This window comes from Aquarana catesbeiana, linkage group LG04 (assembly GCF_042186555.1).
Source record: "Aquarana catesbeiana isolate 2022-GZ linkage group LG04, ASM4218655v1, whole genome shotgun sequence".
NCBI classification, from domain to species: Eukaryota; Metazoa; Chordata; class Amphibia; order Anura; family Ranidae; genus Aquarana; species Aquarana catesbeiana.
Window position 1 is genome coordinate 253814534 of NC_133327.1, and position 72089 is coordinate 253886622.

At 41.9% G+C, this 72089-nt stretch overlaps 1 protein-coding gene across 1 annotated transcript; it reads right to left on the reverse strand.

Moving 5' to 3' along the window:
* Positions 1-450: 450 nt before the first annotated feature.
* OSTN (osteocrin) lies at positions 451-30727 on the reverse strand. The gene is made up of 3 exons (XM_073629100.1): positions 30641-30727; positions 29114-29328; positions 451-535 (listed from the first exon to the last, which is right to left on the reverse strand). Exons 1-3 carry the CDS (start codon positions 30725-30727, stop codon positions 451-453), a joined length of 387 nt encoding a protein of 128 aa, XP_073485201.1.
* Positions 30728-72089: the final 41362 nt, after the last annotated feature.

Sequence of the window (72089 nt, forward strand, 5' to 3'; positions counted from 1 at the left end):
TTGTTTGCCAGTATCCCAAACTCTGGCAGTATAAACTGACTGTTTAAGAATTCCTGTGTCTCCTAATGGACAATAAAGAAAGCAGTTTTTCTCCCTGGTGTTGTACCTACCACCTGGTCCTATTGCAGGCTGGTACATACCTGCATCACACACCTCTTTCCCCATTGCTCACAGGGTTGGTTTATTTTGTAAATGCAACTTATTAAGAGGTTCAGTGGAACAATATTGAAAGCATTACATCTCTTGACCTTTGCACTATGTACACATATGGACAACTATAGTTTTAAAATAGCAATCCTTCCCTACATTAGCCATAAAACAGCATTTGCTTTTTTTTCCAATGCATGTTTTCACTTTTATATAAAGATTATATTGTTTATTTGCATACTGTATATATTTTGTGCAATTAGTGGTAGCAAAGTAATTGAAATAGACTTACAATAGAAATCTTTAGCCTCTGGCATTAGCAAGGCGGTTCATGCCAATCCTGTCAATTGGAATCCCAAATCTCCTTTTTGTAAGATCCACAACTTTCCTGTAAATATAGAAAAAATACTTCATCAGCAAGGCAGAAGCTGGCATTTCAGCATGTTTCAAATAACATGAGGTGGGTTTTCCTTTGCTTCACTTGCGTTAATGACAAAACCTGTTTCTTTTTATGGAAAGATATTACAAAGCAACATTCTACTTGGTCTGTATTAAAATGGACACTGATTCCAATGTTCAACATATGTTGAATATTGGAATCTATATACTTACATAGCTTCCCTGGGATACCCTCTGAACCTGGTCAGACAGTGCTGTACAAACCAGGATTACCAGTATACCTTAAAAAGCCCTATCCCAGAAATATCTACTTCTTTTGTGTTAACACAATTTTTTTTGTGTGCATCACAAATGAATGGGCTGTCAAAACTGCACCCCACACAGGAGCATGTAGGATAGGACAAGAACCCGCATCTTCTGGTGTGAACTGGCTCTTAATCTGAATGGGAGGATCTGGTTCATTATAAATACCTAGTGCACTCTCAGTGTTCTATTGAAAAAAGCTAGAAAGTGTTGGCCTAGCCTTGCTATTTGAAATGTCCAGCTGCTGGCCTTATAAAGGAATATATATATATATATATATATATATATATATATATATATATATATATATATATATAAGGAAGGAGCTACTCCTTATTACTTTTAGTTAAACCAATGGCAACAAAGCAATAAAGCAATAATGTGCATCAAATACAGTGGCAGCTAGTGGTATATTCTTTTGGGGGGGCGGCAAATAATCCACTCCCCCGGTCAGTCACCAGCCCCACACTTACCCCATTTAGGTCAAGGGCAGTGCTTCCTCCGGGCGGCGGCTTTGCCCTGCATCTCCTCCTCCTGGTGCTTCACGGCAGCTTCCCTTGCGTCTCCTCCCTTCTACTACTAGGCAGCCAATAGGATCGCTTCTTCTCTCAGCCAATAAGGTGACGGGTCTCAGGACCCGCTTTCTGATTGGCCGGGAGGAGAATCAGGAAGACAATAGTAAAAATCTATTTGCTATTGTCACACAACTGGGTGGGCTCAGGGCTTTTTTGAAGCCTATTAGAGCCTCTGGCTCTATTCCCGTGCTTCTAAAAAAAAAAAAAAAACCTATTGGAATCCATGCGTCTGGCGCCCTGCATGTAGATTAGGGGGCTGGATGCATGCCCCTGCGCCCATATGGATGGGCCACCACTGATAAAATATATAAAAATTCCATAAATTAAAATAGAATAACAACCCAAACATCGTGCTGTAGAGTGAATGGTAAGTTCTTCTATTACATGCAACCAGAGTGCTTCCACCACTTATGCTCACTCACCAACAGTAAATGGCCCAAAGGCCTACTGACACTTTGCAGACACAATCCAGCATGGGATGGATGGGATGGATATGATGGACTCAGTACCTCACTTGCTCCAATGCTAATCCACTCTCAATATTGTCCGGAAATGATGACAGGGAGAAATGACAACAGCAACGTGTCTCAATGCATATCGCACATCCACGCGTCTTCCGCACGGATGTGCGAAATGCTTTGAGGCATGTCACTGTTGAAATTTCTCCCTTTGTCCCCACGTCACTTCTGGGATTTGGAGCGCACACTGGCAAGGTTGGTTACGAGGCGTGCATACCTGGTTACTAAGTGGGAGGAAGTGCCTCTCGGACACCCTGAAAATGTACATGCAATACCTCTGTGTTAAAAATGTTGTCCATTTTGAAAAAAAACTTGCTGCACTATGAGGAATGTTCTCTCTATGGATTCTTAGTGTTGGGCAATATTGAGAGTGGGCATGCTGGGTCAATGACATCACATGGGGTGGGGCCACCTGGTGATGTCACTGGGTGGCACCGCCCCTTAGTTATTTAACCACTTCCGGACCACCTCACGCCGATGTACGTCCAAACTTTGAAGGGGGATATCGTTGTTATGGCAGCAGCTAGCTGCCATAACCCCGGTATCCCCGTTTTCGTGCGGCGGTCCGCTTTCTGATAAAAGTGGTCCCTGCAGCAGATTCGCCGCAAGATCACTTTTATCAGTTCCAGGAGAGGGCCCCCCTCCGGTTCCCTCCACCACTTACCGGAGCCGTCGGTAGCGGCGGAGGCGATCGCATCCATCTCCCTCCTGTGCCTGGAGACGAGAGAGGTTAAGATGATGCCCACTCGTTTCCACGACACTGCTGGGCGGAAGCGACGTCAAAACGTCACTTCCGCCCATGCCTCTTAAGGGCATATTTTTTTCAATGTCATTTTTTTAAATTACTTTTTTTTTTTTTATTGCATTTTAGTGTAAATATGAGATCTGGGGTCTTTTTGACCCCAGATCTCATATTTAAGAGGTCCTGTCATGCTTTTTTCTATTACAAGGGAAATTTACATTTCTTGTAATAGGAATAAAAGTGACACAATTTTTTTAAAACAGTGTAAAAATAAATAAAATAATGTAAAAAAAAAAAAATAAATACAATTTTTAAAAAACCCCCCGTCCCGGCGAGCTTGCGCGCAGAAGAGAACGCATACACGAGTAGCGCCCGCATATGAAAACGGTGGTCAAACCACACATGTGAGGTATCGCCGCGACCGGTAGAGCGAGAGCAATAATTCTAGCCCTAGACCTCCTCTGTAACATAAAACATGAAACCTGTAGAATTTTTTAAACGTCGCCTATGGAGATTTTTGAGGGTAAAAGTTTGACGCCATTCCACGAGCGGGCGCAATTTTGAAGCATTACATGTTGGGTATCAATTTACTTGGCGTAATATTATATTTCACAATATAAAAATAAATTGGGCTAACTTTACTGGTGTCTTATTTTTTTATTCAAAAAAGGGAATTAAAAAAAAAAAAAGTGCGCTTATAAGACCGCTGCGCAAATACGGTGCAAAAAAAAGTATTGCAACGACCGCCATTTTATTCTCTAGGGTGTTAGAAAAAAAACATATATAATGTTTGGGGGTTCTACCGTGTTTCCCCGAAAGTAAGACATCCTCCGAAAATAAGGCCTACTTCCAGTTTTGCCTCTCGTTGTAATATAAGGCATCCCCCTGATAATGAGACCTCCCCGATAATAAGACCTCCCCGATAATAAGACATCCAATGATAATAAGGCATCCACACGATAATAAGGCGTCTGACTCTGGACCGTAGCGGCAGGCGCCGCCGTGCAGCTCACTGATTGGCCGCAGCTGTTCAGGCAGTGCGAGGTCTCTTTAAATCAGTGAGCTGCGGCGGGCTCTCTGGATGATGAGTGAAGTCCCTGATGTTGCACAGGGGAACGTCGCCCGTCAGAGAGCCCGCGCCGCCGCTGCCAGGCACAGGAGTTGGGCACATTGTGTGGAATCTCGCCGCCACAGGGGTGACTGAGGTGAGGAGATGATGTCTGGTGAAGGTGGGAGGGGGGAGAGACTAAACTGTCCACTGGCACAGGGGTGGGGGAGGGGGACTTAAAATTACTTAAGATGACACATGGTGGATTTGAGGGGGGGGGATCAAATCGGCACAGGAGGATCAGAAGGGGGGAATCAAAATGGCACAGGAGGTACTAAAATGGTAATCCCCCCCCCCCTCTGATCCTCCTGTGCCATTTTTATTGATTCCCCCCTCTGATCCCCCCTGTGTCATTTGAAGTGATCCCCCATTTCAATCCCCCCCCTCTGATCCAGTGTGTCACTTTAGGGGGTGACTGCTTTTCTGCTGAAGGGTCTAAAGTACAAGAAATACTGGTAAACAGTGCTGGTATTCTTCTTCATTGAAGAATAAGACATCCCCTGAAAATAAAACCTAGCGCATCTTTGGGAGCAAAAATTAATATAAGACACTGTCTTATTTTCGGGGAAACAGGGTAAGTAATTTTCTAGCAAAAAAAACGGTTTTAAACATGTAAACACCTAAAATCCAAAACGAGGCTGGTCCTTAAGTGGTTAAGAACTGTCGGACGGAGGGGGAGCTGAGATTTTTTTATACCATACCCAAAGGGCCTGCTATGGATTGGGGGGGGAGGGGACCCACACCATTTTTTTTTTTTTGTTGTTTTTTTTTTCGATTGCTGACAGCAATTCTTTTTTTTTTACATTCAGCTGTCAGCAAAGAACCTGCAACATATCATGTATTATAATGTTGCTGCTTATAGTACTGGAGATTTGTGCTACACTCACTCACTGCATGAAGTATAGTATGTGTTTTGTATACAGCACTGCAATTCTTTGCTACACTTTATTTTTGTGTTTGAATTTTATTGTCATATATGCATTTTATGTTTGAATAATTTTAAAGGTGTATTAGAAGCGGCACTAATTTTTTTTGCATTTTATGCTACATTTTTGGCTGGGGATTTGCTGCAGAAGACAATATGAAACTAGGAAAATATTACACGAGGCTAGGACAGATCAATGTCATTACCCTAATCAATGTTCCCACCAGGGGCGGCCCATCCATTCAGGGTGCAAGGGCATCCATCCATCACACCACCCCCTATATGACTAATGGATAGATTCATGCATTGCATTTGATGGGTCACAAGTGGCTGCATATGATGGGCACAAGTGGCTGCATGTGATGGAGCACAGTGGGTGCATTTGATGGGCACAGTGGCTGCATTTGATGGGGCACAGTGTCTGCAATGAATGGCACAGTGGCTGCATTTGATGGGCACAGTGGCTGCATTTTGGCTGGGGATTTGCTGCAGAAGACAATATGAAACTAGGAACATATTACACGAGGCTAGGAGAGATCAATGTCATTACCCTAATCAATGTTCCCACCAGGGGTTCATGCATTACATTTAATGGGGCACAAGTGGCTGCATATGATTGGCACAAGTGGCTGCATTTGATGGGTACAAGTGGCTGCATTTGATGGAGCGTAAGAGACTGAATTTGATGGGACACAAATGGCTGCATATGATGGGCACAAGTTTCTGCATTTCATGGGTACAAGTGGCTGCATTTGATGGGCACAAGTGGCTGTATTTGATGGGCACAAGTAGCTGCATATGATGGGCACAAGTGGCTGCATTTGATGGGCACAAGTGGCTGCATTTTATGGTGCACAAGTGGCTGCATATGATTGGCACAAGTGGCTGCATTTGATGGGCACAAGTGGCTGCATTTGATGGAGCGTAAGAGACTGCATTTGATGGGACACAAATGGCTGCATATGATGGGCACAAGTTTCTGCATTTCATGGGTACAAGTGGCTGCATTTGATGGGCACAAGTGGCTGCATATGATGGGCACAAGTGGCTGCATTTGATGGGCACAAGTGGCTGCATTTTATGGTGCACAAGTGGCTGCATATGATTGGCACAAGTGGCTGCATTTGATGGGCACAAGTGGCTGCATTTGATGGGGCACAAGTGGCTGCATATGATGGACACAAGTGGCTGCATATGATGGGCACAAGTGGCTGTATTTGATGGGCACAGTGGCTGCATTTGATGGGGCACAGTGGCTGCATTTGATGGGGCACAGTGGCTGCATTTGATGGGCACAGTGAGGCTGCAATTGATGGGGTACTTTTTTTCAGTTTTGAGCACCAGTCACCACTGGTTTCCACTACAGACTGCTGAGGTCTGAGGGCTGCACATCATATACCAAAAGTCTGAATATGGACCTTAGGCAGTAGGTTGGGTTCCAGGGCTTTATGTCTTTCTTCGTAATTCTAGCAGACAATCTGCTAAGAAATCCTGGGAATGATGTTGATGTGATTATTTTGTTACTAGGTATATCTATATATTATCTATCAAATACTGTGTTATTGCTACTAGAAATTCATCATTTACTTCCATACGACTAGCTGTTTTTCAGCTCTATTGACCTTGTATAGCTTTACTTATCTAAAGCTGAACTTGGTCCTGTAAGTGAGGACTTTGAGGCCCAGCCCAAATTCTGGGGCTGGAGTGTGAGAGGAGTAAAGCTGCCAGGGTAACAAGGAATAAGGTACATGGGGGAGTGGGGGTGCTATCACAGGGGAAATAGTTTTCTTAATAATATAAAAAAAAATGATTCTGCATCATATATAGTTTGGAATCATCTAAGTGCATAGGCATACAATACAATTTGCAAGCAAAATTATTCTGGATTTTACTAGTTAAATTAATGTTGTAAGAAACACCATTATCCTGTATGAGCCATACAGGTTTGTATTTTCTAAATTCAAAAGTCATGCTACTTCCCAATTGCTAAACTATCCTTATGCTATGGCTTGTTCCTTAGTGCCCTCTTGTGACAAAGTTTGTTAATTACAGTTTAACTCTACAAAGATATTTCTATAAAACATTCAGATGAGGGTGCTATTGCTGACCTTCTGAACATGTTAGACGACTGGCTCGCTATATTAAATACTTTTGCAGTAGTAAAGTATTGTATTCCGTTATCCATTAATTAATGCAGAAAGTTTGGAGTTTAAGTAATAGCTTAATTGGCTAACTCCTTGTAACTTTATGTTACAGAACCATTTTCAAAAATGTATAAAGACCAAAGTAGGGATCTAAATTATCTCAAAAGCTCTTTAATAACTTCAGTTAGCCAATAAAGGGTATCGCCTAAATTTTAAAAATGCAGAGCAGAGATGTGAACAGATAAAATTTAAAGGGAACAATTTTGCATGAGCTTTTATTGTGCTGGAAAGGTGCATTTTACGACTTCAAAAGTGTATCAGTGTGACAGTGCCTTGGGCAAGGGTCACAGTAGTGTGCTATAGTTTGGCCGCAGTGCTGGTGTATGCATAGCTTTTATGTGCTTTACCCAAGTTTTAGTAACAATCCTGCAGACTTCTATTAGGATGCACATTTTAGCAGAATTTTCGGAAAATGCACAAAAAGTCCTGCATGCTGTATTTTTTGTACATTTTCAGAAAACGCGGCAAAAATATGCAACCCAATAGAAGTCAATGGGACCGTGGCTACAAACGTGTGTGAAACACACGGGAAATGCACCACACATGCATTAAATTGTGTTGCAGCCTTTGAATTACTTAGAATACATGTTTTAATGGACATGCAACTTTTAATTGTAGCAAATTACAATGCACCCACACATCACATCTGTAAATTGTGGTGCGCTAATACACATGTGCATTGTAATACACTCTGTAGATGTATTAGGCACCAGATTGCAACACATATACTGTAAAGTCACACACTAATGCTCCTTGAAGTAAAACACGATAAAATGTGCTTTTTTAGCACATGCTACAGCAACACATAGGGGTTGATTTCAGTGGCGGCCTGTCAATTAGGGACGCCAGCCCCCCAATACATGCGCCTGGCCCCTAGTCTACATGCATGGCGCCGGACGCATGGATTCCAATGGGGTTTTTATTTTTTAGAAGCTAGTTATTACAGCCAGAGGCTCTAATTGGCTTCACGAAGGGTGGGCTGGGGGCGCAGAGCACTGCGCCCTGAGCCCACCCAATTGTGTCACAATAGCAAATTAATATTCACTATTGTCTTCCTGATTCTCCTCTCGATTATAAACACATATATACCGCGCTGTCTATAAAAGAAATCAAACAAAAATTGAAAAAACTAAAGCAGCCAGCACAGCAGTGGCTAAAGTTGCAAAAATGACAAATTGGGTGAAATGTGCAGCGCTTATGTGATCATATAAAACATAACAAATAATATGAGTACAAAAAACGTGAATAATAAATGATGTGCTTAAAAATACTCCAAGCAGTCCTTTATTATGACATGTGATGTCTATAAATAGAGGAACTTGGACGTGTGATGTCCAAAAAAAGTCAGTGACAAACTTCAATCATGTGTGATGATAATCCTCAACCACATGTGGATATGATATAGTGACAGTCTTTAACTTCAAATATGTATGATATAATAACAGTTGATAGTAGATCCACCACCAAAGACACCAGAAGCTGCTTGCCAGAGGGATTGAACTCAAATAGGTGTACACCTAGTGAGTCAATCAAGCTTTGTGGTATAATATACCAAGGGGATCGGATGCTCTATCCAGATATGACCTCCAGATGGACCTCCGAACAGGTGTAAGGTATGGATGGACTCAGCAGATATAGGAAGTCAGCCCCACCAATAAAAGAAAGAGGAAGGCATATAGCGTAACTCAGTATGGAAATTTTAATACATGAAAAGCAAAGGAAATACACTCACGTGTTTAGAAGTAAAATCAAGTGCTTGTATAAGAGAAGACAGTGGTCTCAGCATATCCAACTGATGCGTTTCGACTTAGAAGTCATCATCTCACCCCAGATGATGACTTCTAAGTCGAAACGCATCGGGAGGATATGCTGAGACCACTGTCTTCTTTATACAAGTGCTTGATTTTACTGCTAAACAAGTGAGTGTATTTCCTTTGCTTTTTATATATCAAAATTTCCATACGGGTTACGCTATATGCCTTCCTCTTTCTTTTAATGGTGGGGCTGACTGCCTATATCTACTAAGTCCATCCATACCTTACACCTGATTCTCCTCTGGGCCAATCAAGAAGCCTGAGAGGCTAAACAAATCATACTGGCCGAGGGAAGGAGGGAAGATGCAGTGAAACCCGAGACGCAGAGGAAGAGGAGACGCAGGAAGGAGCCAAGCTGCTCGTGACCTAGATGGGGAAAGTGTGGGGTTGACCGGGGGGGTTTGGCCGTGGGATTGTTGCCCCCCCAAAAATATACAGCACCAGTCGCCACTGGTTGATTTACTAAGACGGGAGAGTGCAAAATCTGGTGCAGCTGTGCATGGTAACTAATCAGCTTCTAACTTCAGCTTGTTCAATTATGGAAGTTGATTGGTTTCTATGCAGAGCTGCACCAGATTTTGCACTCTCCAGGTTTAGTAAATTAACCCCTCAGTGTAACTGCGCTCCTAACAAACTCTGTCAGAGGAGAATCATGGCAGCTACCCATGCTGATCATTCCTTCTGAAAATACCAAATTGCCTGGCTGTCATGCTGATGAATTGACTTTAGTGCTTCCTGAGTTTCTCACCTGGAATAAGCATAGAGATATTAAATTCTAAAACTTTTCTGTGATTCAAAACGTATTGACCGTCAGACACAGCCAAGCTACAAGTATTTTATTTATTTATGTATTCATTTTCATTTCAAAACCATAAAACCATATATATATGGGGGGGGGGGGGGGGGAGTGGAACGGAGGGACACCTAATTACTACCCATATAGCTCACATAAGCCTGGGTTTGTTAAATTCCAACCAGCTCTTCCAAATAATAACAAATTTTATTTCGGAGTTGTTTTGCGTGTGTATTACTTCTTCCATAAACCTGATTTTATCTACCTCCCTAAACCAATCCTTTATCATCGGAATTTTCTTTGACTTCCATTGTTTCGGAATTAATACCTTTGCTGCGTTCAGCAGGAATGGAATAATTGCTGCTCTATATTTCTTCCTTGGCATCCTCGTTACATGGAACAGGCATTCTCCGTGATCAAATCCAATTGCATTCCCACTTGACCTTCTTAATCCAATCAAATACTTCCACCCAATATGGTTGAATTAGGTGGCACTGCCACCATATATGTGCATGAGTTCCAACCTCCCCATATTCCCTCCAACATAGAGGAGATAAGTCAGGACTCATTTTATGCAATTTTATTGGGACGTAATACTATTTAATTGATAATTTACAATTCATTTCCTTCGTCCTTGTGTCCATTGAAGAAGTGTGAACATAATCCAAAACCTTAATTCTCATTATTTCAGGCAGTAGCTGATTCAATTCTAATTCCCAACTCTCTAAAGGACACGTGGACTCAACATCTGGGGGCATCATCAACATCCTATATATATTGGAGATCCCCTGTCTATTTATTCCCCCTTGATCAACTAGTTCTTGCCATGAGTTTAGCCCACTAACTGAGCAGAGGGGTTTTGGGAGAGATTCTACAAAATGTTGACGTTGTCTATATCTTCCTACATCCCATGATGTTTCACCATATTTTTCTCGCAATTCCAATAATGAACAAAGGACATTTCCTTTCAGAACATCTTTTAACCTCAGATGATCCGAAGAAGTCCATTTTAAATACAGTTTGTTATCCTTACCTGGAGGAAAAAAATTATTACCTGTCAGAGGCATCAGGGGACTATTATACTGCCAAGATATACTTTTAAGAAGCTTATCCCATGCTCTTAGTTTTTCTTTGGTAATTTGAGCCATTTCTATAGTGAGACCTCTATGTTGCCTTGGAATCCAAATGATCTGGCTCAAAGCTGATTTACTCAACTTTGCCTCTAGTGACACCCATTTTTTATACGGAGAGCCATGAACTCAATCCATAACTCTCCGCAGTACTGCTGCCACGTGGTATTTTTCCAAATCTGGAAGGAATAGACCCCCCTTCTCCTTTGGTCTACTCAGTATTTTATAGGCAATACGATTGCCTCTATTATTCCATATAAACTTTTGCAGTATCAATCTAAGAGTTTTAAAATAAGCCACAGGGATGTTTATCAGAGACACTGAAAGATATGCAGAGCTTTCGGGAAAGTCATCATTTTGGTCACACTTATCCAACCAAACCATGACAGTCTATGTGCAGGGTATCCTTTCAAATCTTGTTTAATTTTATTCAGTAGGGGCAGATAATTGTCCTGATATTAATCTATTGTTTATATTGACAGAAACACTCCCAGATATCTCAATCCCCCTCTTCCTCCACTTAAAGGGATACAGAACTCTGAGATCCCTACCTTCATCTGAGGAAACTGATATATCTAATATCTCAGTTTTCTCCATGTCAATTTTAAGGTTCGATACAGCCCCATAGTTGCTTAATTCTAACTCTGGGAGTGTTTGTGTGGGGTTCATTATATATAACATAACATCATCCGCAAATGCAGATATCTTATGTTCTTGTCCCGCAACCTCAATACCTTTAATTTTTTTTATAGTTAGCTCTTATAGAAGCTAAAAAGGGTTGCAAAGAAAACATAAAGGGGAAAAGTGGACAACCTTGACGTGTACCATTATAAAGCCGAAAGGTCTCTGACAGAGTTCCATTTACCTGAATTTTGGCCATAGGGTTAGAGTACAAATTCTCTCCTGATATTGGCCGCTTGATTCTGTATGCTTGAAGTACTTAGAGCAATGTATTCTTACCCGGTTGACCCTTTCCACATGGCCTTTGTATATATTATCACTTTCTCATTATTTGTATAAATTAGGTATGTCTTAATTGTATTTATTTATTTATTATTATTATTATTTATCTTGATATAAATCCTATGGATCCTATGGAGGTCTAATAAGACATTGTTAGATTATCATAATCATCTATGTTGCTAGAATATAAATATATAATGAATTAATCTCTTAGATTGTAAGCTCTAAGGAGCAGGGCCCTCTGATTCCTACTGTATTAAAGTGTATTGTATTTGTACTGTCTACCCTCAAGTTGTAAAGCGCTACGTAAACTGTTGGTGCTATATAAATCCAGTATAATAAATAATAATAATTAATCATACCTATGGATACAACGCTGTTGTAACTGTTTAAAACTCCTTGTATGGACAATGAATGAACATGCACTGGATTTTTATATATGTTGGTCTACTCATGGGATTAGCTGAATGTATTGTGGATATTATGCAAATTTTTTTTTTTTATTTTTTTTTTGTCGCCCTCTTATAATGTCATCATTTTGGCACTGTTTTTCCCATGATTTTGGCGCAAATTTGGGCTTTAAATGGCCGCCACACACAGGGACATGTTGTGACTAGCACAAGGCTGTCTCCCAGGTGCCATACATCATTGTCTAAATATTAAAGTAAGTACTTTTGCTTTGTAGCTATAGATGGATACATTTAGCGCATTACTTGGTTACTTAACCTCTTGCTTACTATGTTTCTTGGTTTTGTTTTTTGTTCTATAGATTTTGCTACACATTGTGGACAATCTCTCAGTCTCATATTTGGACTATTTTTCCCGGTGGGTGTCCTCATTGCTTGGTGGTCTTTGAAGCACATACTTGGCTCCCCTCCCTCTTTGGTACTGAGTCCACTCTTTGTGCATTATTTTGCCCCTGTCCCTGGAACCGTCTGGCGTTTCCTGCTCCTCTCATACTAGCAGGTACCCCTCTCCTATCATCATTGTCATTAGGTGATGTATACTAACATACTTTAAAGGAACCTACTCTGTGTGTTGGTAGTTATATATTTATATCATCTCACACTGTTTACTAGATTGGGCTGGCCTGACCTATCTGTGCATAGATCCTGACGGTGGTGTAGTAGAACCTGTTTCCAGTGGGATGGTACCTTCTGAACCAGTTTCTGGATACTTAGAATTGAGACTTATCTCTCTACAAGGTATGTTTAAATGTATCTATCAATTTTTTTCTTCTTCTTGTATATATCCACCTGCATTATGGCTATATCCTGTTGACAAAAATCAATTTTTTAAATGTACAGTGGCATATCACCATTTTAAAACCTATATGTTCTATTTTCAGACAGTGAGGTCCGTTCTCTTTATTTGCTATCTGTGAAACCTTGACTGTATCCTGAAGAAGCCTAACGGTGAAACGCGTAGATACACAAGGGCTCACTGCACATTATGTATCAGTATACATGATTTTTAATTTTTCTGTATTGTTCTATTCATGTTGTGTATTTTTCAATAAATAGTGTTTATTTATACCTCTTCGTTGTTTCCCATGCCTTTAAAGTCCGACCTAGGTTTACTGTTATAGTACACCTTTTTATTCTTTATTCACAGAGTGAGTGAGTTCCTTTTCTATTCAGTATTACAAATCCTCTATCTCCTCTATCTACCTCAGCATTAGCGGGCCCATACCAAATTTATATAGTGTCCGCAACATAAAGTTCCAATCTAACCTATCAATAGCCTTTTCGGCATCTATTGATAGAAAAAGAACAGGTTTCTTTCCCTTTTTTGCATTGTGCATCAATAAAGTTGTTTTTAATATATTGTCCCTTGCCTCCCTCCCAGGGACAAAGCCCACTTGATCTATCTCGATACAGCCTGGCATATAGGGTCGCAGTCTTTCGGCCAAAATCCTCGCATAAATTTGAACATCCTCATTAATCAATGATATTGGTCTAAAGCTAGAGCACAGTGTTGGATCTTTCCCTTCCATACCCAAGAGTGATATATAGGCCCCCAAAGCTTCTTCACGAATCTTCAGGCCTTCCCCAATAGAATTCATGTATAAATGTAGAAGGGAGTCAGGATACCTAAAAACTTTTTAAAATATAAGGCTGTATATCCGTGCGGGCCTGGACTTTTGCCAACCTTACTTTTCCTAATTGCCTGTTCAATTCTTCCTTTGAAATATAGCTTTCTAATTTACTTGAATCCTCCAAGTATTTTAAAAGAAGGCCAGAAACGAAAACCCCTGTAATGCTTTCATTAAAGTGTCACTTTACAGAGAACATGGTGTCACCATCCTGGCTGCGCTGGCTGGCAGTGGTGTATGAATCAGAAAAGTGGCTGGACAGAATTACAAATCCTTTGGCAGATAAAAGAGTTCAAACATGTGTATTTGCCTTTTTACTTTGAGTTCAGCTTTACACAGTGGCTATTTGTTTGATTTTTGAGTTTCAAAAAACAATTGCTCACTGCCAGCTATGCAGACATTTGTTCATATCATAAATTACTAGGAAAACAGGTGTACTAGGGATTTGATGTCATCTTGGAAAGAATAAGAAGCAGAATGTACTGTACATGACATCTGGTGAACACAGCAAGCCGGTGAACTGAACATATGAAATACATTTATAAACTAACTTTTCATCTCTTTTATAGCAAGGAAAAAGTGATCTCTCAAGCTGTCATCTACTTACAACCTGAGGTCATGATGCTTTTTGACAAAATAGTTTTCACTTTTAGCTACTATGGGTTTTATCTATATGGTAATTGAAAGCACACCAAGGACACTACATACACTGTTGTGTAAGGCAATATTTAGAAGCTTCAACTGCCTCAGCTCTTTGAAGACTCATTCAGTTAAGCAGCCACAACCATTATCATCTACTGAATCTCTGTGCCATAATCAAACCACAAAAAAATACTTTCCTACAATATTAATAGTATTATTATACAGGATTTATATAGCCCCACCATTTTGTGCAGTGCTGTAAAAAGTAATGTGTTATTTTTTACAACACGAACATGACAAGCCTAAAGCGTGTGCATAGACAAACGTTTTATTTCTAGTTTTGGATAAAGGGTTAGAACCTCTCTAAATTTTTTTTTTTTTTGCTGTACCTCTGAGTAATTTAACCTCTCAGTTTTTCCCATGACCACAGCAACTGACATCGAAAGTGATGCGAAATCCAAAGTTTTACAGTTGTCACCAGAACAAGAGCTGGAGGAAAATCTTGTAATGGGGACACCTCTTCATTAGGGATGGGCGAATGGTTCGGCCCAAGCATAAGTTCGAACCGAACTTCTGCTGTTCGGATGTTCGGCGAACCATTTGTTCTCCCCCCCCCCCCGAACCGACCACAATGCATTGCGGCGCTGAACAGTGCATTGCAAGCCCTGATTAGCTGAAGCAGTGAAAGCGTCAGCCAATTAGTGCACAGAGCACTGTCAGAGTCATGATTGGACACTGTCATCATGACTTTATCCAATCATGGCTCATTCTCGCCCCACAGTATAAAATTATTCTTTCAATGGCAGCCATTTTCAGTGTGATTTTGGCATGGAGAGACATAGAATAGGGCTCTGTTCAATGCTGTTAGTTAGTTAGTGTGCTGTACTGTGCTATTTTGCTTCAATTGTCAGTGTAGAATATTAGTTTTCAGTCTAGGGATAGTGTGAGTGTAGTAAGGAGGACCACCATTCAGCTTTGCACAGTGTGCAGCTAGAGTAGGGACAGCTCAGATAGTTTCACTGTAGTGTAGTGAGACCGTGTCATTCATAAATGCATTAGTGTAGAGTAGGGGCAGCTCAGATAGTTTCAGTGTAGTGTACTGAGAACCTGTCAGTAATCTTTACATTAGTGTATAGCTAGAGTAGGGACAGTTCAGATAGTGTCAGTGAAGTGATGGTTAAACACTGTCTATTTGATTGCATTACTGCCAGTTTAACACCATGTAGTTCTGTGTGCGTCACTGCCAGTGTAACGCCATATAGTTTTGTGTGTGTTACTGCCAGTTTAAAGCCATATAGTTCTGTGTAGGTTACTGCCAGTTTAACGCCATATAGTTCTGTGTGCGTTACTGCCAATTTAATGCCATTTACTTTTGAGTGCATTACTGCCAGTTTAACGCCATTTACTTCTGTGTGCGTTACTGCCAGTTTAACACCATATAGTTTTGTGTGCGTTACTGACAGTTTAACACCATTTACTTCTGTGTGCATTACTGCCAGTTTTACGCCATAAAGTTATGTGTGTGTTACTGCCAGTTTAATGCCATATAGTTCTGTTTGTGCCAATTCTGTGTCCGTTACTGTCAGTTTAGCGCCATATAGTTTTGTGCGTTACAGTCTAACACCATTTACTTCTGTGTGCGTTACTACCAGTTTAATGCCATATAGTTCTGTGTGTGTTACTGCCAGTTTTATGCCATATAGTTTTATGTGCGTTACTGCCAGTTTAACGCCATATAGTTCTGTGTGCGTTACTGCCAGTTTAACGCCATATAGTTCTGTGTGCGTTACTGCCAGTTTAACGCTATATAGTTCTGTGTGCATTACTTCCAGTTTAACACCATATAGTTCTGTGTGCGTTACTGCCAGTTTAACGCCATATAGTTCTGTGTGCATTCCTGCCAGTTTAACACCATATAGTTCTGTGTGCATTACTGCCAGTTTAACACCATATAGTTCTGTGTGCGTTACTGCCAGTTAAACACCATATAGCTTTGTGCGTTACTGCCAGTTTAACGCCATTTACTTCTGTGTGCGTTACTGCCAGTTTAACACCATATAGTTCTGTGTGTGTTACTGCCAGTTTTATGCCATATAGTTTTGTGTGCGTTACTGCCAGTTTAACGCCATATAGTTCTGTGTGCGTTACTGCCAGTTTAACGCCATATAGTTCTCTGTGCGTTACTGCCAGTTTAACACCATATAGTTCTGTGTGCCTTACTTCCAGTTTAACACCATATAGTTCTGTGTGCGTTACTGCCAGTTAATTGCCATATAGCTTTGTGCGTTACTGCCAGTTTAACGCCATTTACTTCTGTGTGCGTTACTGCCAGTTTAACGCCATATAGTTTTGTGTGCGTTACTGCCAGTTTAACACCATATAGTTCTGTGTGCATTACTGCCAGTTTAACGCCATATAGTTCTGTGTGCATTACTGCCAGTTTAACACCATATAGTTCTGTGTGCGTTACTGCCAGTTAAACACCATATAGCTTTGTGCGTTACTGCCAGTTTAACGCCATTTACTTCTGTGTGCGTTACTGCCAGTTTAACACCATATAGTTCTGTGTGCATTACTGCCAGTTTAATGCCATATAGTTTTGTGTGCGTTACTGCCAGTTTAACACCATATAGTTCTGTGTGCATTACTGCCAGTTTAACACCTTATAGTTCTGTGTGCGTTACTGCCAGTTAAACGCCATAAAGCTTTGTGCGTTACTGCCTGTTTAACGCCATTTACTTCTGTATGCGTTACTGTCAGTTTAACACCATATAGTTCTGTGTGCGTTACTGCCAGTTTAACGCCTTATAGTTTTGTGTGTGTTACTGCCAGTTTAACACCATATAGTTCTTTACATTGATTAAAGTGCATCTATGTACAGATTTCAACTTCTTTACATTTGCTTATAAGTACCGCCCCCTCCCTCCCAATAATGTCTGGGAGGACAACGAGATGAGGCAGACGTTCCCTTGGCACTGTAAGGGGGCCAGCAACAAATGAGTCCACAGGCAAAGGATGTGGTGGTCAGTCCTCAGGCAGGGTATCATTTCCTCTGTTTAGTGAGTTTGCCCGTGCTATCCAGCCACAGCATGCAGAGGAGGTGATGGATTGGCTTACTAAACCTTCCTCATCCTCCTCTATCACGCAAGCAGAGACAATTGTGCAGTCCCCTGCAGTTGCCAGAGTGGATAAACCTGCCTCCTTGTCCACATCTATTTCTGCCATAGCCCCAACAGCCATTGAGAAGTCAGCTGAGTTATTTGACCACAGTGTTAGCCACTTGCTCCTTTATGATGCCCAGCCATTACTGGATTCAGATGTTGGTTCTGAGGTTGAAGATGACAGGAACATGAGCCTAGAGAGAGGGAGGAACACTGGTAGACAAATTGGCATTCATGTTCCCCAAGCCGCAGCGTATTGCCAAGTTGTCGCCAGTGGTAATAATGAAGATGGAGGAGATGGAGATGATGATGATGATGTCACTATTGTGACTTGAGTGCCAGACAGAGCAGAGGAGGAAACTGAAGGTGAGGCGGCACAACCCCAAGGAGGCCAACATCAAGAAAGAGTAGAGAGCAGCCACCCTATTCCATCACATTCTGCAGCTGTTATCTCCCAGCCCACTCCCCAAAGCTCAGCTGTCTGGGCCTTTTTCCAACACATCTGCAGCAGATCGCACTGTTACTATCTGCAAACTGTGTCTCAGGCACATCAAACATGGCAAAAACACCAACCATTTGGGTACCACATGCTTAACAAGGCATTTAACGTCCAACCACTCAGCCCGTTGGCAAGAGCACCTAAAAGCCACACAAAAGGGGCACAAATCTGTCCCTCCTCCTCCTTACCCACTTCAGTATGCCCTTGCTATACCAAGTCATTACCGCTCAGCAGCCTCCACTGACAGGGATGATGGTATAGCACAGGGTGTCCCAGGTCCTAGCAGCACATCTGCCTGCAGCACATTACCAGCTGTAGACTGTAGCAAGCAAATTTCTCTGCCCCATCTGCTGCAGTGGGAAAAAAATGCAATCTCTGCCACCCACATGCCCAGCAACTAAATGCAAGCTTGTCAAAGCTGTTGGCTCTCCAACTTCTGCCTTTCAGCCTGGTGGGTTCTGCCCCCTTCCATGAATTTGCACACTGTGCTGTACCACAATGGCAGGTTCCCAGTCGATACTACTTTTCACGTAAGGCCATTTCATCTCTGTACCCTCACGTGGAAGGCAATGTTCTGGCATTGTTGGGCAAGGCAGTCAACCAGAAAATCCACCTTACTGCTGACACGTGGTCCAGCAAGCATGGACAGGGATGATATATTTTGTTCACAGCACACTGGGTAACGCTGCTTGCAACTCGAAAGGATGCAGGACAGGGTTCGGTGCAGCAGCTTGTTGTGCCCCCACGTCTCCATACAGCTGGTGGTGATGATGCCAGACCTGTGAGCTTCTCCTCCTACCCCTCTTCCTACACCACCTCCATGCCCTCTTCTGCAAAATTGTCCTATGAACATCAGGTACCCCTAAGCGTTCAAAGGGCTATTCCCAGAGTCAGGCTAAAAGGTGCCATGCAGTGCTTCAGCTGGTGTGTTTAGGGGACAGGAACCACACTGGAGCAGAGATTCTTGCAGCTCTGCAGGGACAGGCCCAGATGTGGTTCACACCACACCAGCTTAAGCCAGGAATGGCGGTATGCGATAATGGTTCAATCCGACCTCCTATCCGCCCTTAGACAGGGAAAGTTGACACATGTGCCATGCCTGGCACATGTCCTCAATTTGGTGATGCAGTGTTTCCTAAATATGTACCCAGGGTTGCAAGATGTGCTAAAGCTGGCCAGAAGAGTCTGTAGCCATTTCAGGCGGTCATACACAGCCAGTGCTCGGTTGGCTGAAATTCAGCGGGAAATCCACCTGCCCATAAACAGCCTGATTTGTGACATGCCCACCAGGTGGAACTCGACTTTGTCAATGCTGCAGCAGCTATACATGCAGCAGAGGGTCGTCAATGAGTATCTGTGCGAATACGGCACAACGATAGGCTCAGGCTGCCTCCGTTTTTTTTCCCCATGCCAATGGCTGATCATTAAGGATGCATGCACTGTATTGTCACCATTTGAGGAGGCCACAAGGATGGTGAGCCGTGACAGTGCATGCATCAGTGACACAATCTCTGTTGTGTTCCTGCTGGAGCAGACTGTGTGGCATTATGGACAGGGCACTGGAGGCAGAGCAGCAGGAGGAAGAGGAGGACTTCCTTTCCTCTCAAGGCCCACTTTATCCAGACACCATCCTTGCTAAGTCACAGAACACACAGGAGGGGAGAGGGAAGGAGGATGAGAAGGAGGATTCTGGCACTTTTTATAAGCTTTGAAGTAGAGGAAGACATGCGTCAATCTGTAAGCGATGGCTTTCCAACCCCAGGACCCTTGGGAGTAGTACGTGGCTGGGAGGAGGAAGTTCCAGATGCTGTCATCCCGAGTGACCCCAAGGAGTCTGCTTCTCAAGCCTCAGCAAATTTGAGGCGCATGGGCAAGCTCATGCCTCAAAGCCTGCAAAAGGACCCAAGAATACGTGGCTTATGCCCCGTACACATGGTCGGATTTTCCGACGGAAAATGTGTTATAGGACCTTGTTGTCGGAAATTCCGACCGTGTGTAGGCTCCATCACACATTTGCCATCGGATTTTCCGACACACAAAGTTTGAGAGCAGGATATAAAATTTCCCGACAACAAAATCCGTTGTCGGAAATTCCGATCGTGTGTACACAAATCCGACGGACAAAGTACCACGCATGCTCAGAATAAATAAAGAGATGAAAGCTATTGGCCACTGCCCCGTTTACAGTCCCGACGTACGTGTTTTACGTCACCGCGTTCAGAACGATCGGATTTTCCGACAACTTTGTGTGACCGTGTGTATGCAAGACAAGTTTGAGCCAACATCCGTCGGAAAAAATCCTAGGATTTTGTTGTCGGAATGTCCGAACAAAGTCCGACTGTGTGTATGGGGCATTAAAGAAGGATGATTACTGGTTGGCAACCCTCCTTGACCGCCATTATAAGGGGAAGGTCTCAGAACTCATCCCGTCCCCACAGAGAGTGAAGAAGATAAAATCTCTTGAGGACACGTTAAAGAGGATTTTATTGAATGTTTTTCCTGACTCCAGTAGGTTACAGTGTCGTGGAAAACATCGTTTTGAGTCTTCTATTAGTCAAGAGAGGAGCGCTGGAGAAGGCGTCCGCCTAAGTGAGGCATTTCGGAATTTAGTCCTCGCCACGCAGGGATGTCAGCTTCCACATTGCACTGACAGAGTCTGCATCACATGGTGGATGATTCCTCTGGGCCAAAACAGAGATGGAGAGCTTTCCAGCTGACGATCCACTGACTTACTGGGTCATGAGAATAGACCACTGGCCAGAACTTGCCCAGTATGCTATTGAGTTGTTGGGCTGCCCTGCATCCAGTGTGCTTTCAGAACGGGCATTCAGTGCTGCAGGAGGTTTCGTTACTGATCATAGAACGCATCTATCTGTCCACAGACTCCGTGGAATGTTTGACTTTTATAAAAATGAATTAGTCCTGGATTACCAGCTATGAAGCCCCTGATGCCGATGTCACTGATTAAGTCTTTTTGGGAGGTGGAATCTCTGCAGGACTTCGAAGCTGCCTAGCTTTAAGGGTGTTCAATCATTTCATCTGGAAGAATGTTTTTGGTATAGGTTTCATGGGCACAATTAACACCCAAAGACCAATTTTTCAGCACCTGTTTGATAGGTGCATGTCATTGCAATTTTTTTTGCCTTCATCAAGAGCACTTCTATAGGGTTATGGTGGGAAGGCTCCCCCAACACCCAAAGAGTAATTTTTCTGCACCTTTTTGACAGGTGCATATCATTGCAATTTTTTACAGCAAGGCCAATTCTTGCTTTCATCAAGAGTACCTCTATAGGGTTACGGTGGGAAGGCGCCACCAGCACCCAAAGACCAATTTTTCTGCACCTGTTTGACAGGTGCATATCATTGCAATTTTTTACAGTAAGGCCAATTCTTGCTTTCATCAAGATTACCTCTATAGGGTTACTGTGGAAAGGCGCCACCAACACCCAAAGACCAATTTTTACGCACCCGTTACTTCTATACAAAGTCAAAGTGACACCAGAATGTATAAAAAAAAACTCTAATCTTGTTCCCAGTGCACTACATTGTGGCCTCGTCATACACACTGGCTCCCCAGCTGTTGCTGAGCAAAATAAAGGCAGCTTGCAGGGAAAATTTCATTTTTTGTGCCTTTATAAATGCAATGTTTGCTGCAGCAGATTCTAGACAAGGTACACATCTGCCACTTTACAAGTAGACTAAGGGGACCCCCCAGGGAATATATTGGAAGGAATTTTTCATTTTTAGGCTTTCACTTTAAAAATCAAATAATCACTGCTCATTTTTAAATGACGTTTTTCACAAACTTTTTTTTTATTGATACATGTCCCCCAGGGTAGGACCCGGACCTCTATAACCATTGTATGCCCAACCACTTGCATAAAAGCCTTCAAAATAGGCACTTTTGAATTTTAGCGCTCGGTTCACATTGACTTTAATGGGGTTTGTTATTCGGGTCCGAACCTTGGCGGTGTTCAAAAGTTCCAGTGCGAACCAAACAGGGGTCCATTCAGCCCATTCCTACTGTTCATGTCACAACTTTCTAAAAAGGTACATTCCCTCAGTTTGGAGTGAATTCCTCAAACTTTCTGTTGTGTTCCCAGTACACAATAAGAATGGCAATATCCCTAAACAGGCAGCATAAAATTAATGAATGAAGGGGTTTTAAAGGTTAACTCCACTTTTGTGGGAAAAAAAATTAGCAAAAAAAAAAAAAATGATATAGCATATACAATTGCAACACAAGTCATATTGTAATTGAACATTATTAAAAATGACCTTTCCTTTTCAATCTGTCGTGCTGATATTTTCTGTAAAATGCAATGCAATATTCTCCTGGAAGTGTTCTGTACACAGATGGTAACCAGAACGCCCGCCAGATATGTAATTTACTGCTTGTGTGATTGGATCCCTGATTTTCCCAGAAGTCTGCACTAAGATACAACTCAGATTTTGAGCATTCCTTGCAATAAAATGTAATTTTTGATGAGATACTCCTAAAGTGAAATCACGGCTAAAGGGATGCAAACTCTGCCACTTTCCTCATTGGAGCCCAGCAGGAGCAGAAGCTGATTGATAAATCAATGCAAAACATTTTTTTTTAAATGATTGATTTTTTAGGCGCAGTGATTTTAATGATGCTAAACCACTTCAGCCCCGGAAGGAATTTACCAGGCCATTTTTTGTGATAGGGCACTGCATCGCTTTAACTGACAATTGTCGTGCAACGTTGTACCCAACAAAATTGATGTCTTTTTTTCCCACAAATAGAGCTTTCTTTTGGTGGTATTTGATCACCTCTGCTGTCTTTATTTTTTGTGCTATAAACAAAAAAAGACCGACAATTTTGAAAAAAAAAAAAACAATATTTTTTACTTTCTGCTATAATACATATCCAAAAATAAAATATAAAAAAACAAATGTATTCATCAGTTTAGGCCAATATATATTCTACTACATATTTCTGGTAAAAAAAAAAAAATCTCAATATGCGTATATTGATAGGTTTGCGCAAAAGTTATAGCGTCTACTAAATAGGAGATAGATTTATGGACTTTTATTTTTTTCGAGTCCGCCGTAGTATCTATTGCATGAAACGACAAACAGGTACGTTGTTTCGCGCAATAGAGCCGCTCTGTCGCAGTATATGTGCGGTGGGCGGTCTTAAGCCCCATACACACGATAGGACTTTGTACAAACTTTCCCTTGGATTTTTGTACAAAGGGCGTTGCCCAAAAGTTTGTCTTGCATACAGACGACAGGACTTTTCCAGCCAACTTTCACCAAATCACGTGGTTTTTTAGCTCTTTACCACCACCCTTTGGTCAACTTCTTTATTGTTGTCTGATATTGTGTCAATCTCGCCACTTTTATTGGCGAGATTGACATCTTGCAAGCCGGGTTCACACTGGTGCGGGGATCCGACTTGGATCCCCGCCAATACCAGGCACTGTGTTTGGTATGAATCTTGAGGGGCAACTCCACGCCAAATTTTAAATAAAAAATCGACATGGGTTCCCCTCCAGGGGCATACCAGGCCCTTAGATCTGGTATAGATTTTAAGGGTAACCCCCTACGCCAAAGAAACGTTGTGGGGGTCCCCCCAAATTCCATACCAGACCCTTATCCGAGCACGCAGCCTGGCCGGTCAGGAATGGGGGTGGGGATGAGCGAGCACCCCCCCTCCTGAGCTGTACCAGGCCGCATGCACTCAACATGGGGGGTGGGTGCTTTGGGGGAGGGGGGGCGCCCTGCGGGCCCCCCCCTCCCCCAAAGCACCTTGTCCCCATGTTGATGAGGACAAGGGCCTCTTCCCGACAACCCTGGCCGTTGGTTGTCGGGGTCTGCGGGCGGGGGGCTTATCGGAATCCAGGAGCCCCCTTTAATAAGGGGGCCCCCAGATCCCGGCCCCCACCCTATGTGAATGAGTATGGGGTACATCGTACCCCTACCCATTCACCTAGGGAAAAAAGTGTCAATAAAAAACACAGTACACAGGTTTTTAAAGTAATTTATTAGGCAGCTCCAGGGTCTTCTTCCGACTTTGGGGGTCCTTTCTGACTTCAGGGGTCCTCTTCCGACTTCGGGGGTCCTCTTCCGACTTCGGGGGTCTATCCGGCGTCTTCTCCCGGTGTCCGCATATTCTGCCGGCTCCCCCGCTATCTTCTGCCGCTCTTTTGCCAGCGGTGGCCCGGACTTCTGGATCGTCTTCTTTCCTCTTCTCTTCCAGAGATGTTGACACGACGCTCTCTCCAGCTGGAATGCTCTCTGAGCGCTCCGCAACGGACTTATATAGGCGGTGACCCCGCCCCCTATGACATCACCGTCCCGGGGCATGCTAAGACTGTGAGGTCATAAGGGGGCGTGGTCATAGGATGATATGACCACGCCCCCTTACAACCTCACAGTCTCAGCATGCCCCGGGACTGTGATGTCATAGGGGGTGGGATCACCGCCTATATAAGTCCGTTGCATGGAAACAGAGAAAGTTTGTCCGATGGAGCATACACACGGTCGGATGTTGCTCCAAAACAGCTAATTTGCATGTTTGTTGTCAAAAAGTCCAATCGTTAATGTACAACAATGAGATTGAAACATTCCTTTAAATATAATGCCTGGGGGTTGCATGCATAGAGCATGCTGCAGCAAAAATTACATTTCTAAAGAAAAAAAAAAAGTCAAGTAACATTTAAATTGACTCATGGTTGCAATTGCCGGCACCTGGGTCTGGCATGTATTTTAAGGGTATGTATGTGAGGCGCTCAGGCTACTAGGAAATGTAGTCCTGTGCCTGCTGCTGTGAGTGCTGGCTGGGAAGGAGCCTGCCCACGCTCCAAACAATGACAGATAAGAGCAAAAGATCCCGAGAGCCACACATCAGAACAAGACCTGCTGTGTGTAGACAAGTGGCAGTCTTAACCTGGACCCCTGCCAGGCCACGTCTTCAATGCGTTTCACTTCACCCACTGGAGCTTACTCATGGGGATGGAGTCTCCTGTTGGAGGGGGCGGTTTATATGCATCATCAGCCACCACTAAGTGGATAATGAAGTGTCAGGTGTATGAGGTAACATATCAGGGTGATCGTGCAGATTATATCATTAAGAAGGTCTATAGGCAAAGCAACTACAGAGATACTATTTACTTGACTGGACAGCCTCCAGTTTAGTCTGTGTGTGGATGAAGTGCAAATATATGTGGTGGTGTAGCTAAAATATAAAATACTTAACCCCCCCCCCCCATAAAAGACCCAAAAGCTTTACTAGTATGGTTCCTAAAAACAAAAAATTGCAAAAGGGAGAAGCACCCTATAAGATTCTGCTACATAATTTAAGGGGTTAAAGGAAAACTCTAACAAAGCACTCTACAAGCTCATCTCTCTAAAAGATTACAGAGATGGAAAAAGATAATGGAAAAAAATAAAGAATGAAAAATAAATTAAAAGATGGAAATTTAAAATATCCGGTTCACACTTATGCGACGTGGAAAACGCAGCGAATCCTGTGCTTCTCTTGCGCCGCAAACGAACGGCATCCACGTGACCTTCTGCTGGCGTCAGTGCAGTGTAGTGACACCCTGAAACAGATTGCAAAGCAGAATTGCCAGAATTGCACTGCACGGGGGTGGAAATCCCCACGCAATGTGATTCACCATGGGGGAAAAAAAATGGTTTCCGCACCAAAATGGGATGGGACCCCAGCCACACAAACTGTATGGCCGAAATCGCACCGTACAGACATTGCACAGGAATACGGTGCAAATGACATGCGACGTCTGCAATCGCACCAGCATGAACCTGGCCTAAAAGTTAATATGAGACTGACAGAGCATGCATCGGTTCATGACATCACAAGGGGGATGGTGCCACCAGGTGATGTCGCCAGAAGGCCCCACCTTTACCTATATAAGAACCGTCAGATGGTGGAGGAGGCAGTAGGTGGTCAGCCTTCATGCACGGCGGGAGCTTTTTTTTTTTCCTTTTTCAGGTGCAGTGGGTGGCATGATTGACAAAGGATTTACATGGGGGGACATTGTTTTTTTATTTTTTTAATAAAGGAATTGTCCAAAACTCTGTGTTTGTATTACTTTTTGACACTTTTTTGGTGAATGGGTAGGGGTACCCCCTACTCATTCACATGGGGGGGGCTGGGATCTGGGGGCCCCCTTGTTAAAGGGGACTTCCAGATTCCAATAAGCCTCCTGCCTGCATACCTTCACAACCACAGTCCAGGGTTGTGGGGAATAGACCCTTGTACCCATCAACATGGGGACAAGGTGCTTTGGGACTGGGGGGGAAGAGCCACCCCCCCCCCTTTCCTGACCTACCAGACTGCATGCTTAGATAAGGGTCTGGTATAGATTTTTAGGGGGGCCCCATGCCATTAAAAAAAAAAAAAATTGCCATGGGGTTCCCCTTAAAATCCATACCGGGCTTGAAGGGGTATTTTTATGTTCTGCTGTCAGCGGGGAAGCCCATTGACAGTTGATGACTCATGTAAAGGATGCCGAAAGCGGGCAGTGCATTGCAGGGTGTTCGGCATGGCGAACACCCGCTGAACACCCTGCAAATTCGGGTGTTCCCCTGAACGGGGCGAACAGCCAAAGTTCGGCCTGAACTCATGCTTGGGCCGACCCGTTCGCCCAACTCTTTTGGTAATTATAAATTCACTTCCGTACAGATTTACCGTACTTTGCACATGGACACAAACAAACAGCTATTTCTTCAGAATAACGAAAGGCAGGAATCTGCAACAAGGTTTGTTAAAGTCCTTGCAATGTACATAGATCAACCAGTGAAGAATGTTTTTTTTAGCAACAAAAGTGGAGTTACTCTTTAACTCTTCCCTATTCTATTAAATACTTAAAAAGAGAAGTTTGGGAATACAAAAAATTAAATAAACATACATACTCACCTAGGTGGATGCAGCATCGGTCCAATGCTGCATCTATTCCCCGCCACCTCTTAGACAGAGAACCAAGCAATCAAAGACCACTGATTGTTTGGTTCTTGGTCTTCAGAGAGCCTCTGACTGTCAGACAGTGGCTCTCTGCTCTACCCCTCCAGCACTCACTAGAGCACAGGACTGTGGAGGGGGTGGGATTGGCTGGCTCAGGCTCGCGGAGAGGCTGAGCCATCTGTCACTCAGGAATCTGGGTGGATCACGGCTTTAAAGTCAAAGCATGGACCGGCTGAGTGACATCAGCAGACAGTGGGCTTTAGCCCACTATTAACTGAAAACGGGTCACAGGAGTGCAAAAAGAAGAGTACTTCTTTGATCCATAGGAGAAGTATGGACAAAATAGTTTTGGCCCTAATTCTCCTTTAAAAAGTTTACATACAGTTTCACCTGATAATTATATTATTGTGTACATTCACAATCACTGGAAGTGGACCTAGTATATTCCTATTTCTTCAATGTCTACCTTTTAACAATAACATATATAAATTATACTGGTTCATTTAGTTATTATGCTTCATTTCGTATTTACTGAAAGCAAGCGTAATTAAAGAACCATCCAGTGTTAAAGTAGCCAGCAAAGGACCAGTCTGGTAGGGACTACTTACTGAATGTAGTTCTGGTATACAATATGGTCAGAATAAGAGCTTCATACATGTACTTAGTACATGCTTGCACTCTGGACCAAAAGGAGTGTACTGAGGCAGACAGACTACCAAGGCAATCAATACTCCCTAGCACTGTGCTGCAATAAACTAGATGTGTGCTGCAGTGGGATTGATTTTTATGAAATTAGAAAAGAAACAGAAAAAAATCAAAGCCTTTCATAACAAGGACTAATTATATTTTTTAGACAAGACCTCCAGATTTTATTAGTTGATTTCTGTGTCCCTGGTGGTGAAGATATAGACTCCATATACTGTACCCACACTGTTCAAAATTTCTGTCTCAAGAAATCGTCTAGCAATGTGGCTAATATTAGCACAAGCACAAACTCTTTGCCTTAATGTGTTTATCCTATAGATCAGTCTTTCTCAAACTTTTTATACCAAAGGAACCATTTAAATAATTTTCAGGTCTCAGGGAACCCCTGATAAAATAATTTCATCAGGGGTCATTGGAAAATGTCCCTTACATTGGTGGTTAATGGGAAGAATGTCCTCTTTACAGTGGTGGTCAGAATACCATCTTTACAGACAGCTATAAAGATCATTGCTCATCCTCTGGCTTTGCCTAGAGGCATTGGATCTGGAACTATTCAGGTACCATCAGAATGGAGGTCAATCAGCTAAAGCCCAAAGGACCCCAGACAACCTCTGGAGGAGCCCTTGTGTTCTATAGAACTCTGGTTGAGAATGTTGAAGATTCTAGGGATGAGCGCTGATAAGAGCTCCTGTGCATCTCCCAACCAGGTGCTAACTTCAAGGAGTTTATCCCCGCTCAGCTCGCCGCAATGAACATTTAAACAAGGCCACACACTGGTGTTGGTAAACCATTAGTATTTTATGAAGCCAGACTGGCTTACTATATAGTCCCAGTCTGTGGCGATACTCCTCTGGTGCATTTCACCACAACAGGGCTTAATCATAGAGGTTGAGAATGTCTGCTATAGACTGTTAATTTTGTTATGGTGGAAATGGGAGCAGGAAGGCTGAACCCCAGGAAAAACAAAAAACTTATTTTGCAGTGGGGCTCCCTCTGTACTACTAGAGTTAAATGCATGCTTATGTCTAAGGTACCAGTTAAAGAGACTTTTGCTTACCTTACCCCTGGCTCCCTTGGAAGCCGACACTCAATACCTCTTCCTCACACTCCGGGTTGTGGGTGGTCCCTCAGCATTCTCATGGACAATATAGAGCTATTGGCCCTGCATTGTATTAATGACGTTCAGAGTGTGACCACTGTAGTGCCTTAGAGAAGAGATTGCAGGTGCTGGTCTTTAAGCATGGAGGGAGCCTGTGGAAGCAAGTGGTTAGGTAAGTAAACGTTCCCTTTACTGGTACCTTTGGCATAAATGAGCATTTAACCCTTGCAGCAAAGTGGAAGCGTGTCTGCAAGCGTTTTTTTTGTTTTTACCGGAGTTCAGGTTTAATAGTCTGCCAGTCACACACTGAACATTTAGTAAGAAATGTAACTTACCTTTGCTTTCCCTTTATTTCACTGGTACCAGCAGATATCCTGTCTAGAGGAGACCCAAAACCAGAAAAGCTTCTCTTTTTCTTTGTCTCAATCACATCATTTTCAAGAGAGACCAGCTCATCTAATAGTAAGAGTTTAGCTGCCAGATCAGCTGATTTCTCTTCATTCGATACTGATCGCTGTCCAACATCCAAAACAATCGGAGAGTCAAATCTCTGTAATGTAAAACACAAAAATATCAGAATGAAGATTATGGTGAACTCTGAGAAGAGGGGCTGAAACTTTTCTTGGATGCTTACCCTGACAAATGTATCCATTTCTAAAATTCCCCCTAAAACAAGCAGTGCATTTCCTAGAATATGAAGGTGCCTAGGCACTCCTGTGCCTACAGCCTCATAGCTGTATATCTGCAGCATGAGATCTAAGGCACTGCTGCCTCTGCATCTCAGGAGATTTGAAGAGAAATTTGATGATGTCAGTACTGTGCTGCACTTTCCTGGACATGAAGCTGGACCCAAGGACCTGGAGTGTGAGGTCATTCATTCTAGATTCTTCATTCTTAGATGTGTGCCTTGTGCACCTCTATTGCTGCTTCTTGACTTTCCCCCCACCAGTCATCAGATCATCAATCATCGGGGGGGGGGGGGGGGGGGGGCAGATTTAATATGAGGAAAGCCCTGTCTGTACTAAGAAGGCCACTTCCACAAAAAGACAGTACAGACCAAAGCATGGTAAGCCAGTAATGAGGAAAAACAGTTGAATGCTTCTGACATTCATAAAACAGAGATTTTATAAACACACCCCCCTTACTGTGATCAGATAATTTCATTTGTTGTTATTGGTTATTGTACTTTGCACATCACTTTTGCTATTTAAACTGTCTTGTTTAAAAACTATTATTTCTTACATGTATATTATTTCATAAATATAGCACACATATTGTAACAGTTACCAATACTACGTTCTAGTTTCAAAGAGAGCCTGTGATTTGATTACATGTGAAATATGGGAGTTGCCTTTGCTGACTTGGTGTTTAGAAGTACAGGTTCTGGGGCACTTATTCTAATTAAGGTATCACTACCTAATGAGTCACAGATCTGGAACAAGGATTTAAAAAATATTTTTGGTTTTGTGTCCACTCTGACTTCAGTACTGCATTTACGATAGACACAGGTGCTTGTGTTAGGTCTCTGCCCCCGTATGCTTACTCATTGGCAAAACAAAGCTGGTTATGTGGCTCTGCATTTGTGAATGGGCAAGGGTAGACACACAATACCAGCACTAGTTTCTATCATGCATGCATCGCTGATGTAGGCAGGGGTGCCTAAAGTAAAGCGGGAATCTTTATAAGCTTTGTAAAGAAATCAAACATTAAATGATTACACTGTAGAGGTGAACACTTATTTCTCTAAAACTAAGAATATGATGATGCCCAGAGTTGGAGTTTGGCTGTTAATTACATAAGACATATGTGCAAGAAATTTTTTCAATTAATAAAAACATATTCTTTACTACTTACTGCCCTACCTCTGTAGAAGCCTTAGTGAAGCCAGTCCACTGCAGTAGAGTAACAGCGAGGAAAAGGTAGACACTCATATTACTCCAGTCCAACATCTGTAAATTAAACAGCAAATGTCAGATCAAATGTCAGATCATTTTTCTGCTTTAACACACAAGTGTCAGCCTTTAAAGTAACAAATGGTAGAAATACAGTAAACCATTACCATATTTGTAACATTACTTTTTAAACTCTAACAAAGCAGGGCAAAGCAACAGGATTGCAGGTCAAATCAAAATGGTTAACTGCAATCAGATCACAAAAATGATACTTTCCCACTGGTTGCCCTGGGTTAATGCACTTTTCACATCATCACTGGACTTTTTACTAATTAAGCTTTGCTTTGATTTTAGTGTTATTCTTTTGGGTGGGGTGAAAAATCATCCAAAACAAAATTAATAAAGAAAACAATATTATATGCTAAAAATATTCAAAACTGGGGGGGGGGGTTGATTTACTAACGGAATATTGGCATGCATTAAAAAGGGGATTAATTCCAGAGATAAAAAGATAATTCTCCTGCTCTATAAGACCCTGGTCCAGCTGCACCTAGAGTATGCTGTCCAGTTCTGGGCACCAGTCCTCAGGAAGGATGTGCTGGAAATGGAGCGAGTACAAAGAAGGGCAACAAAGCTAATAAAGGGTCTGGAGGATATGAGGAAAGGTTGCGAGAACTGAACTTATTCTCTCTGGAGAAGAGACGCTTGAAAGGGGATATGATTTCAATATACAAATACCATACTGGTACCCCCACAATAGGGATAAAAAAATTCACGGAAGGGAGTTTAACAAGACACGTGGCCACTCATTAAAATTAGAAGAAAAGAGGTTTGACCTTAAACTGCGTAAAGGGTTCTTTACTGTAAGAGCGGCAAGGATGTGGAATTCTCTTCCACAGGTGGTGGTCTCAGTGGGGGGCATTGATAGTTTAAAAAAACTATTAGATAAGCACCTAAACAACCACAACATACAAGGATATACAATGTAATACTGACATATAATCACACACATAGGTTGGACTTGATGGACTTGTGTCTTTTTTCGACCTCACCTATTATGTAACTAGGTAACCAGAAAGGCAAATTGACTCTGCACTACAAGTGCACTTGGAAGTACAGTCGCTGTAGATCTGAGTGGAAGATCTGAAATGAGGGAAATCCCTGCTGATTTTATCATCCAATCATGTACAAGCAAAAATGCTGTTTTTTTTTATTTACCTTGCATGTCCCCCTCAAATCTACAATGACTGCACTTCCAAGTGCACTTCAAAGTGCACTTGCAGTGCACTTGTAGTGCAAAGTGTATTTGCCTTTAGTAAATAAACCCCTATGTGCTGCATTTGGGGGGTTACTTGAAATGCGGTAATGTAAACTGGTCACATAGAAAATACGTTCTTGTTGTTTTATGCTTTGAAATCCATCCAATATGTCACACATTTCAATAGGTTCCCAGAATGAGGAAACATAATAGTGCTGTACTTTGTGTTGTATGAGGCAACAAAGTTGAGTTGTGTTATTACTGTGGTTAGAGGAGAACTGGTGAACTCTCTTTCGCCAGAGAATTTCTAACTAGAATCTTGTTGTCAAATATTTCACAGCTCACTATAGCAACACTGTAAAGAATTTACAACAAAAATATTTCTACATTTATATATTGTATAAGATGAGCAAATCATGGGTCATATCAACAAAGAAAACAGCAGGGCACATATTCACCCATTATCACAACAAAACAGCTCATTATGTAGTTATGCTGTATTTCTGTATTCCAGTTTCCTGTTATTCCTGCTCCTATAGGATGAAGGACTTAGGTTTGGCTATTGCTACTCAATGAAGAAAAGGATCAGTTTGGTTATGCTAGGAGATGGGCAAAGGAATGATAATGGCCCATTGCTACTCAAATTTAGGTCTTGTGTTTAGAACTAGTGATATTGGAGAAGACTTGCCTTAAAGTAGAACTATAGGCAAAACTTTTTCCTGGTGCCTCCATGGCAACATACCTGTGACAATCTCCGCCTTGGCTCATCCCTCAGGATCAGTGAATATTATAAAAGAAAAGGATTAGTGTACCCCCAGCATTCTCCTGTTTTTCCACTTCCTCTACTATCCCTGAACCATGGGCCCCGACAACCTTTTCAAATCCAGATTCAGGCTCTCTTCACAAAACTTGATATCGCTTCTGTACTAAGACACTATCTTTAAGCCACAACTCCCTTCAGAAATTCATCTACAGTGAGGAAAATAATTATTTGATCCCCTGTAGATTTTGCAAGTTTTCCCATTTACAAAGAAATGAATGGTCTATAATTTTTTGTCATAGGTGTATTTTAAATGATAGAGACAGATTATTAACCAAAAATTCAGAAAAAACACATGATATGAATCTTATGAATTGAGTTGCAGTTCAGTGAGTGAAATAAGTATTTGATCCCCTACCAAAACATGACTTAGTACTGGGTGGAGATACACTTGTTGGCAAGCACGGAGGTAAGATGTTTCTTGTAGTTGGTTACCAGTTTTGCACACATCTCAGGAGGAATTTTGCTCATTCTTTTTTACAGATCTTCTCTAAATCCTTAAGGTTTCTTGGCTGTTGCTTGGCAACTCGAAGTTTCAGCTCCCTCCATACATTTTTTTAATGGGATTAAGGTCTGGAGACTCCATGACCTTAATGTGCTTCTTCTTGCGCCACAACTTTGTTGCCTTGGCGGTATGTTTTGGGTCATTGTCATGCTGGAAGACCCATCCATGACTCATCTTCAGTGTTCTGACCCGAGGGAAGAAGGTTCTCGTCCAAGATTTTACAATACATGGCCCCATCCATTGGCCCCTCAATGCAGCAAAGTCGGTCTGTACCTTTAGCACAGAAACAGCCCCAAAGCATGTGGAAACATGCTTTGGGGCTGTTTCTGTGCTAAAGGTACAGACCTACTTTGCTGCACCTCCATGCTTTACTGTAAGAATGGTGTTCTTGGGGGTCATAGTCAGCATTTTTCTTCCTCCAAACATGGCAAGCCCCCCTACTCAAGAAGGCACATGTCCAGTCATGCCAATGAACATCTAAATGATTCATAGAAGGGTTGGGAGAAAGTGCTGTGGTCAGATGAGATCAAAATTGAGCTCTTTGGCATTAACTCAACTTGCCGTGTTTGGAGGAAGAAAAATACTATGACTATAACTCTAAGAACACCATCCCTACAGTCAAGCACGGAGGTGGACACATGATACTTGGGGCTGTTACTCTGCTTAAAGTACAGGCTGACTTTGCTGCATTGAGGGGCCAATCTGGAAGCTGAAAATTCAAGTTGCCAAGCGACAGCCAAGAAACCCTAAGGATTTAGAGAAGATTTGTAAAAAAGAGTGGACCAAAATTCCTATTGAGATGTGTGCAAACCTGGTCACCAACTACAAGAAACGTCTTACCTCTGTGCTTGCCAACAAGGGTTTCTCCGCCAAGTACTAAGTCATGTTTTGCTTGGGGATCATACTTATTTTACTCACTGAATTGCAACTTAATTTAGAGGATTTGTTTTATATGTTTTTTCTGGTTTTGCGGTTGATATTCTGTCTCTATCATTTAAAATACACATAATGACAAAAATTATAGACACTTTATTTCTTTGTAAGTGGGCAAACTTACAAAATCTGCAGGCGATCAAATAATTATTTTCCCCACTGTAAGTTATTTGTGATTCCCTAGGGAAAGAACGATGGGCAAACAAGCATCCTCTAGGACAATAGCTTCATGGATTGTCAAATTGGTTTAGAAAGCGTACAGGGCTAAGGGTCTAGAACCCCCCTCTTCAATTAGGGCACATTCCACCAGGTTGGTTTCTGCTTCCTGGGCAGCAAGAGCAAAGGTATCCATCAAAAACCATCTGCAGGGCAGCATCATGGTCATCCCAGCATAAGTTTATGAGACATTACAGAGTGGACACAGGAGCTCTCTCATCTGTAGAATTTGGCAGACAGGCTATCAAGTCTGCATTTGCATGTTCTAAATAATAATCTTTTTTCAAATAAATCTTTTTCGAAGAATGAGCCCACCCATTTCAGCTAGTTATTTGTCACATGCATGCTGCCATGGAAGCACCAGGAAAACAGAAAATGGTACCAAACTTTCCATAATTTTCTTTTCCTAGTGCCTATCCATGGCAGCATACAATTCCACCCTCGGTATGCTATATTACGTAGAATGTCGAGGGTACACTAATCCTTTTCTTTTATAATATTCACTTATTCTGAGGGAGGAGCCAAGGCAGAGCTTGTCACAGGTATGCTGTCATGGATAAGCACCAGGAAAAGAAAATAACAATAAGTATGGTACAATTTTCTGTTTTCTTCACTTTGGATACACAAAGGGAGAATCATAACCCCTGTCAGATTTTTTCCGCCATCTGTGTTCCATTGAAGAGATTTCCTTCACTTCCTGTCCCCTAGCCAAACAGGAAGTGAGAGGAAATCTCTGTAAACTAAGGGAATTCCTTTAGGATCCCCAAGACAGCAGAACTAGTGTCCCCATTGGAAGATTTCCCTTCTATTACTTTTCTGGGGACAACCCAAAATTTTGGATTTTCTTTTACTTTCACTTTCACTTTCAATGATAATGGTAAACAGGCCAAATAGAAAGGGATAATCTCCTTTATGGGGCACAGACAGCAATAAAAAACGGACAAGCTTTCTAATCCCTTTACACTATTTATTTTTTATTTTTAAGTTTGTATTTAGTTATACTTTAAGGCTTGGAAAAGATGATTGCCAAGTTCTGCTGTAGGTTGGAGTGGCATAGTCCTGCAGCTGTAAAAGATCATAGACTTGAAGTAATGCAGATGAGCCATAAGCTGGGTTCATTGCTATGCAGAGGGTCCAAATTTGCTGATACAGACTTGAATATGAATATTGCTGAAACTGTATGTTGCAGAGGTAAAGGCCTTGCTGTTCTAAAGATATCATAGACTTGGAGTAATGTAGCAAAATTGTAACCATGGTTCAGTGTAACACAGAGGATTTATGGACGGCATATAATGTGATTCTGCAGAGATTGTAGATTTGATGCAATGTGGTGCTATGGATGACACATACTAAATATAATTAGGTACTAAAGAGTTTGCAAAATGACTGTAGTAAAGGGTTGAGGAAGCCCTAGACAATGTTTTGATGATTATGTCCAATGTTTTACCTCTTTATTTTCCTTTGAAATGTAATGCTAGAGATAAGAAAATGTTGGCCTGTTGGATTATTCATTGCAAAATTCTTGGCTTGTACATTTTGGCCTAATCTACTAAGGTCTTATAATATTATAATATTCACCTAGCGAGCATATACTTGTTTTCATTAAATTACTGTTGGACAAGCAAACATATTTCTTCAGTCTGATAAATGTAACTTCAGCATTAGCAGTCATGTAAGCAATATTGTGACCAGTCGGTTGAAAATCCACATACAAGAAGGCCTTGTTTAGTTTTGGTGTGTCTGATTCTTACAACTCAGGCTGCCATTACTCCTACAATAGAGAATCTACTAATAGTGTTACATTATGCCCATATGCATGTGGAAGTATAAAGAGGCTTTATCACCTCTTCGATAACCACATCCTGATTATTTGGATGTGAGGAAGTAAAAATAAACGGGCAGCCTAAATACACACATTTAATATGGTTTAATGTGCTTGCTTGGGTCTATTCATCCAAAAGACTGAACTTCTAAAAATAGGATATGGTATACTAACAAAAATAAACCCTAGCACCTGCCTTACAAAAGACACTTGATTAAGCGGTTGAAATGAAATGCGTTCAGAATTTGGAAGGTGTATCATTTGCTGTCTTCAACTTCCTTACACTGGCACCCAAAACAAAATGCTGAGGTTAAAGGTGATTTAGGGGGAAACATATTTTTAGACTCCTTGATTATTTTGGGTATTTTTTGGGGGGAGCTCCTGGAAGGTGACCTTTCCTGACTCCACTATCAAAATAACAACTTTTCATTCTGCAGTATTATGGATGACACTCAGTTTCCACTAAGATAAATTATTTATTAAGTGTACTCTGACTAGGTAATTAACACGGGTGCAAAATATGTTTGTATCCAAGAATAGGCAAAACTTTTTTTTGGAGTTAGACTAGAGAAGGATTAGGATACCTGTCAGGTTTGTATTGCTGTTTGTGTCCCAGTTAGAGAGATTCACCCTCACTGAGAGTGAAAGTGAAAGAAAATCACAAATTTCGGGTTATCACCAGGACAGAAATTAAGAGCAAATGCCAAAGGGGACGCCAATTTTGGTGATCCTGATGTCAACCAGGGATTCCCTAACTTTGGAGGGATTTCTTCTCACTTCCTGTTTGGCTTCTCTTACTCTATTCACAATGAAAAGAAAAGTTTTGCCTTTAGATCTATTTTACCAAAATAAGAATCATTTTTGTAGAAAGTAAAAGGATCAATGATGTGCAAAATGTACTAACCCAATTCAGCCAATCACATTAGGCTTAATGTACACGGACATTTTACAACCTCTTCTGAATTATTTAACTTGACAGATAGTAACCGACGTTTAAAAACGTCCCTTTGCTGTGTTTACATACAGTGTTTAACCGTGTTTGCGTTTAGAAGTGTTTTTTCAAATAGTAAAAAATTTAAAAAGCCTGAAAACGAAATGCGGCTGAACGTGAGTTACCACGTTTACAAGCTGTTACAAGCATTTGGCGTTTCAAATGCCTCTGAACATCCGTCCTGAACACATTTTTTTGCCTTCCAAAAAATGCTTTAAAACTCAACTGCCTAGAAAGAACTATAAACGACTCTGTGTACATGTACTGATGAGATAACATAGAGGAGAGTTCACGGGCAGCTGAAAAAAACACCCAACTGCTCCTAAACATCTGTTTACCAGCAGCAGTTTACATGAAGCCTTAGGGCTCCTTCATACGGACGTGTCTGTGTACGGAGCCCGCTCTGCTCAGCGGGGGATCTCTCCGTCGATCCCCGCTGAGCAGGCAGATGACAGGTCCGTCGCTGCACACTTTCCCCTATGGGGGATCGGATGAGGACAGACCGTAGAGTCTGTCGTCACCCGATCCGATCCACAGACGGATGGAAAAGAAGTTTTTTTTACCTCCATCATACTTTTTCGGATCGGAGCGGGTCAGATGTCAGCGCACATGTCACCGCTGACATCCGACGCTCCATAGAGGTCTATGGAGCGTCTGTTCAGGTCCGCCTAAAAAAACTGACAGGCGGACCTGAACGGATCGTCTGTGTGAAAGAGGCCTTAATCTTTCATCAGTTTAGGGCTATTAGAGCAATGACAGTTAATTGATGATTGACTGCTATAAATGAATGCACTTTGTACTCCGGTAATTAAACTTTAAGTGTTTCTTAAATTTAAATATACATGTTTAAGTATGCCTTAACAAAATAAGTTAAAACTATTGATCAAAAACAACAAAATTAAAAGTAGATTTCAATAGAGAAGAGAAACTACAAGTTGCAAACCTCTAACAAAAATTTGATCGATCATTCAGAGTAAGTATTAAACTATAAAAATGGACTGGAAAAAAAAATAGGTAAAAATAGATGTAAAGTTCCAGCCCTTTTACAGAACTTGAGATGGATGTACAGCTATATTATAACTTAAAGAGGAGTTCCCATTTTTTAAAAAAAATTAAAAGTCAGCAGCTACAAATACTGCAGATTTTTAATAATCGGACGCTTACACAGTCCAGCGATGCGGGGGATAGAAGACGCGCTCGTCTTCCCCTCCGTTCGGCGGCACCAAAATTGCAACTGTGGGCTCCTGGCTGTGGCTTCACAGCCGGGCACCCCCTGCGCATGTGCGAGTGGTGCCGTGTGCCGTGATTGGCCGCTCAGTCATCTGGGACCTGTAATGTGCCCCAGATGATTAACAAGATAGAGGGGGCAGAGCTGAGCCCTTCCTGCGCCGAGGGGGAAGTGATGTCACCAGCCCAGGCACTGAAAGAGGCAGACTAAGAGGGACCCCCTAGCAACAGCCATTTAGAGGTGAGTTAAAAAAACAACATTTTTTCCAAATTTTTTTTTTGCACATTCATGCATTTATTTTTTTGGGTGGAACACCACTTTAAAGAAAGGGCTGATATTATTGTCTGCCCATTGAAATGCAGAACGGGAATACAGATTTGAGCAGTTGAAGGGCAAGCTGAGTGGTTTTATTTTTATTGCCTGAGCATATATGATACCACAGCACTACATAATGCTACCTCATATTTGCACTGAGCATACAAGCTTTTCTAAACCACCTGATCATGAGCAAATGGGGTTTAAAAACCTTCAGAATTTTGCTAAAATTACACATCACACTAAAAGAAAAAATGTGTAAAGATAATGACATCTGGCCAGTAACATAAAAATGTGTTGCCCATATTATTAACAGAAAACTGATCATAAGGCCAGTATTTTTTCCCAGATGGCAACCTGATAGGTGGCCAACTTCAGTAAATAAAAAAAAAGATAATTCCAGCCTATCGGTAAAGCAGGGATGCTGTAACTTTATCTGAGCAGACTTTTTTTTCAGACAGGCATTGCAGATCAGGCTTCTAAAGGTAAAGTCAGTTTTTGATAGAAAGCTGTGACACAAGAGAGGGACCCATAAAGAACTTCCAGTAGCCTCTATACAGGCATACCCCACTTTTAAGTACAAAATGGGGTTTATTTACTAAAGCTGGAAAGTGCAAAATCAGGCTCACTTCTGCATAGAAACCAATGAGCTTCCAGGTTTTATTACCAAAGCTTAATTGAACAAGCTGGGGTTAGAAGCTCATTGGTTTCTATGCAGAAGTGAGCCTGATTTTGCACTTTCCAGCTTTAGTAAATAAACCCCATTGTGTACTTAAAAGTGGGGTATGCCTGTATACTAACACTATAAGATTGGATAGCAAAAATAAAATGGCATGGTCCACTTTAAGGGTACTAGAATTTCATGAGAATTTAAGCAAAAAAAAACCCAAAACATTAATCCAATTTTTAAAATCACATCATTTATGCATTTAAAGTGAGTCTGGTGCCAGATGGAAAAATGTATACCAGCATTTCTCTGTATTGAAACTGCACTCTTTTGAGGAGCCTTGACTGCTGGTTAAATCTGACACTTCTGGGTGTGTTCAAAACCATGCCCCCACTGCGCACAGTGGTTTCTCCTGATGACTTCTAGATCTCTACTACGTACTGTAATGACTTAGAGGTTAATGGGAGGAACCGCAGCATCAGTCAGGGGACATCTATCTCCCACAAGTGCCAGTGGCGTCAGATGCAAGGTTTCAATATGTCTTCCATCAGTTTAAGTGTAAAGCTTCTTTTGTAGAGGCTTACAGCTGCTTTAAGTTTCATTCACCCGGAAACATGGTTAATTTAATAGCGATTTATTAGATGGGATGTTTAGTGCGGTCTTGTGTTCCATATTTTGTTCCCTCTCATACCATTTAGTGAAATTGCTAGAAGTAATTATAATGAATAAGATAAATATATGAATAGATAAGTATCCGCCTCGGAATCAAAATTTATTCAGCACAGCTAAGCTCTAGACCTCCGTGCTGACTTTTCTGCAGCAAAAAGGCCACTACTGTGAAAAGTACATTAAAATAGTATATTCCTAATTTAATGCAACTGAAAAAGCAGGCTTAAGTGTATACAGAAATAAACAAAACAAACACAAAAAGGCATACGGTTACAGAATTCAATTGTACATAGCCCAATGGCCTGTGAAATGATGAGGAACAGCTAAGAGCGCTAGCTTACAATGTTAAGTGAAAATACTCATATTTTTTAATTATATGCCCAGGGAGAACCCAGATGGTGTGAAGTGGGGAGGTAGGGTCTAGGAAAAGTGAAAAAGAAGGAGGGGGGAGGGCGAGGAGGCTCCAACTTGAGGAACCATAGAAGACTACGAGCAGAAAAAAAAATGGACGTGCAGAAATTCATATAAACCTAGATACATTCTGATATACAGTTGTGCTCCAAAGTTTGCATACCTTGGCAGAAATTGCAAAATTGTGGCACTGATTTTGAAAGATAACTGATCTACCAAAAACTGTCTTTTATGTAAGGATAGTGGAGATATGAAGCTATTTATCATCACATAGTTGTTTGGATCCTTTTCAAATTATAATAATAACAGGAATCACCCAAATGGCCCTGATCAATAGTTTACTTACCCTAAAATGTTTGACCTTGGTACAGTCACACAAGGTGACACACACAGGTTAAACTGGCAATTAAAGGTTGATTTCCCACATCTGTGGCTTTTTAAATTGCAAATAGTGTCTGTGTATAAATAGTCCATAAATTTGTTAGCTCTCAGGTGTATGCAATGAGCAGGCTAAATACTGAGCCATGGGGAGCAGAAAAGAACCTGCATAACAAGGTAATGCAACTTTATAAAGATGAAAAAAGATATAAAAAGATATCCAAAGCCTTGAATATGCCAGTCAGTACTGTTCAATCACTTATTAAGAAGTGTAAAATTCGGGCATCTCTTGACACCAAGCCAAGGTCAGGTAGATCAAGAAAGCTACAGCTTGCAGCTACAACTGGCAGAATAATTGTTTGTGATACAAAGAAAAACCCACAGGTAACCTCAGGAGAAATACGGGCTGCACTGGAAAAACATGGTGCACTTGTTTTAAAGGCGCACAATACGACAATACTTGAACAAAAATGAGCTGCATGGTAAAGTTGCCAGATAGAAGCATTTACTGCACAGGCGCCACAAAAAAGGCAGGTTACAATATGCCCAACAACACCTTGACATGCCTCACAGCTTCTATCACACTGTAATTTGGAGTGACGAGACCAAAATAGAGCTTTATGGTCACAACCATAAACGCTATGCTTGGAGAGGGGTCAACAGGACCTATAGCGACAAAAATACCATCCTCTCTGTGAAGCATGGTGGTGACTCACTGATGTTTTGTGGGGGGTGAGCTCTAAAGGCAGGGGAAATCCTGTGAAAATTGATGGCAAGATGAATGCATCATGTTATCAGAAAGTACTGGCAGACAATTTGCATTCTTCTGAATGAAAGCTGCACATGGGATGCTCTTGGACTTTTCAGAATGACAAATGACCCTAAATAAGTTGACCCTCCAGTGGTTACAGCAGCAACAGGTAAAGGTTCTGGAGTGGCCAGCACAGTTTTCTGACCTTAATATCATTGAACCACTCTGTGAAGATCTCAAACGTGTGGTTGGGTGTAAGACGATCAAAGACTTTGCATGACCTGGAGGCATTTTGCCAAAAAGAATGGGCAGCTTAACCAGGATTTGAGGCCTCATAGACAACTATTACAAAAGACTGCATGCTGTCATTGATGCTAAAGAAGGCAATACACAGTATTAAGAAATAAGGATATGCAGACTTTTGAACACGGGTCATTTTGTTTGTTTACTTGTTGCCATGTTTTATGATTGTGCTATTTTGTTTTGTGACCTACAGTTGAATATGAATCCCATAAGAATTCCCAAAGAGTATGCAAACTTTTGAGCACAACTGTATAATCACATGTGAATGCTTCTAAGCCCCTAAATCACTTGTTTATATTCATATAAGAAATTGAATTCTTCCCAGTAGTACCATTTTTGTTTGCTCTACAGTCCTGTCCCTGAGGGTCGGAGAGAGGTCCTATATGGCTTGGATCATAGGCGTGCGCACAGGGTGTGCCGGGTGTGCCCAGGCACACCCTAATCACCCCGTGCACATTAGTGTTATCGCTCTGTGTAGCAGCAGAAACAGGGGAAAGATCTCCCTCTTATCGGCTCTGCCATAAGAGAAGTGTTTATGCTCTTCTCTTTCACTGTCCTGGCAGGGAGATCAATGTGCCAGGGTCATATATATGTAGACACCTGCACACACATGTGTGTTTGACCTTAAGGGTGCACACCCTAATACAATAGGCTGCGCACACCTATGGCTTGGATATTGTTCACCCTAGTAAACCATTGTCTCAATGTCAGAGGAGCTGATTGTTTCGAGGTGCTTGGAATACAGGCCATGGTGGCATTTAGTAAATGGATTAACAGGGATTTTGTGTATCATTTACATGACATGGGCGTACAATTAGAAAGGAAGACAGCAGGCATATCAGACAGGGAACAACCTGTAATTTGATCAATTAACTCTGTCACTTAGTGATAGAAAGGTTTAAGCACAGGGCAGACCCAGTAAACATGTATAAAGGAGCCGGTGTGTGCATTCCACATTGTCAACAAATGGCAGCGTGCTGTTGAAGGAGTTTGGTGAGGATTGCTGGGGTCCTGTACCATCTGGTCATGATCTTGTAGGAGATCTCCTGATATTTATTAAAGATGGAGGGCTTGTGAGCAAAGAACAATATTCTATCCTTCTGATCTTCCATGAATATGAGTGGTAGGTCCTTTTCCCATTTTTTAAGAAACCCAGGGTCAGTCTGTGAGTGTGTGGTCACAAGCAAATAATAAGAATAGGGTATTGAACATTGCATGGACCCAGTGGCCTGACAGACCTCCTCAAAAGGCAACAAAAAATGTTGGCATTTAGGTAAGGAATGCAAAAAATGGGATAACCAGTGTTGGCACCAGGTATCAAGCTTAGGGACTCCGTGTGTGACGAAAATAGCAGAAAAATTCCACTCCATCGCCGATAGGAAGTTCTTTGCCCTCAAAACCCCTTGGTCAACCCATGTGCGGAAAACTTTATCTGAATGGCCTAGGAGGAACTCAGGATGTCCCACGATAGGAGTCAGGGAAGAAGGAAAATTATGGTTGTTAAGTAGGGGAAAAATAGCTAGTTCATGTAGCATAGCACCTATTAGTGGATGTTTAAGTAAGGATTTAGGAGCATGTTGCCCTGCCCATAGTAACCCGGCTAACAGTACAGGAGATTTATCCTGTTCCCAAGAAACCCATCGTTTGAGCCCCCCATGTCTGCACTAGTCTATTACCTGCATCATATGCACTGCGGTGTAATACTGTATGCAGGATCTGGCAGACCCACGCCTACCCTAACTTTGGTATACAAACAAGTGTAGCGCTGAAAATGATGCAAAGAGTGAAAAAAAGGAAAAAATAATGCAATAATAAAAGTACATTACATGCTAATGAATGTCTATGTTGAATGCATCAAAAGTCCATCATGATATAAACCATTACATTCACCATGTGAATAGACAGATATATTAGTGACAAGACCGTCCCACAATACAATGAAGGCGTGCCAAAAGTATTGAACCCACGATGAGTAGTTGTTATATAAAACAGGCAAACTTGTTGCAGCATTGATGAGCTCAAAACACCATTATGTGGTAATGGAAGCCTTCAAGAAGATCCAATGTGTGTAGACATACAATTGTGCAAAACCACCACCCGAGTGAATGGAGGCTTACCAGAAAGATGGGACCCACAGAGCGTATGCTATATGGGTCAAACAGAAGTATAAACGTCCTCGGACGTAACCCACATAAAATGAAGAAGGGGCCATATAGTGTAATTCCGTATAAACATAAAAATTTATTCAAAGAGAAACAATTACATCTCAAGGTATAAAAAGCGCTCTCTCCACGAGGCCTAGGGGGTTGGATTACACGACAGAGAGGCTTGGAACGCACTCGGGTCCGCCATTTTGGAGGACCCCGGAAGTGCTAATTTGCAAAATTCAGGGAGCTGGATTCTCATCACAGGGGTCTTTGTCCCTATATAAAGGAGTTTGGCTGCAGTGGGTAAGTACCCCAGACGAAGTCCTGTGTGACGAAACGCGTCGGGAAGACTCCACTGCCGCCATGTTAATTTACAAGCGCTTTTTATACCTTGAGATGTAAGTGTTTCTCTTTGAATACATTTTTATGTTTATACGGAATTACACTATATGGCCCCTTCTTCATTTTATGTGGGTTACGTCCGAGGACGTTTATACTTCTATTTGGAGAAGATATCCCTGGGAAAGAACCGTCAGGATTCCCCCGTCAGTGTATCTTCGGTGGTCCCCCTCCATTGCCAGTAGGCAATTTAAGCCTGTTTGACCCATATAGCATACGCTCTGTGGGTCCCATCTTTCTGGTAAGCCTCCATTCACTCGGGGGGTGGTTTTGCACAATTGTATGTCTACACACATTGGATCTTCTTGAAGGCTTCCACTACCACATAATGGTGTTTTGAGCTCATCAATGCTGCAACAAGTTTGCCTGTTTTATATAACAACTACTCATCGTGGGTTCAATACTTTTGGCACGCCTTCATTGTATTGTGGGACAGTCTTGTCACTAATATATCTGTCTATTCACATGGTGAATGTAATGGTTTATATCATGATGGACTTTTGATGCATTCAACATGGACATTCATTAGCATGTAATGTACTTTTATTATTGCATTATTTTTTCCTTTTTTTCACTCTTTGCATCATTTTCAGCGCTACACTTGTTTGTATATGATTTATAGCAAAATTTCTATTTGTTGTGTTAGCTACTTAATCTTATTTTGAGCAAGCGCAAGGTTTTTTTGTTTTTTTGTACCCTAACTTTGGGCCTGATTAGGAAGTCCCTGCATATATAGGATGCTTTGCCCTACAAAATAAATCTGATAAATTCTGACTTTATGGAACGAAAGAAGCCTCATGGGACATATACAGGTAATGTCTAAAGTATAGCAGCCGGGGCATCGCATTTATTTTTAGGACAATAAACCTCCCAAACCAAGAAAAGATGAGATCATGCCATCTTTTTTTCCATTACTAATGGAAAACTAGGATGGAGGGCCTTCAAGGTAGATTCGTCCAGAGATATTTTTAATTTTCTGATTTTTGCAAGCTGATTATAAAGTTTGACAGGGATCCATAGGTCTGGAGTTCTTGTAATAAGGACAGTAAAGAAGTGCATTTGAAAATTTGGAATATAGATAAAGCCACATATACTATACTATGATGAAATGCAGTGGCCACCGCTCATATGGGGTGCAGGGGTGCCGCCCCCCTAATCTCCATGCAGGGGCCTGGATGCATGGATTTCTATAGGGTTTTTTTTTTTTTTGTAGAAGAACATGATCAGAGCCGGAGGCTCTAATTGGCTTTAAAATGGGTGGCCTCGGGGCGCAGAGCCCATCCACTTGTGTGACATTAGTGAATTAATATTCGCGTACGTCTTCCTGATTCTCCTCACGGCCAATCAGGAAGCGGCTCCTAAGACCCAATTGGCAGGGAGGAGAAGCGACTGGATTGGCCAGTAGGAGAGGCAGTGGGGAAGCCACCCAGGAAGCTGCCGAGGAGGAGAAGCAGCTGGGAAGCCCCTGAAGCCGCTCGCTAAGCCGACGAGGGAGGAGAAGCAGCGGGGAAGCTGCCTATGACCTGGATGTGTAAGTAGTGCGGGACGATTGACCAATCGGCCGCCACTGATGAAATGTATACTGTTTACATTTTTTTTCCAAAAACAAAAAGTTTTTTTAGTCAATGTAGTCTGATCCAGTACCCAACCAAAGCCTGTAATGTGGACAATGAAAAAGCAGCAGCACACTGATGAGACCACTGTCTTCTGTTCTCCCCACCTGTAAGTAAGCTCAAAGACAGAGAATGCAGTCTGAAATGCTCACAGTAAAAGCCAACCATCTCTTAATCTGATTTCTATTTTGCAGGGGAGTACTGCAGGCTACTATTTAGAAAGGTCAAAAAACTTATGATAATTCTAAATGTATTTAATAGTTTTTTAATGAGTACATGACCAGACAAAATATATTTCTCCAGATGAACAATGAGTATATTGTAATTGTCAGCCCTTTAATCTTTGGAAGAAGAACCTAAGATGGGCATTACTAGACTGACATCACTGCAGCCTCAGGACACACAGAGCCTTTCATTTCCTAATCCATGTTTTCCTTACCATCACTTGACACAGTAAAACATAAGGCACTCTGAGATCATTGGGCAATATAATTATGAATAAAGTGTTATTGCTTTACTAATTTATCTCCATAGTGAACAGAGATGCCAATACACAGCAGTCAAGCTATGGACAGCATGTGTACTGAAATATTGTTGGAAGTTTCCACTGACATCACATTTGTTACAAATATGAATAATCTTGATGATGTCATGCGGCAGCCACATATGCACTGCATTTTGTATACATAAATAAGCAGAGAATTGTTTGACACAAATAAAACATCACTGTATAAGCAAGCTCTAAATATTTTCACATCATGCAGGTTTACGTCATAATGAAGACATTCTGCGTGCTAGCTTAAACAAAATAAAGAGAGAAAATGTATATCCTTTTGAAATCTACAGCATTGACATAAGCATTGAGACAATCACTCACTTCTTCCTTAAAGTAGAAATTAATGAACTCAAGGTATTTTCTGTAATTAGGACATATTTTTAGTCTTTGACTAATCTTGAGCTGGTCGTTTTATGTACAATTTTGGCATGGTATCTACATTAGTGTTGGTTTAGATGTCGATTTAAGAATGATTTCCTTTTCTATTGTGACAAAAATGATCCATAATAGATGACAAATGTTCTCCTGCATGCTGAAAAATGTCTACAAATAAATAAGCAGACATTAATCTCAGCTAAGCACACTTTGTAAATAATTTAATAAGGGAATATGTCACCAGGTTTGGAGTTCATATTCGGCACATGCCAGAGCTTGTTTTTTTTAACTGAAGGCGATGTGTGATTGTCTTTTCCTATAACAGATCTAATCTAATTTATGGGTCCATTAATACTGGTCTGGTCTGTTACATTGTTACAACACATGTGTAGCGGAGGTGCATTGGAGCCAGCCGTTAAAAATGTATATTATGCTAACAAATGTATGATGCATTGTGGTAATGTGCGCATTAAAGGTGTGTGCTGTTGCAAAACACATCACAACTGATAGGCGAGAATGGATCCCATTAGTTCTCTAGTTGATGAAAAACTTCATATCTTTACATAATATTTCCCCTGAATACTTCACCTGAAAATCTGAAATTATTATACATTTTACCAAAGTGCTATAGTTTATTTCAGGAGATTTGTATCCGTGGCCCGCAGTAGACACGTGGCCACATGAAGACTTATTCTACTCCACAAATTTTTTATTTTAAAATTAATAATAAACATTTACTAGACATCGTAAATATTCATTCTTTATAGTACTCAAATCTTGTTCTGTATGCAGTGTACTGTAATATCAAACAGCATTAAGACAAAGAGGGGTTTATTTAGAGTCGTTTCACACTGGGGCGGGGGCGTTGTCGGCGGTAAAGCGCCGCTATTGTAAGCGGCGCTTTACCGTCGGTATGCGGCCGCTAGCGGGGCGGTTTTACCCCCCTGCTAGCGGCCGAGAAAGGGTTAAAACCAACACAAAGCGCCTCTGCAGAGGCGCTTTGCCGGCAGTATAGCCGCGCCGTCCCATTGATTTCAATGGGCAGGAGTGGTAAAGGAGCGGTATACACTCCGCTCCTTCACCGCTCTGAAGATGCTGCTGGCAGGACTTTTTTTACCGTCCTGCCAGCGCATCGCTCCAGTGTGAAAGCCCTCGGGGCTTTCACACTGGAATTAAAGCAGCGGCACTTTTGGGTCGGTTTGCAGGCGCTATTATTAGCGCAATAGCGCCTGCAAACCTCCCCAGTGTGAAAGGACCCTTACTGAAGCTGGAGAGTACAAAATCCGGATCACTTCTGCATAGAAACAAATCAGTTTCTAACCTTAGCTTGTCCAATTAGGCTTTGGCAATAAAACCTGGAAGATGATTAGTTTTTATGCAGGAGTGAGCCTGATTTTGCACTCTCCAGCTCTAGGCTAGGTTCACACATGTCTGGTGCAAATTTCCCCTCCGTTTCCACTGCAAATTTCCTAAGCAGCTGTTCAGTGGTTCAACTATGATTTAGATGTGGTTCAGATGAAAACTTTTGGAGCACTGGTGTCTTTAACATTATCTGGTTGTTAAGGAGAGGGCCAGGAAACTGGCTGCCGCATCCATAACAACGGAAGAGTCATCAGCTGTCAGTGGTCTTCCCTGCTGAATGTAAAGAAAAAAAAAAATTACAATGCAATACAAAATCTTGAAAAAAAAAAAAATGGCGTGGGGGATCCCCCCCATCCATACCTTTCAGGTCTGGTACAGATTTTAAGGGGAACCCTACACCAAAAGAAAAAAAAAAACTATTGGGGTCCCCACCAAATTCATGTCAGGCTCTCAGGTCTGGTATGGATTTTGAGGGGAACCCGCACTCCAAAATGTTAAAAAAAAGGGCGTGGGGCCCCCCAAAATCCATAACAAAACCTTACCCAAGCATGCAGCCTGGCAGGCAAGGAAAACGGGGGAGTGAGCAAGCATGCTGGGTTGGTGATGTCACAGGGTGGTGGTGCCACCCGGTGAGGTCACCGGGTGGCCCCACCCCTTAGCTATTTAAGAACTGTCAGATGGTGGAGCAGGCAGTTTCTTCAGCGCAAACGGAGCTTTTTTTTCCCTTTGTTTTGGGTTGGCGGTGGGCGTCATGATTGACGCTAGATCTACATTGTTTTTTTAATAAAGAAATTGACAAAATCTGTGTTTGTGTTTTTATTTCTTTTTGAGACTTTTTTTGGTGAATGAGTAGTACCCTATACTTATTTACATATGGTGGGCCGGATCTGGGGGTTCCAGATTCCGATAAGCCCCCTGCCCGCAGACCCCCGCAACTATGGGCCAGGGTTGTGGGGAAGAGGCCCTTGTCCCCATCAACACAAGTCTTAGAATTTTTTGATGATATTGTGTACTGTAGATCATGAGATATTTAAAGTCTTTGCGATTTTACATTGAGGAACATTATTCTGAAATTTTTGACACAGCTTTTCAGATTGGTTAATCTCCACCCATCTTTACTTCTCTAAGATTCTCTTTTTATACCCAATCATGTAACTGACCTGTGTCCAATTACCCTAATTAGTTGAAAAATGTTGTTCCAGCAATTCCTTGTTAGTATTACATACTTTCCCAGCTTTTTGCTGCCTGTCCCAACTTTTTTGAGAGATGTTGCTGCCATCAATTTCAAAATTATTTTTTCCTTAAAATGGTACATTTTCTCAGTTTATATATATTTTTCTATTGTGAATAAAATATGGGCTTATGAGATTTGAAAATCATTGCATTTTGTTTTTTATGTAGCGTCTCAACATTCTTGGAATTGGGGTTGTAACTGTTAGGACTAACAGCTAGATCCCTCTTTCTATCTATCTATCTAGACATGGCTGAGTTTGCTTTAAATCTTAAAAATTGATTAAATCGCACTTGATTAAAAAAAATAAAAATAAATGATTAAATTGCGTTTTCTGATTATGGTGCTCAGGTACAGTTAAGTTCTAAAGGTTGAATTAAGGTATTTTTTACATTTTTTAAAAAATATAGACTGTTCCTGTTTAAACTGTATTTAAGCCATAAAAATACATTTCTTATATTTAAAGTGCTTGTAAACCCTCGTTTTTTTTAAAAATAACAAACATATCATGCTTACCTCCACTGTGCAGTTCATTTTGCACAGTGTGGCCCCAAACCTCGTGTTCTGGGGTCCCCCGGCAGCGCTCGTGGCTCCTCCCTGCATCGGTAAACCCCCTGGGAGAAGCGCTCTCCCTGGGTTTACCTTCCGGGCACGCTCCTGGGTCCAGCATTTGTGTGCAGAGACACAGAATGCTGGACTCACCCCCGCCTCCGGCGCCCGCGTCATTGGATTTGATTGACAGCAGTGGGAGCCAATGGCTGCGCTGCTATCAATCTATCCAATCAAGAGCTGAGAACCCCGGGCAGACAGGTCCAGCGCGTCTCTGCCGGGAAGGGCTAGGGCTGGTCAGTGTCAGAAGTTTTCTTTTCATCCTATGCATTAAGGTGAAAAAACATGAGGGTTTACAAACTCTCTTTTGGTCTGTTAAATTTGCATTTGAAAGTGTTTTATTATATTTGTTCACCAAGTGCAGAAAAGCTATTCATCCAGCCAGATATCTTGAGAGCTGATAACAGTTCAGAGGTGGAGCATATAGGAAGGTATTCATTATCATTATTCCCTGCTTTCTCTGTGGACTATAAAACAGCTCTAGCTATTATGGAGAAGGGAGGGAGGTGTTATGTAGTCCTAACACACTTCCTGTCCTAGGGTAGCAATGCTGCTCAATACCGTTGTCACCCTAAGACAGTAAGTGGGTAAATGGCAGGATTACCAGGTTAAAATGGAGGAAAAAGATGTGAAAAAAGAAAACGAATGCAGCCAGCACATCTAAGGACTAAAAAGTTGCAGAACTATCAATTTTTTTCTTGGGTTTAGATACACTTTGAGCCTGTAAATAAGTTCTTCCTCTTATATATAGCTTATATATAGCTTAGCTATTTGTTTCTTGAGCTATTTGTTTTCTATTGTTTTTATCATTCATATAATTATAGTTTACAATGTGTCAAGTCTTTGCTGGAAGGTCAACTTAAAAGAGACCAAAAAAAGCAAGCTGGAGAACATTTGTCTACCATATTGAAGCACAATAAACATGCCTCTTAAGATAAACCTGTAATAGGATAGCAAGCTTTGTAGTTAATAATAAAACATTGCGAAAAACAACACCCCACCACACCATGCGCTCATATACAGTATTGAGATGTGGCATTATGCAATATTTTCCATAATGCAAAAGGTTTATTGACCAGTAAACCAGTTGCTCTTGACAGGCAAATTAAAAACAATGGTTCCCTTTTACTGCATATGCTATACACTTATCATACAGGAAAAATAAATGTATTCCTCCCCTAGGTTAAACTCCAGACAAAAAATTCAAGATCTTAATTACAGTATACAGTATGTGCTTCCATGATACATGGCCTACCTTGCTCTTATAGCTGCAAGCATTCTCAATGCCCAGTTTAACACTCATCCTGAAATAATGGCAGTGGAACTCAACCATCTGATGGGTGACTATTGGAAAAATGGCTGCTGGAGTTCAATTTCCCTAAGCCCGGTACACATATACGGCCTGCTGAACCACCTGAATTTCGGTATGGGTGTATGTTTAACAGAAGCCGTTCATTAGACTGGCTTCTGTCAAATAGTCCTTTTGGAAAACCAGCAATCATGTACTGCTTTTAGTCACATTTACCTGCGTTTAGCAGCGTCTTGCGTGTTAATTCATTTAATTGGCCTAAATACATCATTTATTCTGGCCATTCAAATTAACACTCAAGCACTAAATGTGTCTAGCTTTAACTTGAGTTTAGACATGTTTGTGCGCATTTTTTGCCACGTCTAGCGTTTTTCTGCCAAAACTCTCCTCTCTTAAATGCAATTCTTCTGCATTCAGGAGAAGAGCATTTACTGCATCTAAATGCAGCTGCTCCTAAACTCTGGTAAAAGCCTATGTGTGCGTGGACTCATGGGGGTTGATTTACCAAAACCGGAGAGTGCAAAATCTGGTGCAGCTCTGCATAGAAACCATAGAAATCAGCTTCCAGGTTTTCTTGCCTAAGGCCCCTTTCACATGGGCGAACCGATCAGGTCCATCTGTCAGTTTATCAGGTAGACTTGATCAGCCCCTCCAGTGTCTTCTATGGAGCAGAGGATGTCAGCATCTGGCGGATCAGATGGCATCGGATGGAAACAGACAGGCGGTCTGTTTCCATCTGATTGCCCCATAAAGGGAGCGGGACTGTGTCCGTGTCTGCTCTACATAGCCGAGCAGACATGGACCTGTCATCCGCCTGCTCAGCTTATTGGCTACCATTAACAGCTGAACCAGATTTTGCACTCTCCAGTTTTAGTAAATCAACCCATAGGCTTTTATTGAGTTATGTTCAGTGGCTTTTGCAAAATTGCCAAAAACTCCAAAACCATTGGTTTATGAGCAGCAGTGCACATGAGGCCAAAAGATCATAAGACATCCATGTACAGACAATATTATGAAACTAAAAATATCCATACTAGAAATATCCTATGAATTATGAGTATGAATATTTGGCATGACTCATAAACTTCATTATTTTCTCCTGTAAATAAAAAAGGTTTTACAACACCATGGGGGGTTATTTACGAAAGGCAAATCCACTTTGCACTGCAAGTGCACTTGAAAGTGCAGTTGCTCTAAATCTAAGTGGTAGATCTGAAATGAAGGGAAGCTCTGCTGATTTTATCATCCAATCATGTGCAAGCTAAATTGCTGTTTTTTATTTTCCTTGCATGTCCCCCTCGGATTTACAGCGACTTTACTTTACCTTTCAGTGCACTTGCAGTGCAAAGTGGATTTTACTACCTACACTTGTGAGTAGTTGTATTTTATTTTATCTTCAATTAATTTGATGTTGGATAATGCACTAGACCAATGCACCCTCTGTTTTTATCTATTTTCCACAGTGTTCTTAGGGCAACTGCAGTCCTAGAGGGCAGCAAGCCTGTGTAGTAATATCCACCTCTGACCTCAGAGTTCTCTTCTGATTTGGACTATCACACCAATGTGCAGGAGAATATTGTTGCTGTTGTCTTTGTTCTGGCCTAGCTGAGTAACAGCCATACCCATGAGCACAAGTGTCCTCACACAGATTTGTTTTACAGAAAAAAAAGGGTGTGCGTCTGATCCAGGGCTTGGACAAAGTAGAGGCAAGAGGGGTACCTGTCCTGGGTGCAGTGTTGTTATGTGGGGGGTGCTGGGAGCTTGTTTGCACCTATTCTCCAGCTGCTTGAATGACAGGAGTGATGCTACCGTCTCTTTTGTAATTCAAGCAGCTAGAGCATGGATCAAAGAGCAGGGGTCGTGCTGCTTGGGGAGGATCCTGCCCCCTCAAGAAAGTGAAGCTTAACTGTACAAATGGAGATTGTTACAAGAAATCTACAGTATGGTCATTATTATTATTATTATACAGGATTTATATAGTGCCAACAGTTTACGCAGCAATGTTACAATACAATAAAATAGAAGAGGATTAAGAGGGTCCTGCTCAGAAGAGCTTACAATCTAATAGGGTGGGGCAGGTGGTACAAAAGGTTGTAACTGTGGGGAATGAGCTGAAGGAAGTGGTAAAAGATTAGTTGGAGATGTGTTAGGCTTCCCTGAAGAGATGAGTTTTCAGGGATTGCCTGAAGTTAGTAAGAGTAGGGGATAGCCGGACAGGTTGAGGTAACGAATTCCAGAGGATGGGAGAGGCTCTGGAGAAATCCTGGAGATGAGCATGAGAGGAGAGGATGAGAGAGCTTGAGAGTAGGAGGTCTTGAGAAGAGAGGAGAGGACGATTTGGGTGATATTTGGAGACAAGATTGGTGATGTAGCTCGGGGCAGAGTTGTGAATGGCTTTGTATGTTGTGGTTAGTATTTTGAATTTAATTCTCTGGGTGATTGGGAGCCAGTGTAGGGATTGGAGGAGAGGGTTGGCAGACACTGAGCAGTTGGTAAGGTGTATAAGTCTGGCAGCAGCATTCATGATAGACTGAAGAGGGGATAGCCTATGGAGAGGCAGGCCAATGAGAAGGGAGTTGCGATAGTCAAGGAGAGAGATAACAAGGGAATGAATGAGGAGCTTGGTGGTTTCATTTGTTAAAAAGGGGCGAAATTTAAAGATGTTATGGAGGTGAATTCTACATACTTTTGACAATGATTGGACTTGAGGCTGAAATGACAAGTCAGAGTCTAGGACTACACCTAGTACCCTGGCGTGAGGGGAGGGACTGATAGTTGCATTGTTGATTTTGAAGGAAAAGTCATGGAGGGGGGCATGGGAGGGGGGGAATATTAATAGCTCAGTTTTAGAGAGATTTAGTTTAAGGAAGTGGTGCGACATCCATGCTGATATGTCAGTTAGTAAGCATATATTTTAATCTTGTAGCATCAGCATTGAAATAGCAATACAAACGATAAATATTTTAGACAGTCCAATATAAGCTTGCTTGAAAATGTTCTTTCATGTTGTGAGTGCTGCCTGTCTTCTGGTCATCTCTTTCTACAACTTCATGAATTTCCTGCATGCTTTGCAGAATCGCCTCTGTTGCTTACTTTCAATTTCTAAGGGCTACATATCCCATGGTACCTGGCTGCCTGCAGTCAGTGATTCCTTTACTAACTCCACCTCCTGAAACTCATCATCTGAGTACCTCTGTAGTTTAGAAGGCTTGCTCTGTAAATTATGTGACACAGCAGTGCCTATCAACAGGACATAGTGAAAATGTGTCACAGAATTCAAGGAAGTAAATGTTTGGGGACAAACAAAGTAACCAACATTTCTCCTATCGCTCAGTTTTTCTCCATCACTTAGCTAATGAGACTCCAACGCTGATGGAGAGAGGCAAGGGAGGGTCAAACAAGATGAGATGCAAGCAACTGACATGCTCCTTATCAACTGATGATGTCATTGGTCATTAAGAGGTTGGCATCTAGAAGGTTGTAATGGTGTACAATGAAAACCTGTGGCTTTGTGTAACTAAAAGGCAGGATTCATCCACATACTCGCTTGTATACAATTCTGGGGCAATTTTTAGGCATTTTGCCAAGGCACCCCAGAAGAAACCACAAAACACCCCAGGGTTGAAAAAGGTTGGTCTATGTGACTGAATATTTATGTTGAAAAGTCTTTCATGAAAAATCAATCTTGTATAATTGTAGACTTTCCCTGGGAGTAGGTCTTTCTCCACTCTTCTAGGAAGAAGACCAAATGATCATAAGCGCAAAACACACTGCTTGTATTATTTGAATACAATTAAGGGAAAGGCGAGTGATAAGGCGGGGGGGGGGGGGCGGGTAGGGAAGAGAGGTGGGGAAAAGGGGGAAAATAAAAAGCAGAGGAAGGAAGAAAGGGACGAAGAAAAGAAGGGGAGGAGTGGGGATGTAAGAATGAGAGGGAGGATAAGGTAGAAAAGAGTATTACCAGTTGTCAAGAAAATGCTTCCACCTATAACCTATAGATGGAGAATGGTCAGGTGTAGGCTGACTAATGACAATAGAAAGTGACAGTACACATGTTAAGGCACCTAGGTAGAACAGGATTCTTTCATATCTTGTAAAGCCTTGCTGGGGTCAAGTATATCCTGTGGTGGAATTTAATTTGGATGAGATTATCAGAGATAGAGCAATTTGTAGGGATAGTCCCAACAGCCATCCCAATCCTTTAAGTCGAGAGTTGGGAAAGTCCAGAGTTGCCCTGCAAGGAAGTTGGCTTGTAAAGAAAGAATACTGGAGCATATGGTAAATAGAAGAAAAGGAAGAGTCCCACAGTGAATGCTTCAGTACTGCAGTGCCTACTGTGTTGTCCTGAGGGCCAAATTATGTAAGGGAGATAGATCTGATATGGATTCAATGTGTGTGAGGGGAACAAGGTGGCTGTATACAGGAACCAGATGCTCTGATTATATACCATGCTCAAAGATTTCTTGGTGGCAGCAAGGAGCAAGGACCCTTGCATTAGATATTTTGCAGTGTTTCATATGGCCGATTGCCTTGGGACCACTGCCAAGTTATATTGGTGAATGTCTAGCGAATTATGTAAATGTGCAGGTTATCTAGCAGAATACAATTTGTTAAGATCGGGCAAAGCCAGACCACCAGCCATAGGGGGCCATTGTTATGTCTTCAACTTGATTCTTGGAGTTGAATTCCACCATAAAAAGGAGGGCATTTAATTCCATTTTGTTGATGCACAGTGGGGAATGTGGTCAGACACTCCTTGTTATGGGGTCACATTGTCCTATCCCTGCCTGCTAACTGTGTTCCTTGTCAAACAGGTTTTCAAAAAAGACTATAAGTGGCCAATTAGACAAACATTATGCAGGCATGGCCTATTTCTGCTACCACAAGGAAACCCACTATGAGATATGCCATTCAGCATTGGGATGCATTCACATAGAAGGAAATTTTCTCCAAAGAGGGAAATCAGAAACACTGAGATGCAACACAGGATGTAAAAGAGTAAAAACCACTTTTTTATTTTAAAGTGTTAGTAAACCTAGGACCCTGCATTCACTGTGTCTGGTCTCCTACAGTACACGAAAATGCAATTATTTTAGTAAATATAAACTGCTAAATACTTTTTCTCATCAGCAGTATATATCAGTTGTGTGACTTGTATTAGTGTCTGCTTAAAAAAAAAGAAATTCTCTAGCAATACACATCAAACTGAGCATGTGCAGCATGACTCCTAATGTTCTGTTCTATCAGGAGATGGGTTGGAGTCAGTTGAAGAAGAGGAGGATCAGAGAGACAGGATCACACAGCCTTTTTACATAATGCAGAGGATTAACCCCTTAGGTTCCACAGTGAGTATAACAAGCATTACCCAGACTGATTTTACTTTTGTGGGTTTACTAACACTTTAAGTATTTTAAGAAAAGCAATCATTATTCATAAGCAGTAATTTAGAAAAACAAAATTTCACTCATTTACCTTCTACTTTAACAATATGTAAATACGTGAATACATTTAGCCTGACAACAGATTCACTTTAAGTTGGACCAAACCATGCAAACAATACTTTCTAAAGGGATTGAAATGACCCATCTATGACTGAAGTCTGTGAGAAAGATTCCCCATGTTATGCTTACATGTAAAAAGTCTGGTCCCTTCTACATAATGCTGCTGTGAACTAAAGTATGCCAAACCTAAGGAAACTCCTTTTTCTGGTAGGGTTGCTGTTATGCTATCAGTGGGATGTCTGCAATCTCTTTCCTCAATAGAAACAAATCTCTGTGTATCTGAAGTCCCATAAGATTTCATGGACATGAAATCAGATAATATGCATTTGTCATTGTACTTAGTGACTATGTCTAACAAAAAAACTCCATGTTTTCCCATGGATGGGGAGCTGCAGGTGGGGCACACAGTATATTATTGAAGTTAATGGCTGTACGCCCCCATACTCGTGCAAACAGTGATGCTTCATTGCATTGACATTTACTATTGTTTAAGCACATAGTGTATTTCCTCAAAGGCAATGAAGCATCAATGTTTACACAGGGGCGTACAGGCAATCCCTTCTATGACCCACCTGTGGTAAAATTGACAAGTTTTTTTAGTTTGCGCTTTACATATTTAATGCTTTTGAATGTCTGTGTGCATGAGGCCTATTAGAATTGCCACCTCCCAATTATTATATATGCAAGGAATACAGCAATCATATGTGGATGGGACTGTGGCACTAGCAACTCTGGCATTGTTATATATGAGGATTCTTCAAAAAGTTTCCACACTTTTTTATATGTTTTGCAGTCATCTTCACCACAGCGTGACAACTCTTATGCTCAACTGCAAGGTCAGCTGGCTTGCCAGACAGACTAGTCACATGACAAATATGACCAATTACTACTCCTGCCGCCCTCACTGGTTTCAATTAAAATAAAAAAAAGTCTTGAAACTTTTTTAAGACCCTCGTATATTATCTTGCATTATACTGTATACAGGTAATATAGATGCTAGTTAGCTTCTCAAGCTACTTTGCATCTTTTCTGGTGATACAAGTCCAAAGCTGGACCCTATGTTTAGGATTTGGTTTGTCCAATAATATACACTATATTAAGTTCAAGACTAGATACACATCAATGCTTGTGTTAGTGAATTGTGGATATATGGAAAGAACCCGCACTCTGGAATCCATACAAATTCTTTATTTGATAATCACCAAGTACAGAGTAACTGCTAACATGTTTTCGGCGAAGAGCCTTGTTCACAGCATGTTAGTGAATTGTGGCATCATCCATTTTGAATGGCTTCCCAACATTCTAATGCAACTCACTTGAGTTACATTGCACCACAACGTATCGTATTGTGGCGTGTTGCCAAATGGTTTTTTTTTTTTTTTTTTTAGGATGGATTATTTTTTTAACTTACATTTTTTCTGAAATGATCCTCATCTTCCTTTTTCCGCTGCCACCTTTTCCATTCTGACTAACTCAGCTTTTTGAGTGGGTCAAAAAACATACAATCCAGTGTTTTCTACAAATATACTGTGCATACTGTACTCCCTTGGCTACTTTACACTGCTAGGAACAATTAGAGAAAATACAGCTTTTGGTCCCTGGCAAACGGCTAGGGCTGTTTATTAAGGCAATAAAGAAAAGCTGTACTGAGACTTTTTTAGGCTTCCTACTCTAACCTTTGTCTGAAAAGCTAGTTGCCTGCCTGTTCCTAGATTCAGTACTTTGATTCACTGACCCAGAACAAGCCTACAGCAAGTGAAGTCAGAACAGAATGGTCTGCATACGTCCTCTGGGTCTGACTAGTCCTATTATTTTCAGGAGGAAAGGTCATCTAACACCCTCCATGTTTCTCTCTTTTCAATATCTAAAGCACCACATCAAATGAATTTAAAAAAGAAAATGTGTATATCGGTTTACCATGTAAATTTATTAAGAAAAGTGAACATGTATTCGAATTTGCTAGAACTACAACATATGCCAATACAGGAAAAATAATTTTACTTTTTGATAGAGACCAGAGTGTTAAACCACTTGACAACTGGTTATATCTTTCTGTTCGTGAGATATCTGTTCTTGTGTTCTTGGCTCTGCACGCTGGTTGTGTCTATTATATTATCTAGTGGATTCCCACTCTTCCTGTTGGATTTATTTATCTTATTCATTGGACACTGCAACAATGGATGAAAATCATAATTGGGACAGAAACACCCAAAAACACCCATCTGGAGAGGAACATTTTTAAAATTGAGTGTAAAAATGTCTTGCTGTTGAAGTATTAAAGACCTATGCCAAACCAGGGGCTGGTTCACCAATCATTTTCCATCTCTAACTAAATTATCTTTTGTTTTGACTGTCTCTTTACCTTTTTGTACAACCAGACATGTTTGGTATGGTGGGTAAAAGGGAACCAAAATTTCCCCCACTCAATTTTTGAGAAACCCAGCCCACCTCACCATAACATGTCTGGTTGTTCCATTGTGTTGGGCCAGAAGCCCTTTTCCAAGGAAGCCATTGTTTCCATACACTGCACTGATGATGACCAACAAGCACAAAACAGCTGTAAGTAAGTTGGAAAATATTCCTGTATAATATTAAGTTGTATCTGCAGTGTAAACCAGCAGATCTGGATGTGCAGCTGCCCACATTAGTATAAAGAAATGCTCTGCCCACTATCCTAAATTGAAGAAAACCTAGTATTCTTTTGGATCTGTGATAGAAGTGAGATATAGAAATACGTTCTGCTTTGGGGAGGCTCTACTGTGCTTTTTTGCTTATCTATATAATTTACTTTTAGTAATATATAACTACATACATACAAATACACTTTCCTAAAACAATAAGGCCAAGTATCGCCTGCATTTTCAGAACATTGCTGCTAATAAATAGCATTGACCAAATGTGGAATACAAAATACCTTTCTGCAATACTCACCCTGTACAATAAACACCTAGAATGTATTAAAACGTCTCATACCACCACCAGATATGTTTCCACTTACTGCAAAGCCATGAGTCACAATGAAGAGAACAGGTCACAAAACTTTAATTCCTAAGTTCTGAAACAAAGACCACAAAAGGCCAAAAAAGACCCACATTTTTTGTATTTCTTTAGAACATATCACCTTCCTTTTTTATTGTTTCTTTGCCTGTTTGTCAGTATACATAGCTAAATGATGTGTAAGCATTTTTAAACCGCTTATAATGATATGTGTTTACCTATGCTTAGTCAATGAAATTAAACACAGTTCAGAAAGATTGTAGCCTTTATTAAATGGTGGATTTTTACATGTTTGATTTAAAGTTGTTTCCTGGAAAAAAGTCTTAAAGAACTCTGGTCTAGCTGAAAAGCAGGATTCTGGGGTTTACTTGCTGAAGGATTAAAGAATGTTCATTTAAGAAACTGACTCATTCAATCACAAGAAAGGCAAAAGCCATGCAAGACAATTGTTCCTCCCTAAAATGAACATAAGTTTGCCAAGTAAATATTCACTACCCTTTTAGCAAAAAAACCCAAATGTGTCAAAATGATGACCTGTTTTATACAGTGCCTTCAAAAAGTATTCATACCCCTTGACATTTTCCACATTTTGTCATGTTACAACCAAAAACGTAAATGTATTTTATTGGGATTGTATGTGATAAACCAACACAAAGTGGCACATAATTGTAAAGTGGAAAGAAAATGATAAATGGTTTTCAAAATGTTTTAAAAATAAATATCTGAAAAGGGTGGCGTGCATTTATATTCAGCCCCCCTTACTCTGATACCCCTAACTAAAATCTAGTGGAACCAATAAACATTAGAAGTCACCTAATTAGTAAATAGAGTCCACCTGTGTGTAATTTAATATCAATACAGCTGTTCTGCAAAGCCCTCAGAGGTTTGTTAGAGAACCTTAGTGATCAAACAGCATCATAAAGGTCAAGGAACACACCAGACAGGTCAGGGATAAAGTTGTGAAAAAGTTTAAAGCAGGGTTAGGTTATAAAAAAATATCTCAAACTTTGAACATCTCACAGAGCACTGTTCAATCCATCATTCGAAAATGGAAAGAGTATGGCACAACTGCAAACCTACCAGGACATGGCCATCCACCTAAACTGACAGGCCGAGCAAGGAGAGCATTAATTAGAGAAGCAGCCAAGAAGCCCATGGTAACTCTGGAGGAGCTGCAGAGATCTACAGCTCAGGTGGGAGAATCTGTCCACAGGACAACTATTAGTCATGCACTCCACAAATCTGGCCTTTGTGGAAGAGTGGCAAGACGAAAGCTATTGTCGAAATAAAGCCATAGGAAGTCCCGTTTCCAGTTTGGGAGTAGCCATGTGGGGTGCACAGCAAACATGTGGAAGAAGGTGCTCTGGTCAGATGAGACTAAAATTGAACTTTTTGGCCTAAAAGCAAAAAGCTATGTGTGGCATTGATGGATACAGGTGAGGCTGCAATGATGGGCACAGGTGAGGCTGCATTATTGGGCAAAGGTGAGGCTGCTATGTTGAGCACATGTGAGGCTGCATTGTTGTGCATAGGTGAGGCTGCACTGATGGACCTTGGTGAGGCTGCATTGTTGGGCACAGGTGAGGCTGCATTGTTGGGCACAGGTGAGGCTGCATTGATGGACACAGGTGAGGCTGCATTGATGGACACTGGTGAGGCTGCATTGATGAGTATGGAGGCTGCATTGTTGGGCACAGGTGAGGCTGCATTGTTGGGTACAGGTGAGGCTGCATTGATGGACAAAAGGTGAGGCTGCATTGTTGGGTACAGGTGAGGCTGCATTGATGGACAAAAGGTGAGGCTGCATTGTTGGGCACAGGTGAAGATGCATTGATGGACACTGGTGAGGCTGCATTGATGAGCTTTTGACAAGGAGGCAGAGGTATTGGTGAGCCCAACTTTATCCTCCAAGCCAGAGGGAACCATCGCTCCCTGAGCTAGTAAGGTAGGACTACTATTGCTGTGACCCTTTCTCGCTGAATCTTCAGCAGGATTTTGAGAGCCAATGGAAGCGGCGGGAACACATACACCAAGGGGAAGTTCCAAGACCTGGACAAAGCACCCTGACCCAATGCCTGTGGATGCTAGGTCCGGGTGAAGAAGCAAAGCAGTTGACAGTTCTCCAATGCCATAAGATCTATCGAAGGCGTCCCCCAGATCATGAGATCTTGCGTAGGTACTTGGGGTTGAGGCCCCATTTGTTGTGATCCCCAAAGCCTCAACTCAAGCTATCTGCTAAAACATTGCCAGGCCCTGGGAGTTAAGATGCTGTAAGAGAGCTGAGATTCTTCTCTGTGCAGAGGAAGATTGACATGCCACCTGAAGGAGAGGGTGACTTCTTGTGCCCCCTTGATGACACACATAAGCCACCGTCGATTTGTTGTCCAAAAGAATCTTGACAGCTCGACCTCGCAACATATGTTGGAACACTAAGTGCGCGTCTGACAGCATCCAATCCCAGGAAATTTGAACTTTTCGCCCCACAAAGGTACCATTGGCCTTGAACCTGCTGTCCCAGGCAGTGTGACCTGCAGCCTGCCAGACTGGCATTGGTCGACACCACTATTTGTTCTGAGTCCTTCAACGGAACTCCGCTGGAAAGATTGCGAGCTACTGACCACCAACCAGGGACCAGATTATCGGAATTGGCAGATGATCCCACTGAAGAAGAAAGTTGCATTGAAACCTCCTTCTGCGCCACCTGACCCACGGGACTACTGCACCTGTGGCTGATAAAACCCCCAGATACTGCATGGATTCCTTCAGCATCATAGAAGGCCTGGCCATCACTGCTTTGTCTGAGACTGGATCCCCTGGACCTTGCTCTGAGGAAGAGAAACACGACCCCGATCCGTGTTGAATTGTACTCCCAAATACTCCAACATTTGGGTCAGATGCATCTGGCTCTTCAGAAAGTTGATCAACCAACCAAACCGAGTTAATGTTTTGCAGGTGAATTCATATGAACTAGAAGGAGCTCATTTGACAGACCCAGAAGTAGCATGTTATCTAGATAATGAAATATTTGCACTCCCTTGACCCTGAGAGTCGCAACAACAGCAGACAGTAGCTTTAAAAAACATTCTCAGAGTCGTGCAGAAACTGGATGGGAGAGATTAAAAATGAAAGCCTTCCACGGAAGGCCTGAGAAAGCGACGGTGAGATGCGTCTATAGAGATATGAAGATACGCATCCGCCAGATCAATGGAAACCATCCAGTCTCCTGACTCCACAACCAAAACTATCATTTCCAATGACTCCATTTTGAATGGTGGAACCTTCATGTAAGAATTCAGGACTTTGAGGTCAAAAACTGGTCCGAAACCCCCTGAAGCCTCTGGGATCAAAAACAGAGGGGGAACATACTCCTTGACTCAATTCGTGCCTTGGAAACGGAAGGATGGGCCTTGCTGCCAACAGCTCCACTATATATCCGTGCAAACATTGCCTCCTTTCCAAATCCGTAGAAAGTCCAGTTTCTATGAACAAGGTCTGAGGGGGCCTTGTTCTGAACTCGAGACGATAACGTGATCGAATGACGGTTACAATCCAGGCATCATGTCATTTGTCCGGCCAAACCCCCCCTGAATTGGGCTAGTCTTGCTCTTACTTGAGAGGGTTAAGCGGAGATAGCTTCAGAAGGACTTATTTGAAGCCTTAGGCTCTGTCCCCACTACTGTGATTTGTTGTGCGACCTGACACAAGCGAAGTCGCATGACAAGTCAAAACCCATGTATTTCAATGGTCCCCATTCTAATTGGTGCGACTTAAGTCACATCGACTCCAAAAAAGGTTTTTTGCACTACTTTGTGCCCACATCTGTGTGATTTGTACTAACATGGTTTTCACAGGTCGAATGATATCGCATCACAAATCGCACAGCAAAGTCGCAGTGTAAATCGCGTGACTCTGGGGATGCAGCAGTGGAAACAGCTCCAGGAGCTTTGTTGGCCCTGGGCTTTGAAGGCTGAACCAGCTCCTCTCCACTGTCTGAAAAACTGTCTGAAGCCCTGGCCTCTCTAAATCCTTCTTTGGATCTCTTGTTAAACCGAAAGGGCTGCTGTGTCTTAAAGAGCCATTATCTTTGCTGTCATCTTGACCTAGTCGACAGCCACAATTCTACAGCAGTCTGCAAGGAGAAGAACTGCCACTTCCCAGACTTTCATCCAAATATCCATCCACCAGCTCTGCTACCCCCACTCTAAGGCTGGATTCACACCCATGCACTCCCAGTGCATTCCGCAGAACCGCACCACAGAACGTGTTCCATAGGAGACCATGATAAATGGACAGTAATGCAAATCCACAAAAAGCACCAAAAAACGCACAGGTGCGAACCCAGCCCAAGTGCTGCTGCCACAGGAGTGAGTGCTACCGCCGGTCTGCAGGCTGCTGTCCAAACTATACGACCTTTTAGGTCTGCGTTTGCTTTGCGATCCATAGGATTCCTGAAAGAGAGCAAATACTCCAGCGGAAGCGTAATGTGGCTGGCGAATATACGTAATGAAGCAACCACCTTAGGCGTAGTGTCCCAAGGGGTACAGCTTCGATACACCATTATGCACATTGAGCTTCTTCTCAGCCCCCCCTCCCCCCCGCACTCTTTGTCAATTACTTTTTTAATTTCAGAAATGAAATGGGAAGGAGGGTAATGATCTTTTTAAATATGGGTAGTATCTTTGCTGTTTATTTGGAAGCGAAAATCATTTTCTTAATAGCCTCCACCAAGGGCAGTGCAAAAATCAAACGTATGCGATTCTGAGACCATCTCAACCTCAGATGGATCCGAATTGCTATCGACTTCAGAGTTAAAACGCACTGAAAACACATGATCTGAATCTGCAGATGGTGAAGATACAGCAGGATGAGAAGGATTCCTTGAAACACTCTTTAACCCTTCCTTGACTGCGTGCTTAATGTAGGATTTAACCTGGCGTGCTTTTGCATCATTGTCATCTGATGTCTTGACCTCTCTTGGCTCGGGTCCGAGCGACTAAAGTGAGGTAAGAGTGAGGGAGATCTGGAATGCTGTGACAACAGGCATCTATCCAGCTGCATGCGACTCTGCGATTTGTCATGTCTAGTCCCTTCTTTACGCTTTTGAGGCTGGAATGCTGATTTGGAACCTCTTTGCGGGAGTTTCTCGCATTGGGCCCTTCTCTCTGTAAAACACAGAGGATGTGCTCTCTTTAAAAAAAAAAATAAATAAAAATAAAAATAAATAAATACATACAATTAAAATAAACTTTTCCATCCAAATCTTCGGTGCTTAAGGCAGCTAGGCAGGCAGGTATAATTCCCCAGTCCTAGAAGGTACAGGATAATAAAAATACTCTGACAGACAAGTAATACAGCAGAAAGTACCTGGAAGGAAGCTTACCAGAGCAGAACAGAGAAGCAGACTGACCAGCTAGAAACTGAGATCAGCCTAGAGGACAGAATCAGCAATGAGCATTCTAGTGTTTGCTAGACAACCCAAAGAGGAAGCCACCTCTGACCTCACCTGCACAACTCTGAGCTTTCTGAAAGGAGTACATGTGGAGGAGGTGAACTACAAGACCCAGCGAGCCAAACAGTGAACACACACAAACATGGAAGGAGAGAGTGCCAGCACCTGCCTAACGAAGGTATTTACAGTCATTTATACTGCCAGTGACCTTTGCCAGTAATACATAGTCATTTATACTGTATCATACAATCCCAGCACCATGGAAACCCACCTCCTCAGGAGATTTACAGCCTATATGGGGGGTCTTCTCAATCGGGAGAGGCTGAACTCGACAGGATGGATGGATGGATGGATGGAGAAGAGAAAAAAATAAAATAAATAAAAATAAACTTTAAAAGATGTCCGGAGCGAGGACGAAAAAAAAGAACACTGGTGTGGGCAGCCAGCCGCCCTTTATGGGCTAGAAAAGAGGTGGTCCTGGAGGGGTCAGAGGGGGCGGAGCTGACCCATAGTAGGCTGACATGGGGAGGTCCAGGAAATATATATATACATATATATAGTAAAAAAAATCTAATTAAATTAATTAGCATGTTTATAAAAGGGGGGGGACTAAGGTGTCAAACTATTAGCAGATTAAACTTCAGCACTAAATAATTATTTAGAACCACTTAACATGTTTACCATCTTTCAGTAGGAGAGGAAGGATACTATATGCAGTCTAGTTCTTGACATTTTTTGAAAATGTCACATCATGCTGACAGAGCAGCTTACCTAGAGCTAAAAAAAAACTTCCAGGGTGTTACAGAACAAGGGTTCAAAAACACGCAAAAAAAAAAAAAATGTGAGTAGCAATAAGGGGTATAGGATATCAAAATATTTTGTATTCACAGAATTTGTGTGTTGCTAATTCTGTTTTTACTTAATTCACCCCACTTCACTTCTTTGCATGATTGCATGACACTCACTTACCATCCTTAGTTGCTGCGTCAACTTTGGATGATATATGATACAAATGATTCGTTTTTTGTTGAGTGTTGCACTTTTTTTCACTTTTTTTCACATTTTGAGTGTTTTAGAATTGTCAGTATTACGCTATGTTTGGAGTGTCAAAAAACTAAAAAATGGGACTTTTAAGGCACAACTGTAATGGACTACAAAGGGTATATAAAAAAGTTGAATTTTATTTATTACATACAAAGAACATGGGGAGTAGACATGGACATTTAAAAACACATCAGATATAGACATACAACATATGTAGTGACACCATTGAGGATCCTATCCTGCAGTCTCCTAAGTAATTCTAATACTCATAACAGTGCAATAAATTCCAGGTAAAAGAAAAAGGTAGACTTCCCCTAGAGAGTTAGGGATTGAAGGAGCACTGCAGGTCTGGTATTCCAAAGTGGTGTATTCTCCAATTGCTCTACATGTTTCACGTTGACAAGGAACGCTTCTTCAGGAGCTAGAGGTTCTATTAAAAAATACATGCAAACACAGAAAAACATATATCAAAATCACAAAAAAGTTTTGGGTTGTTCTCAGTAAGTATACTGTAAAAAACACTGTGAAAAAAACAGTGCAAGTAACCACTTTATTAGAAAAGATAGGGAAATCCGATCCCTAGTGGCGAGGCATGGCACGTGCCCTATGAAAGATTAAGGTCTCAGATGGAAGGGCAGCACAGACCAGCGGTCCCGGACAGCCCATACAGAAGGAAGTCTACAAAAACATTAGATATCATAATTGGAATTAGTGATTTAAAATCGGGCTGATGGGTATATAAATAAAGGGTGGCAAATAAAGAGTGGCAAAAAAAAAAAAAAGGAAAAGAAGATACGGAGAGGGTGACTGGATTAGCAGAATTTATAAACAAAAAATGGCTTACCACTTGAATATGAAAAGGCAAAAAAGTATTCACATATATACTTTTTTGCCTTTTCATATTCAATCGGTAAGCCATTTTTTGTTTATAAATTCTGCTAATCCAGTCACCCTCTCCGTATCTCCTTTTTTTTTTTTTTTTTTTTGACACTCTTTATTTGCCACCCTTTATTTATTTATATACCCATCAGCCCGATTTTAAATCACTAATTCCAATTATGATATCTAATGTTTTTGTAGACTTCCTTCTGTATGGGCTGTCCGGGACCGCTGGTCTGTGCTGCCCTTCCATCTGAGACCTTAATCTTTCATAGGGCACGTGCCATGCCTCGCCACTAGGGATCGGATTTCCCTATCTTTTCTAATAAAGTGGTTACCTGCACTGTTTTTTTCCCACAGTGTTTTTTACAGTATACTTACTGAGAACAACCCAAAACTTTTTTGTGATTTTGATATATGTTTTTCTGTGTTTGCATGTATTTTTTAATAGAACCTCTAGCTCCTGAAGAAGCGTTCCTTGTCAACGTGAAACATGTAGAGCAATTGGAGAATACACCACTTTGGAATACCAGACCTACAGTGCTCCTTCAATCCCTAACTCTCTAGGGGAAGTCTACCTTTTTCTTTTACCTGGAATTTATTGCACTGTTATGAGTATTAGAATTACTTAGGAGACTGCAGGATAGGATCCTCAATGGTGTCACTACATATGTTGTATGTCTATATCTGATGTGTTTTTAAATGTCCATGTCTACTCCCCATGTTCTTTGTATGTAATAAATAAAATTCAACTTTTTTATATACCCTTTGTAGTCCATTACAGTTGTGCCTTAAAAGTCCCATTTTTTAGTTTTTTGACACTCCTAATACATTATCGGGGACGTTGGCACAAGTGACCATTAAGTACCTACAGAGTCACCCTGTATACTAGGTACTTCAGTACTAGGATCTCTTTTTTGCATTACGCTATGTTTGTGTTAAATATTTTTGGATAAATACCTCTATGGACTGGGCACATGAGACGAGTGCGATCATCCTGATTCGTCATCATCTGTTTAAAGGCCCAGGCTGGGTTTAAGCCATTTGCTCCTATTTGGCTTACGTCCGGTAAGCGCAACATTTTTGGTGTTTTTCCAGTTCCACTGTCGTTTTATCATTCATCACATTGGATGAACTTTCATGCTACTCACGTATAATAGTTCTACTCTCTTCATCTGTTGTGGACACTTATATGGGACTACACGGACTATACTAAGATTACATTTTTTTAGTAACCCATTATTTTAGCGCGGTTTTTGTTTATTATCACAGAATTTCAGCAAGTGACAAAGGGGCACCTGGTACAGTCCTTTAAGTTTTTTTAGAGCACTCTGCAAATTAAAGTACTGAAACATATTTAGCTTAACAGCTTCATACACGTACACCAGTGCCTAGAAAGCATCAGCACAGCCATTTAAGTTTATTAAAACGACAAGTGGCGGCCCATCCATTCGGGATAAAACGGCGCTATATTAAGATTCAACTCAACTCAACTCACCCCCTCCCCCCAAGTTATTCTCAAAAAAATAAAAAATGGTCACTTTAAGAGTGACCAGGCGCCAGACACACAGCAGTCTATGGAAAGCTTCCCAGTTTGCAATCAGCTGATTGCAAGCTGGGAAGCTGATTTGCCAGTGTTTAGGGAGTGTTCGGGGCACAAGCGATGCACGCCGACCACTCCCCACGCTACACTCTTTTGTCCCTTGTCTGAGTTTGATTGGCGGGGACCAGAGGATGGTGGGCGGTGCTTTTCGCAGCACCGCGCCGTCACTACCGGTTTCCTGGCCATCACTCAGTGAGTCACGGGCAGACAGTGCATGCGGATTGAGGAAGGCCATGAGCGACGCCGGAGTAATGGTAAGTGCCGGTGCCACGGGCGCCGCGGGCCTCAGGCTCAGACATCTCCTGCACTGCACTCGATCTAGCCGCCTGTCCATCTGTTCCTCTGCACACACTTCCCTGCGCTTCTCTGCAGTCAATCATTCATGATTATAATCTCCACTCAGACAAACTGGCCGCAGTCCAGGGCGGATGATCGTGTGGCTGGACTGGAGCCATGATCAGGGTGACATTTTAGGGAATAATTCTGCTCTACCTGGATGTCATATGCGTGAGTTAGCTGCATACACTACACAGATAATATACACAAATTGTGATTACATTTGTCTTGTGTAGTGTATACAGCTATATACACCCACCTTCTTCCTTCCTGTATATAGAGACTCTCTATATATAGGAAGGAAGAAGGCGGTGTATATAGCTGTATACACTACACAGATAATATACACAAATCATGATTACATCTGTCCTGTGTAGTGTATACAGCTAGTGGGAACAGATGAGACGGCTCTGGTGGGCACAGATGAGACCGCACTAGTGGGCACAGATAAGACTGCACTGGTGGGCACAGATGAGACGGCACTGGTGGGTACAGATGAGACGGAACTGATGGGCACTGGTGAGCACAGATGAGACAGCACTGGTGGTCACAGATGAGACTGCAGTGATGGGCACAGATGAGACCGCAGTGATGGGCACAGATGTGAGTGCACTTATGAGCACTGGTGGGCACAGATCAAATGGCACTGGTGGGCACAGGTGAGATGGCACTGGTGGGCACAGATGAGATCGCATTTATGGGCACTGGTGGACACAGGCTGCACTGGTGGGCACAGATGAGACCACAGTGATGGGCACAGATGAGACTGCAGTGATGGACACAGATAAGATTGCAGGGATGGGCACAGATGAGACCGCACTTATGGGCACTGGTGGGCACATATGAGACGGCACGGATGTGCACAGATGAGATGGCACTGGTGGGCACAGATGAGACCGCAGTGATGGGCACAGATGAGACCGCACTTATGGGCACTGGTGTGCACAGATGAGATGGCACTGGTGGGCACAGATGAGACCGCAGTGATGGGCACAGGCAGGCGGCACTTATGGGCAATGATAGACTTCACTGATAAGAAATGGACACCGTCCACTGCCCTACTGACACTGTCTACTGCTTTACTGACAGTGCACAGCCAAATATCTGTAGGAGAGGTTTCTACCATCCCTGCTAAGTTTGCAGTATTTTTTTATGTCTTATTTTTAGTGTGATGAGTATTATATGTGACGTTACATATCACAGAGACCGGTAATATGGTGATATTGTAGTTTGTTGAAATGTCAATACATTAGAGGGTTCCACCATTATTGTGTTATTGATCAGTAAGTTACAAGCAGTTAAAATAAGGGTGGCTCTGGTGGGCACAGATGAAACCACACTAGTGGGCACAGATGAGATGGCACTGGTGGGCACAGATGAGATGGCACTGATGGGCACAGATGAGACCGCACTGGTGGGCACAGATAGGCTGCACTGGTGGGCACAGATGAGACCGCAGTGATGGGTACAGGCAGGCGGCACTTATGGGCACAGATAGGCTGCACTGATATGCTGCACTGCCGGGCACTGAGGCCACACCTTTGGACACTGATAAGACTGCACTGATATGCTGCACTGATGAGGCTGAACTTATGGGCACTGAAAGGCTGCACTTATAAGCAATGGACACTGTCCACTTCCTTACTGACACTGTCCACTGCCAAATATCTGTAGGAAGGTTTTCCCTGCTAAGTTTGCAGTCATTTTTTATGTCTTATTTTCAGTGTGATGTGCATTATATATGACGTTACATATCACAGAGACCGCCATTCCAGTTCCGCCATTATTGTGTTATTGATTAGCAAGTTACAAGCAGTTTAAATAAGGGGTATCAAGCAGCACTCACAAATTGTGAGTACATCTGTCCTGTGTAGTGTACACACCTATATACACCCATCTTCTTCCTTCCTGTATATAGCTAGCTGTATACAGGACAGATCATGTATACCTATATACCCTGATCTGTGAGGCTGCGCTATATACCCTTATCTGTGAGGCTGAGCTATTTACCCTGATCTGTAAGGCTGAACGATATACCCTGATCTGTGAGGCTGAGCTATATACCCTGATCTGTGAGGCTGAGCTATATACCCTGATTTGTGAGTTTGAGATATATATACCCTGATCTGTGAGGCTGAGCTATATACCCTGATCTGTGCGGCTGAGCTATATACCCTGATCTGTAATGCTGAGCTATATACCCTGATCTGTGAGGCTGAGCTATATATCTTGATCTGTGAGGCTGAGCTATATACTCTGATCTGTGAGGGTGAGCTATATATCCTGAACTCTGAGTCTGAGCTATATATCCTGATCTGTAATGCTGAGCTATATACCCTGAGTGGGAGGCAGAGCTATATACCCCAATCTGTAATGCTGAGCTATATACCCTGACCTGTGAGGCTGAGCTAAATACCCTGATCTGTAAGGCTGAGCTATATACCCTGATCTGTAATGCTGAGATATATACCCTGATCTGTGAGGCTGAGCTATATACCTTGATCTGTAATGCTGAGCTATATACCTTGATCTGTGAGGCTGAGCTTTATACCCTGATCTGTAATGCTGAGCTGTATACCCTGATCTGTGAGGCTGAGCTGTATACCCTGATCTGTAATGCTGAGCTATATACACTGATCTATGAGGCTGAGCTATATACCCTGATCTGTGAGGCTGAGTTGTATACCCTGATCTGTAAGGCTGAGCTATATACTCTGTCCTGTTCTGTGATTCTGGGGCTGT

What these genes read in the sequence shown, in the direction of transcription:
- OSTN (XM_073629100.1), bottom strand. Translation starts at nt 30,727, where the DNA reads ATGTTGGACTGGAGTAATATGAGTGTCTACCTTTTCCTCGCTGTTACT. An exon ending in TCACTAAGGCTTCTACAGAG is followed by an intron (nt 29,329 to 30,640) that starts GTAGGGCAGTAA and finishes TTTACATTACAG; the next exon opens with AGATTTGACTCTCCGATTGT. An exon ending in GAAATAAAGGGAAAGCAAAG is followed by an intron (nt 536 to 29,113) that starts GTAAGTTACATT and finishes CTATATTTACAG; the next exon opens with GAAAGTTGTGGATCTTACAA.